The sequence below is a fragment of the Vicugna pacos genome, chromosome 6 (genome assembly GCF_048564905.1).
Source record: "Vicugna pacos chromosome 6, VicPac4, whole genome shotgun sequence".
In the NCBI taxonomy this organism is placed as follows: Eukaryota; Metazoa; Chordata; class Mammalia; order Artiodactyla; family Camelidae; genus Vicugna; species Vicugna pacos.
The window spans coordinates 56,444,674-56,516,762 of record NC_132992.1 but is presented as its reverse complement, the minus strand read 5'-3'; the positions used below and the strand labels follow the sequence as shown (position 1 = coordinate 56,516,762).

Below are 72,089 nucleotides of genomic sequence, written 5' to 3'. Positions count from 1 at the left end.
GGAGGTATAGTTCAGTGGTAGAGCGCATGCTTAGCATGCACAAGGTCTTGGGTTCAATTCCCAGTGCATCCACTAAAAATAAACAAGTTAATAAAAGTCACAAAAATAATTACATCCTTTAATCCAGTAAAACTATTTTAAAGTATATAGTCCAGCACTATGTTAAGTTACATCACAGTTCCTATATAAATTCTCTATAAATACATATCACACTCCATATTTAGTCATGAACTCTAAACTTCATTAGAAACATACATAAATCTTGAATAAGGCAAAGTACAAAACATTACAGTCATTAAGCACATGGATTCAGCACATGCATCACAATGTGCATTCCTTCAGGAATTGGGCAGATTCCCTCATCTTTACCTCTCATTTTGCTCCTCTGTGAAATATTTACTTACCTACTGGATGCTAGTTATTGTCCAAAGACATTTATTATCAGTTCTCTTTCCTTTTAGATACAAAATTTCCATGTGACATATTAACAAGCATTTCCCCATTCCATTGGTTTTCTTTTATCTTTGTCTTCTTTTGTGTAAACGGTTTTTTATCAAATATATATGTATTATATATATATATATACATAGTATTGAATTTTTCTATTTTGCCACCAATAATTTCCTTTACTGTTTCTATAATTTCTAAGTTATTGGATCTCTTATGACTCATCTGGGATTCTCTCCTAAGAAGTGATCAGAAATTTGAACACACTGAAAGATATCACACAGGTGGAGAAGACAATGGTGGGGAGTGACAGGTAGGGGTAGGGGGTAAATTTTGCATTGTTTGACCGGTATTTTTACTTCTTTCTGTTTAAAAAAATTAGTTTTTAAAAATTATGCCACTCCCCTCTCCCATTATAAAGACTAGGAATATAGAAATAATTTAGTGATACAAAAAAAGAAGCTTAAACAAAATTTGACATTTTAAAAGGTGTTAATTAAAGGATTATTTATAATAGGAAATTTAAAAATAGCTTAAATAGCTAATAAGAAGGGGATGATTGATTTATAATATATAATAGATAAAACATAATAAATTATACAGCAATTAGTTAAAACATTTTCTTTTTAAGAAAGATGTGTTTTTGAACTAACTGAAAAGTTGAACATTTCATTAGATCCTCGGACATATAGTTTGATTTCTATTTGCAGGAATTTTAAGCCATTATTTACTGCACAAAGACCATTATTACAACACTCTTAGAAATTAAAGAACAAGAAAGGTGCACACATCTTGCCACGTCACACAGTTCCTTCCAGGGTTTGTCAATGTGTGGGCATAACTTTTAAGTCATTGCAATCTGTCAACTCTGTACACATTTTCAGAGATGATTTTGGAGGTATATGCTTAAATTTTACACAGCTTTTAAAAAAAGTGTTTTCAGTCACATTTTATGATTTCAAAGCACCATTAAAAATGAAATATTTGTTGCTTTATATAAAACGTCTACATATAAAAATTTCAATCAACATATCTATTGCCCTTCTGCTATGTTTGCTCAGACAGTTTCTGAGGGAATAATCATCGACAGCTTTTAATGATTGGTGGGAAAAAGCAGCAATAAGAAAGAAAAAGTTTGAATGAGTTCTGTCTTTAAATTTCAAAATGGACACTTGTGGGGGAAATGCTGATCCAAAGCAACGGCTCACAGTGCCATGAATTAAGTGAAACCTTACCCACCCTTTAAACAAGTGAGACTGATTGGAAAACATCTCTTATGTTTGTTTTTTAGAAAGACTCCACCAGTCCATGGTTGTGACAAACTAATTCTAAATTTTGTCATTCTTACTAATTTTTTTAAGGGGTAGGTAATTAGGTTTCTTTATTTTAACGGAGGTACTGGCAATTGAACTCAGGACCTTACACAAGCTAGGTCCGCACTCTACCACTGAGCTATACCCTCTCCCTCTACTAATTTTTACATTATTTTTATTTTATTATTTTTGGGGGGTTACTGTTTTGGGGGGAGTATTTAGTTTGTTTATTTATCTTTTTAATGGAAGTACTAGGGATTTAACCCAGGACGTTATGCATGCTAAGCATACACTCTACCACTGAGCTATACCCACCCCTCTTACTAATTTTTGATAACAAACGTATTGCCCTTTATTTCTCAATATTTTAATTAAATGTGCATATAGTTTCTGTTGGTAGAGTCAAGGATACTGCCGTTGTTGTCATTGTTATTATTTTAAGGTACCATTTATTGAAAATCTATTATTTGCCAGCTATTTTATATAATGTATCTTTATCTGAAAGTTCCACAAGGAAGATATTGTTATCAGGAAGGGTCAGGAAGGATGGAGACTCTTGTCTGGGGCCATATGTGCCCTGTAACCAATGGATTTAAAAAGTGGCAGGGTTGGGATTTAAACCCAAATCTGAGATAGGAGGGAAGAGGGCAGGGCACAATCATTAAAAGAATGACACAGCAATGAGCACTAAGATGGCAGAAGACTCAACTCCCAGCACACCTTGAGCTTCATTGTACACTCACTGTAATATAGTAGCATAGTGAATGGCACTCCCACAGGTGCCATGACAGTTTTAAGGCTGACCATAAAAGGTCAAAAAGTGGGTGATAGCCCAGTTCTTGGGAATCCCAGCCCCTTCCGCAAGGTAGTTGGAATAATCTTCCCCCTTGTTAGCATATAAAGTTACTGGGCCCATTAAAAACTCACAACCCTGCTCCTCATGGAGGCTCTCTCTTGCCTTTCTGAGACAGCCCACACTCAGTCTATGGAATGTGTATCTACTTTTGCTTTAAACATCCTCACCACACCTTGTGGCCTCTCTGGCCTTCTGAGATGGCCTACAGTCTGTCTATGGAGTATGTATCTCTCTGAATAAATCTACCTTCACTCTACTATGGCTTGCTCTTGAATTCTTTCCTGCTCAAAGCCAAGGACCCTCACTTGATGAGACTCACCTGTGACCTGGGACAGGGCTACCTTCTTGTGCCTTATTTTTCCTGTATCAAATCTATGGGGCCAAGGACCACATGCTTTCCACACTACCGTATACTCATCTTGGTAGCCTGCTAATCCAAGACTTGGTTTACACGAACACTTGGAGCCACTAGGCATCAAAGTTCTATTAGGCACATAAAGTAAGAGCATCTTTAAAGCTGGGAAAACAGAAAAAGAGAATCCTTTAGGTGTAATTCCTTCATCCTTTGATTCCAGTGGGGAATTTAGAGCCCCTTTAACCCTTCTTTCAGCTTTAACGGTTACAGGCAAATGGATTCATTAATTAATTAAATCCCATTTGCCACCCAACCCACGCTCCCTGCCATATCAGAAACAGGGCTGGCCCAGAGGACACAGGAAATGTCTACAGAATTTGGTTCTCATCTTAACTTTTTCCCTTTGTGGTCAGCTAAAAGTAACTACTATTTTTAAAAGTGTTCACTATGTTCCAGCTGCTGTGCTGAGCTCTTTAGATAGGGTGTCATTAATTCCCACAACAGCCTTACCAAGTAGGGATTGATAGGCCCCCATCAATGAAGCTTCAGAACAGACATTGAGCAGCTCCAGGACTCAAGCCCAGGCTGGTCAGACTCTCAAACTGCTCTTCATCTTTTACATTACAAAGTTTTCTTGAATCAATAAATGATTCATTTCTCTTGCTCCTTTTTGGTAATCCAGTCTCAAGATTTCAAGACTCCATTTCAAGACGTCTGCAGATACAGCCCATCAGATGAAGACCACTGGGGCCACACTTGTAGTTAAAGTTTAGTTTATTTACTTCCTTGCTGCTGCAAGGGAGCAAGCAGCCTCCCCCCACCCCAGGACCCTGGGATGTCCAGCTTGAGAGACTTGGGAGGGGCTTACCTCAGGGTTTGGGCCTCTGCTGAGAGATCTGAGCAGGGAGTCAGTGAAGCAGAGAGCAGCTCTGGATTGATGCTGTCATGAAGCAGGGGCACTTGAGTGACTGGGGTTTCTCTGTAGTCTGTTCTGGAGGCAACGGAACAAAGCAGAGCAGGTGATGTCACTGGTGAAAAAGCAGCAATCAGTCCAAAGGAGAGGTGCTGTAGAGCCTGGGGAGAAACATTGTTTACATGGTCTTGGCCTCCTCCTGTTGGAAACATTTTTTTAAAGTTCCGATAGGAATATTCTAGTCTGATTACCTGTTTCCTTGGAAACCACTATTTGAAAACCTCTTATCTGAAGCTCTGGGTTGGAAATCAAGGCTGCTTCCCTGTGTGGAAGTAACCCACAGGGAGTGAGACGTTCCATGTTCCTTGATATTTCAAACAGCAAAGTTCCTCATAAACTGTGACAGCATTTTCCAACAGAAATGTAGCGTGAGTCACACACACCACTTAAATCTTCCTAAGAGCCCCGTTGAAAAGAAACAGGTGAAATTAATTTTAGCAATATATGTTAACTATCTCCACAATTCAGCCAAAATATTATTTCAACATAGAATCGACAGAAAAAACGTTGTTAGATATTTCACTTTCTTTTTTTTGTACTAAGTCTCCAAAATCCAGTATGGCAGATCTCAATTTGGATGTTAGATTTTCATTGAAACACTTGAGATATATTTAAACGTCGTAAAATTTACAGTTGAAAACATACATTCACACACCCAAGTTGTTCCAAACATACTTAAAGAGTTTTCTAATAACTGAATCAAGGTAATTCAAATTTAAACAACTGAAGATTAAGTAAAATTAAAAATTCAGTTCCTCAGTTGTGCTAGTCACATTTCAGGTGCCCAAGAGCCACACAAAGCTGGTGACAACCACGCTGGACAGCTCAGGTCCATGATTCTAGAGAGGGAGTTTTCTCATCACCGTGCCCTTGATGGTAACTAACAAGAGCAGATTTGACAGGCTCACATTATCCTTCTTTCTTCTCTTGTGCCACCTGTTTGGTAACCATAAACTCTCTGCCACACTAAATAAACTCTCAATTTTCTCAGATTTCAGTTTTGAAATTCTTCAGCTGCAGGCAGGCCCAGCTACCCTAAACCAAAGCTCAGGCCACTGATCAGCCGTGCCCTCCCTTTTGCAGGGATTCTACCTTCATTGTAAAATAGACACATATCTTCTACATCTTCCAAATACATCCCCAACAGTATAAAGGAATTACAAAGAAGTTTTCAAAGCTCTTCTCTGAAATGAGATGCCATTACAAGTAAGACACACCACAGGTTCCTTGGGACAGAAATAATTAGAAGTGCCCTGAGTCCACATTAAAGAGTTTTGGCAGACTATGTGCAGCCTTCCTGTCTACATCCATCTGTTAGGTTAGGGCCATATCTTACCCAGTTACTAAGGACCAGGCATGTTTGTACCTTATGATGTTTTAATAGGGTCACGTTTCAGTCTGCCTTTGACTAATTATGAATCATTGGGTAAATAATTTTTATCAGTGTGTTTTCTGAAGTATACACTGATATTTGCTTGTGTTGCATGAACATCTTTAATTTGCAAAAGGAAAAAAGCCAAAGCGAAATCGTACGGTGTGGTAATTTTGAGAAGCAGCCTGGTGTCTAGAAAGAGCATAAACATTGACATCAGAGAGGTATGGGTTCAAATCTACAGCCAAGTTATATATATACTTATATATATACATATAACTGAATCACCATGCTGTACACCAGAAACTAACACAACGTTGCAAATCAACTATTCTTCAAAAAAAAAAATCTATAGCCAAGTAGTCAAGGAATGAAGAAGTGCTATCCCTTTAGAGGTGGCCCAGCAGTGCTGCTTTACAGTGAGGACTTGGAATCAAAACCCAGCAATTATAACCGTCCTGGTGACTCTGCAGTGCTCGTTTCTTTAGCTCAGGACTGGATTATCATGTTCATATTAGATTCATTCTGGAGAAGTTTTGTGCAAAGTTTATACAGAATGTGTTCACATGGGAGGGTGTGTATATGAAATCAGCTTCAAATGCAAGCTTAAGAATTGTTACACTCATTGAAAGGAATATTCTAACTTTATAAATTCACTTCTTAAGTCATTTGATTTCTCCATTCAAACTACAAACAAAGAAGTCATCAAATAATCAATATGAATGTTCTTTGCATGCTCATTGAAATATATTGGTGTATAGCACTCTATTTATGATTTTTAGGCAATTTTATTGATTGTAAAACTTAAATGTTTTATTTTAAAACAATTTTATGATCACAAAACAATTTTGGTTCATTGTAGACAAAATAGGAAAATTAATGTAACCAAAGAAGAAAATGAAAATTGTCTATTATTAAACTCTCTAAATCTAAGAATTATTAAAATTTTGATATTTCCTTCAAATATTTTTTCTTTGTCCACTTTCTATGTCTGATCTGGAACAGGGTACTTTAAGGCAAGTTACTTACATACAGCCTTTGTATCTCAGTGTCCTAACCCTAACTAGCTTTTCTGGTTCTTGTGAGGATTAAATGGATAAAGCACTTTCAGAACAGTGCCTGACATACAGCAAGAGTTTATTACCTATTAACAATTATAATTAGATATATTTTTATTTTCCAAAATGGATTAAAACTATATCATAGTTTCAAATTTTCCTTTTTTAAACTTTATTACTTTGATGGTACTTTCCCATCTCATTCTTTTTTTTTCTTATGTGAATATTTTTAAAAGCCTCGTTGATAAAAACTATTGCTCCATAGAACAGAATTCTCTTCTTAGAAGAATTTTATGGAGGGTACAATTCACAAGTATCCAACTGAGACTACTCATTTAAAAATAATGTTTATTATAAAGTATAAAAGACTATTATAATTTAAAAGACTGAAAATAGTACAATGTTCAGAGCTTTATTAGTGTTCATTAAAATTTCACTAACTTTAGTTTAGTCATTAATAGCAGGCATTCAATAAGCAGTTGCTGGTTAGGTGATTAACTGAGTGCTTAGATAAAAATGTTGATTATATGCTGGATGGGTTCAACATATCTCTTCTGGGTTTAATGTGAGGTGTCTGTTTATCAGTTCACCATTAGAGGAACTATTTGAGGACAAGAACTATATCTTACTCACTTAGGTTATTGGCAATACTTAAATACAGTACTTGGTACTTAGGGCTCAATGAATGTTAAACTCCACAAAAAGAATTAAAAATTAGAAAACTAGTTATCTAAATTAGGTCCTATAACTGATTAAAAGAATAGGCAAATGAATAAATACAAATTTATACAATTCGATAAATTAATTTAATTAGTTTGAGTCCACTCTACTACCCCACCACTTTTTACCATTTGATTAATAAATATCCTTTTAGAGTATTAAAAACTGCATAAAAATGGCTATGCAATTGGAGTAAATGAGAAAATGCCCCACTTTCCAAACTATGTGAATACATTGAGATAGTCTGCAAATAAACACATGTCTAAAGTTTACAGTCATTGTGATCTTTCTTAAGATTGACATTGTGGTAATAATTTAACACATTTGTAGTTGTAAGTAACAGCATCTTACTTTTAAACATTTTGGAAACAGTCTTCTCTATCTCCACTTTAACATGGCTATTACAATTTTGGTATATTCCTGTTCACTTTTTTCAACAGTGAACAAGCATCATACATTACACTGAATACTAACACTAGGTCCTATGCATTTTTCTATGTGTTTAATTGGCTTTCACTGTTACATTTTTAGTGATTATGTAATATGTCATCATGTATATTAGACTCTTCACTAACCCATTCCCGTATTCTTACTTAAATAGCTTCCAGTTTTTCATTGTCAGGAAACTGGTGAGCACCTTTAGGCATATGATTTTATGGCAGATCATCAGATATGGCATTTTGGGGTCAAAAAGGCTCTGAAGTTTTTATGGCTCTTGGCACATACTGCCAAAGTGTTTTCCAAAATAAATTATACTAATTTACAGTGTCATCAGCTATGTAAAAATAATGCTCCATCCACACACCTGAATTCATTGTTATTAATATGATTTTGGCATAATTTCCCTGCCACATAGAAAATTAACAATTTATTTATAGCATTCCTTCTTCTATATATGTGTATTCATTTATCCTAGAACGCATACTAATAGAATGTTGATATATTTTTAACTGGTACTATGACCTCTTTTCCACAGCCTCTTTCTTGACAGTTTTTTATTTCAGGGTTTCTACAATTATAATAACCGCTGATTCTTTAATTTTCAGTACTGAGATACTACTCTGAATTTAGGTCATCATTATTTTAGGCTGAATGTATCATAAGTGTTGCACAGTTAAAGTCTACAGAAAGGACAATAATTTTGCAGACCTGTACTTATTAACTTATAAATGTTTCTTTAACTGGGAAGAATGTGCCCTTCTGATAGTAAAAATTGCAACTAAAAGAACTGTGCTATCTTTGCCAATTTAATTATATAGTTTAACCTAGAACTGCTTAAATATAACATAGATAAATAAAATTCCATAGAAATCTAATAGCTCTTTTTGTTCTAGAGGTTCTACCTCCTTCTACCCCTATCTTGTTTGTTGAAACTACTGGCATGATTTCTGAATCTGTTGAAAGGAACAATTGACTCCCAGACAATCACTTTGGAAAACATATATTTTCCAAAGACCTTCTATCAGAAGAGCCTAATAGTAATTTTTTAAAAATAGTGTAAGTTGACTATGGTATTTATAAACATCATTTCCTTCTTTTTCCCCAGTTAAAAATACTTACCAACAGCAGGTTTTATCTATATAGAGCTTAACAACTTTCAGAAGTTTTTCACGTATATTATTTTCATTTCATTCTTAACACGACTCTATCAGTATGTATGTAGACAGACATTATCATTCCCATGGTTTGTATACGGGAAAACTAAGGTTCAGGGCCACCATATGCCCAAAAATAAACGTGACATAAATGGTATGGCCAAGGCTGAAATCCAGCTTTAAGTCTCGGCTAGGAATTTCCCATTATACTGTAATGAGCTGAGCTGATACTAGACACCTGAACCTCTCTCCCTTGACTACGTATGTGCATTTTTCTCGATTAAGAATTGAGGATTTAAAAAAAAAAGAATTGAGGATTTGTGTTGTACCAAAATATGATTATCCTCTTGAACTTTGAAAGAATAAAGCCACACAACTATTTAGACGGCCTTCTCTGAATGAGATCATCCCACCTACCTCAGGAAGCAGTGGCTCTTCAACCAGGACACGAGAACTGTGCAGGCCAGCTCTACAAGAGCAGACAGGGCTTGTCTAGACCTGGAGGAGCAGACCCTGGGTGGTGGGCTTAATAGATGTGCCCTAAATATGAAGGGAGACAAGAAGGTGAAGTGGGAAAATTTATGCAAATTCTTTATTTCTGGGTTCCCTTGAGACTGCACCAGGTCTGTAGCAAATCAGATTATCTCCTGTGCTTCCCACGCTGGAAAACATCAAATCACAGGAAAATCATGGGGCTTCCTCCTGGGGTATCTATCTTTGCTGAAGACGTTAGGAATCAAATACTAAATAAATTCCATATAGACTTCACATTTTATGAAGATAAATGCATCAATATGATTTTTAAAGGAAAATGTGAGAGTTTAACAAATTTTAGAATGAGATGGACCACTGTGGGATGCTTCCCCAGACCACTGGAGATACTACAAACTCTCTTCTACCCTTGGATCTACGCAATGGAAAATGTTTAAGAAATATAGCATGACATATTTTCCTTCCACAATACCCTAGCACTTAAAGTAAAGTCCTATTTGAAAATAAACCAGATTTGTTTCAGTTACAAAGAATCAGTGGACTGATCACATGGGCTAAAGATCCCTAAGGGATGGTGTATTTCAGAGAGATTAAGTTGGTGCTGCAAAGACCAGCTGCCACCACTTACAGTGGGCAACTTAGAGGTTCTTGATTTCATTTGTAATAAGAAAGATGGCATTCTTTATGTATGCTTTCTTTCTTCAATTGACTTTACCATGAACTGCATTGGAGGAGGCACCTGTTACATAGAAGTTATCCGTAAAACTATTTCGGCCTGCTGTTTTGTTACAGGAACATTTTAAATCACAGTTTTAATGTCTTTAATTAGTTGTAGGACTACTTAAGTTTTATTGAATTTATGCATTAATCTAAGTTTTCAAAATTGGCACAATGGTCTTGATGGTATTCTCTTCTTGTCTTTTGAGTACTTTATCCATAATTATGCCTCTGCTGTAGACTGTGAAAAATGGTTCCTAATGAATCATTCCACCCTGTGCCCACTTCCCTTTGAACATGACTTGATACCCCTCCCATAAGATTGAACCCCTTGAATCTGGGCTAGCCCTGTGACTTGCTTTGGCCAATAGAATGAGGTAGTACTGACATTCTTGGATTTCCAAATCCAGGTCATAAGAGGTCTTCCACATGTGCTGAGAAGGAACTTAGCTGCCATGTACAGAAAGCCAAGCTAGGCTGCTGGAGAAAGAGGCCAAATGGAAAATCTGCTGGAGAATAACCATGTAGAAGGAGTGGCCCCAGGTGATGGTCAGCAACAAGGCCCCACAAAGTTGGGTGAGACCATCTTGAATCCTCTGCTCAAGTGGGAGAATGAGATGAAAGAATGAGAAGAGAGAGCCCTATCCATCCCAGCTGAGACCATAGAAATGAAGCAGGGATGAACTATCTCACTGATATCTGCCCAAATTCCTGATCCATTGAATCAAGAACAAATATTATGGTTGTCACTGTATGCTACAAATTTTAGGATAATTTGTTACACAGCAATAGATAACTAGTATAGTGCTCTTCTCTTTGTGTATCCTCATTCATGATATGGTGTTTTCTTTTTTGAATCAATCTTGCTAGAGTTTTATCTATTTTAATTTTTTCAAAGAATGAAGCTTAACTTTGTTGACTTTCTCATTGAATCTTGCTTTCTATTTCACTGCTTTCTTTTCTTTCCTTTATTATTTGTTTCTCCCTATTTTTTTATATCACTCTGTTGTTATTTTTCTTATTTCTTAAGAGGGATAGTGCACTAATTTTGAAACTTTCCGCTTTTCTAACATAAGCAATTTAAGGCTCAAGATTTCCCTCAAACATTTATTTTTCATTATCTCACAAATTTTGGTTTTCATCATCATTTAGTTTTAGGCATATAAAATTTTCCTTCTTAAGTTCTTCTTAAGCCAAGAGTTATTTAACAGATTTTTAATTTATCTTTTTGTTCTTAATTGGATATCTATTCTGTGGAATTTATTGAAGCTTTCTTTCATGGCCTAATATATGATTATTCGTAACTGTTCCATACAAACTTGAGAAAAATATGTATTTTCTGATTGTTGGATGTTCATTTGGCCAAGTTTTAAATTGTTTTGTTCACATCTTCTATATGTCCTTGCTAAAATTTTGTCTGTTTGGCCTATCAATAATGAGAGAAATTTACTGAATTGCTCATAATGGTGGATTTATCAATATTTTTCTGTAGCTCTGTAAATATTTGCTTATTTTTGTGAAGCTATTTTATTAGATGTACACATGTCAAACTGTTCTAGCTTGGTGTATTGAATCATTTATCATTCCACTGTGACCCTCTCTATCCCTAACAATGTACCAGCTTTCTGCTGGTTAGTATTTGCCTGACAGTGTATACCATCCTTTTACTCTTCACTCTTTATATCCATGTGCTTTAGGCATATGTCTTTTAAACAGAATATATCTGGACTTCTAAAATCCAACCTATCTTCTGACTGAGTTTATTCCATTTATACTTACTATAAATCTTTATATTTGTAACTTTGTGTATCATCTTAATTTGTAGTTTCAAATTTGCCTCACTTTTTCTGTTTTGTACTTTTAAAAAATTATGTATTAGACAAGAATTTTATCACATCCTCATATCTCTTATTTTTCCTTCACTTCCACCTTCCATATCTTGATATTATCTAGAGAGTTTCATTCTAGGTTATTGTGAATACATATTCTTTTCCTTTGGTAGTAGCAGTTTTTAAACAATAACAAATATTACAAAGATATTTGTTCACCTTAAAATATCTATTTCAACTTTTCCCTCTGTATCTCCTGAAGATCTTAGTTGCTGCTTTATAGAAGTAGGTGCAGTTTGTCCCAAGAGAAGAGCAGGGAAGTAGCAAAAGCCAAAGAATTTCTTTCCTATTTTATCCTCCATTGCCTCCTGCCCCAGGCATATGCATTAGCCCATAAACACCAGTTCAGAATAGCCATTTTGCCCTAGAATTTTCTATTCCCTTGGTATTTGGGTGTTTGTCAGGTAACTTGGCTATTTTCTGTTTTGTTTTGTTTTGTTTCCCTCTGTAGCTCCTCTGAGGTTGATTTTGGAGGAAGGAGTTAGTAACCTTGTCTTGTCAGCATCCTGCTGGAAGTAGAATTGGAACTAATAATTTCATTTCATCTTCTCAACATTCCTGAGAGGTAGGTAAGGAAATGGAGATTCAGAGAAGTACAGAAAACTTGCCCAATGTGAAGTGGTGATTTAAACCCCATCCACTTGATTCCAAAGGCTATACTCCTTTCCATTCGCAAATCAATATAGAAACAAGCTACGTTTCCAGTCAGAAAAATGAAAATACCTAGGTTTGAGTACTGACTCTGCTATTTAAGTAGCTGTGGGATCTTGTACAAGTCACTAATCTTTAAAGTCCTTTCCATCACTAAAATTGCTGATTCCTCAGTTATACTGTCTGCCTATGTTTCAGTAATTCCCAATGAAGATTTAATTCATTGCCGTCTGGTTTCTGCCACCATCTTTCAACTGAAATCATTCTCACCAATGCTGCTAATCTCACTCTTATTGCTAAAAGAATTGAAATGCAGTGCTGTATCTTTCCATATGTTACAATTTGTTCTGTACTTCTTAATGCATTAAAGTGCTTCAGTTTTAGTTAACTCAGAGAAATCACCAGAGGCTTTGAAGAGGGAATTTCCCCACAAACAGCCATACATACAAATTTTATTTATATGTGGTGCTGGACAATGTTTTGAAAAAATGAGAAAATATTAGAGATACCACACACAAGTTAATTCAAGGTGGTCACAGACCTAAACAAAAGCTAAAGCTACCAAGTTTCTAGAGGAAAACATAGGAGAGTAACATCATAACTTTGTGGTAGGCAAATATTTCTCAGAGGGGAAACAAAGCACTAAAGATAAAAGAAAAATTGATAAATTGGACTTCATCAAACTTAAACCCTCTATTCACCAGTGATGCTATGAGGAAAATGCAAAGGCAACCCACAGAGCCAGGTTTTCTACTGTTGCGGTGGGAGGTTACAGATAAGCAAGGGGAAGAGGCTTGAATGATCCATGTGGTAATGGATTAGCACTAGAGATAACAGCATGAACTCATGATTAGGTTAATATAGATATAGATGTCTACATATAGAAGTATTTATAGATATGTGTATACATAGGTTAGTATAGACAGGTATATTTCTTCACTCTGTCAGCTGAGAAACTCCCCAGTAGCAAGGTACACACCTACGGCCCAGAAATTGGTTTCTAGTACCATTTGCCAAAAAAAAGGAACCAGTGCTCCTTAGAGAAATGGCTGGTCTAGTAGCGGGGCAAGGAAAATACAAGATGAACCTGGAGCATCTTGTAGAGCTAGAAAGTAAAAAAAATAAAACAAACAAACAAACAAAAAACCCACAATGAGAGGTCCACATCCAAGTGATGGAGGAACAAACTGAAAGAACTACCAATGGCTGAAGTTAGAACAATGTAAGCAACAAAATAAAGTAGTATTAGCATATAACCCAAAGTATAAAATAAATATTCAGAAGTCCTGATAGAAATGATTGCATAAATTAACAATGGGTAAGAAGAGACAAATCTCCCATGCAGAATAATTCCAAATAGTTTTTGTTCATAGTCTGTACTCAGGAAGATGGAATATAGTTTCCCAGTCTTTTAGTCTGCCCATACTTCCTTCCCTCCAAAGAGTACAGTATGGAAAGGGGGGGAAAGAGTAATTTTACATTGGAAAAATCTGACAAACACTACCTCAGCCAAGTCATCAAGGTTAGCATTAGCAGAATAAATCATGTTGACATTATGTACTCTTGATGGACTATGATGAGAATAGTACTTCACCTTTACAGTCTTTTTCCCAAAAATTCATAACCCCAGTCTAATTATGGGAAAAACATCAAACAAATTCCTATGAGAGGCATTCTACAGAATACCTGTACTCCTCAAAATGACAGTACTCCTCAAAACTGTCAAGGTTATCAAAAGTAAGGAAAGGTCTGAGAAACGGTCACAGTCTAACAGGCCGAATGCACCATGATGACCAAATGTAATGTGGTATCTTGGAATAGAAAAAGATCAGTGGGTAAAAACTAAGGAAATCTGAATAAAGTATGAACTTTAGTTACTAATAATGTAGCAGTATCATTTCATTAATTGTAACAAACATAAAACATGTAACGAGGAAATCAATGTGGGGCATATGGGAACTTACTCCACTATCTTTGTGATTTTTCTGTTAATCTAAAACTATTCTAAAATTAAACATCTTTATTTTAAAAAGTCAAACCACAGACTGGGAGAATATATTCAAAAAACGTATGTCTAAAAAAGGATTTGTACCCAGAATAAATAGAGCTTCCACAAATGAATACTAAAAAGACAACCAAATTTAAAAAGATAAACCTCAATTTTAAAAATATAGGCAAAAGACTAGAAAAGGCATTCCACAAAACAAGATATAAAAATAAGCAAGTGAAAAGATGCTTATTATCATGTCACTGAAGAACTACAAAATTCAAGTGATACCATTTTACACCTACTAGAGTGGTTAAAATTAAAGAGTGACAACTCCAAATGTTGACAAGCATCTGGAACAACATGGACCTCTTATCTATCACTAGTGAGAGTATACAATAGTACAACCACTTTGGAAAACTGCTTGGCAATTTTTTATAAAGTTAAGCATACTCAGAATGGCCCAGAAATCCCACATCTATATTTCCCCAAGCGAAATAAAATATGTTCACAAAGACTTGTACAAGAATGTTTATAGCAATTTATTCATAATAACTAAAAACTGGACCAATCCAAATGTCCATCAACAGCTGAATGGGTAAGCAAAGTATTCAACGAAATACTTCAGCAATGAAAACAACTGCTGATTTCCGCAACAGTACGGGTGGATTTCAGAATACACCCTGAGAGAAAGAAGGCAGACAGGAATGAGTACCTACCTCCTTTATTTTTATCGTGATAGAACTCAGAGGAGTTGTCTAAGTGGTGGGAGACTGGAGAGGTGCTTGAGGGAACTCTTGGGTAATGGAAATGCTTTATATCCTGCTGGTTGGTGGTTACACAGCCGCTGACATTTAGCAAAACTCATCAAATTATATACCAAAAAAAACTACGCTTTTCACTCTAAATTTTACCTCTATTAAAAAAAAAATAGACACGGGGGAAAACACTGGTAACGTTGAAAAGTAACACTAAAAGATGTAAGGAGAAATCTGCTGTGGCAAGTCCTTTCTTTAAAACCTTAAGTGAAGAAATACTCCAGTAAGCTCTGCAGGATTTATGCGACTAAATAAGGACATTAAAAAGCTCTGCAAACTCTGAATCCCCTCTCTCCGTCCGAGTGCCTCCGTCCTCTTTCGGATACCCTCGGGGCTCCAGGGCGGATTCAGGCGTAGCCCGGGGTCAGAAGTCGGCCACTTCCGCCCCTCGCCCGGCCACGGCACTCCCACCATTCCGTCCGTCATCAATATGCGTCGCGGTCCAGCGCATGGATTCCGCTCACACCCGGCCTTTGAACCGTCCGTTCACCTTTCAATCAATTCAAATAGTGCAAGGAGCGAACCAATCGGAAGCCTCATCAAGGGGAGGGGGCGGGCACTTTCGCCGGAAGTGTTGGTTAAAATACATCCAATCAGAGGCTCTGTGTGGGAAGTTTGAATTTTGCCGAGTCTTAGATAGTAGGCGTTCCTTCTTCAGAGGCGGCGGTGGTCGTCCAAGCCCAGAGGGTTCCTTTACTTTTAGTTTGGTTGAGGTTTCACGCTAGAAACTGCCTCAGGTAAGTGGATGCTGGAGAGTTAGAGGGACGGTGCTGGTCCGCTTCCTTCTAGAAGGTCTAGAAGGATCTGAGGACCGGCGGCTGCGAGCTGGACGCCGCTTAGGGGAGGTGCCTCTTAGGACTAGGTTACCTGTCCTTCCCGAAGCTGATGACGCAGCCCCCCGGAAGAGTAAATATTGTTGCCATGATCTACGTAGCAGTCAGCATTTGACCACCGGGGCGTAACTGGCCTTTGGCCCCAGCATGATTCCTGTAGCTCCTTCCAGATTCTACGACAGCTAAAAACGCCCGAGGTGACAACCTCTAGGCAAGACTGAGGCATTCTAGCCTTTCAAGCTGGAAGGAGCTCCTGTCAGCCAAAGAAGAGAATTTAGATGTATGTGAAGAGCCAGGCTCCCTGGCTTGGGATTCCAGCTCCATTGTCTTAGCTGTGCTAATGTGGGCATTTAATTTACCTCATCTGTGTAACGGCAGTTATACTACTTTTTTAGAGTTTAGAGGATGATTAAATATACCTTCAGTGTTAGTTCTCTCTCTCTTTGCTGTGTATAGTGCTATGCTTTATTTTAAAATAACTAATACATAATTTTAATTTTTCTTTAATATTTAGCAAACTAATATTTGCAGGAAGTGGCAAATCAACTAGTAGAGAAGAGTTCTTGATAAAAAGCATTCCTTTATCACTTTCCCTGGGCTCTTAAAGGAGAATATTATTAGCATCGGATGAATTCTCATTTTTTATACTCTGTTGATTGCTTAAAGTCATGTAACATTTTCATTTGTTGCATTTCTTGTGCAGATTTTTCTTTTATCTGCAGTGTTCAAGTGAACTTTTCTTGGTTATTCCTGTTGTTGAAGAGTATAGTGTGCTTATATTTTGAACTTCCTAATGGTAGACCCTCTGTCCTTTTATTCTTTCCTTTCCTTTCCAGCTGGCAAGACTTTTCCCTAGAGAACCAGTCTTCTTTCTCCAGTTTGGCTTGTTGTTCTCTATACCAGCTGTACAGGTGATGTCCTTAGCCTTTCCATTTTTCTTTATTCTTTTACTCCACGTTGGAGCCCATGACATCGTCTTTCTTATTATTCTCCCTTGTTTTGCTTGAATACTTTCTCAAGGGTCTTTCTAAGAAAAAAGTATATGCCTAGTAAACTATATGACTTCTTACATAGCTGAAAGAAATTTTATTCTGCCCTCACCAGGGAAAACTGATGTGGTTATCCTTCTGTATCACCGTGGTACTTCTTCCGAAAACGCTTCTTTTTCTCAATCTAACTGCCTGTTTATCTTTCGTACCTAACAGGCCTCTCGTGTGTTTTGTTTGTTTTGTTTTTTGGCTTGAGAAAAGATGCCAGGCTGCCTGCATTCATTCCCAGGAGAAGATTAAGGAAACTATTCTGTATACTGTCCTTCACTTAACTTTCCCTGTTTTCACCTTTACTTCATACTGTATTTTGCAATGTTCTTTATGTATGGTAAGCCTAGAACCTCTTATTTATTTTCTGAACCTTAGCTTCCTGGGCTTCACTTCATCTGTCAAGCAAGTCCTGTTCAGAACCCCAAAATAGATTGTAGTGTCTTATCTTTTGATAACCTCCTTCCTAGTCTTCAGTCACATATTTATTCCACTTTGTATTTTAATATTTTTATTTCATAAGGCTCTGAGGTGGGATAGGAGGTGAACTGGGATGTTAATTTTTTTTTAATTTTTTTGGGGGTAATTAGGTTTATTTTTGGAAGAGGTACAGGGGATTGAACCCAGGACTTTATGCATGCTAAGCATGCACTCTACCGCTTGAGCTATACCCCTCCCTGGGAATGTTAATTTTTTAAATAATAAAATGAAACTCCATGTAAATTGGTCTTTCTTTTTCCTGATAGGATGTCTTCATCACATTTTGCCAATCGACACAGAAAGGACTTAAGTACTGACATGATTAGAACTAAAATTGCTCATAGAAAATCACTGTCTCAGAAAGAAAACAGACATAAGGAATATGAACGAAATAGACACTTTGGTTTGAAAGATGTCAACATTCCAGCCTTGGAAGGTAGAATTCTTTTTGAATTAGATGAGACATCTCAAGAGCTTGTTCCAGAAAATGCCAGTGTCAAGCCAAGTAAGTAAAGTGCTATTGTAATTTTAAGTGCTTTGAAGAGTGAGTAAAAAAGTTGGTTTAATACCTGAGGTTAAAAAAACCCTGACCAGAAGAATGGAGTTTTAATATGCCATTTCAATAACTTGGTGTTTTCTACAACTAAATACTGTCTGTTTCAAGTAAAGGCTATGAACGTCCTGAGCTAGGTTAAAGCCATTTACCTATGGAGGATTATAACACTTTTTATGTATATTGCCTTATAGGAAAATCCTAAAGTTCTTACTTCTGGAGCTTGGGTAAGATAAATATTGAGAAGATAAACCAATAAGGGACATAAAAATAGAACTGATTGATATATTCATGATTTAAGGATACTTTGTCAATGGGAAAGAGCAAAGAATTCATGTTTGTAGTTTGCCCAGAGGGATCTGAGGTCATTAAAAAAGAAAGAACCAACTAATAAAGAAAGAAATGATCTCAACAAAAGATAAAAATAATAAAACTAGAGTGTCTTAGAAGGCAAGGGATGCTACAGAAAAGTAGGAAGAGAACTGGGAAATGGCATGCTTTAAGTTTTTTATCATTTTTTCAGAACCAGTGTAATATGTGACATATCCAAGACACTCAACATATTCAGCTTAATTGATTCTTTTAGGTGTTAGGCTAAACTATTTCTTCCAGATTTTTCATTTTTGTGATTCTAAGGTAAAGTGAGAGAAAAGAATTGGATTAAAGTGTTCTAGGGTGCTTTTTTGGATTTTGTTTTTGAGATGAAGTGATCAGTGCATGTTTGAAGGTCAAAAGAAATGGGTTGGGAGTTGAGGGGGACAGATTAAAGAATAACATCTTTTAGGAGTTACAGGAAATGAAAACTGGGTCATAGAATGATATAAGCTGGCCTTAGAATGAAGAAATGGACTTTTTTTTTTCTGTCTGAGAAGAGGTGATACTGTCTTCTGAGTTGCCTTCTTGCCTCTACTATGACCTCTCAAATGCTCCATTCCTTGACCAAAATCTTTGAAACAAAAGTTCAACTCTGTCAATATACTATTAAAATAGCTTCTGTTTCTCATTTACAAAGACCTAGAGGTGGGAGTGGGCTTGATATGTTCCAGAGAAAGCAAGTAGGTAAGCATGGCTAGAGAAGGCAAACAGGTTACCTCCCATAGAGCCCCGAGGACCATCATTATAAGGACATTGGCTTTTACCCTGAGTGAAATGTGAAACCATTAATGGATTGGTGGGTGTTGATGTAATCTGATTTATGTTTTAAAAGCATCACTTTGGCTACTATGTTGAGAATAGATTGTGGGATGGCCTCAGAGAGACCAGTTAGGAGACTATTGCAAAGAGTTAGTTGATGATTGATCAGAGTGACAGCACTAAAGATAGGTGGTTGCATTCTGGATATATTTAGAAGATTGAACCAATAGGATTTCTTAATGGATTGGATGTAAGGTTGATAAAGAAAGAGGGTTAAGGATGATTCCAAGGTTTTTAGCCTGAACACATAAAAATATGGAGTAGCCATTTGCTAAATTGTAAGGGATTGAGGGAGGAACAGATTTTGGGGAGTGGTAAGATTAAGAGTTCAGTTTTGGATGTGTTCAGTTTAAGATGCCTATTAGACATGTAAAAGGACATTATGTAAAGGTAGTAGGATATACAAGATGAGTTCAGGGGAGAAATCTGAGCTGAAGATACACATTCAGGAGTTGCAGCTTATACATGGTGTTTGAAGCTATAAGACGATGTGGTTATGCAGAGTTTTGACGTGGTAAAGGATAGAAGAGGAGTGGCATTCCAACGTTTAGGATGAGGACACAAGGGAAAAGAACTCAGCTAAGAACTGAGGAGAAATGCAACCTAAAGTTAAGAGGACAACCAGAAGAGCTGGTATCTTAGAAACAAAAGTGAAGCAAGCATATCAAGGAGGAGAGACTAGTTAACTCTGTCAGTGCTGCTTGTTAGGTCAAGTAATACTAGAAGTGAGAATTTGAATTTCACCACTATGAAGGTCACTGGTGATCATGATGAGTAGTTTTGGTGGAAGGATGATCAGGGAGCGAAAGCCCAGTTGAAATGTGTTCAAGAGAGAATGGCAGCACCATTGAGGATACATTCTTGCCCCAAAAGTTGAAGTTGAGTCTAATCAAACCCTTAGATATAATTTCTAGTTTACAGAAAACAGGGCTAGAGGAATGAGTGAAAAACACAAGAAAGCAAACAGACATACACAGTACAGGATATTCTGTAAGACAACTGTCTAGTTTTTGTCAACAAGACAATGACATGAAAAGAAGGGAAGGGAGGAGGATCTGTTTCAGATGGAGAGATTTAAAAGACATCCAAATACAATGTGTGGATCTTGCTTGTTTCCTGATTTGAACAAACCAGTGGTTTAAAAAAAGGCCCCTTGGAAACAAGCAGGGAAGTTTAGTTCTGGTCCCTGTAATAGATGGTGACATGGAATTACTGCTAATTTTGTTAGATATGGTGATGGTATTGTGGTTATGAAAAAAATGTCTATTTTTTAGAGGTGATATTGAAGTATTTATGAATGAAATTTTGTGAGTGGAATTTGTTTTCAAATTCTTGAGAAAAAAAGCAAAGTGCAGCAAAATGTTCATAATTGTTGACTCTTGGTGATAGGTATATGGAGGTTTGTTATTCTACTTGTATGTATATTTGAGATTTTTTTCATAATTTTGAAAAAAGTGAAAGAGAGGGACGGAAGGAGAATTGGAAATAGAGATATAGATAGCGCTCTTGAATTTTACTTTTAACAGGAGTAAAGAAATGAAGCAAGTGGCTTAATGAGGATGTGAGTTGGGAGGAATTACTGCATGTTTATAACTTCATGATGGCAACAACCCAGTATAAAGAGAAAAATGAATGAGAGGGCCAGTTGCTGGAAGAATGTCCTTGAGTAGGTGAGAAGGAATAGAATCTAGAGCTAGGTGGACGAGATTGGCCTTGAGTAGGAGCACACTGCTCATCTAGGAGGGAAGGTGAAATGTGTAGGCTCAGTTATCAGGATGGGAGCTTTCAATGCGGATGAGAGAGGAAGTGTTGCAGATTTGAGGACAGAATAATGTATGAAATAGTAATTCCAAAAAATGAGATAGTAATGAAATAGGGAAATGTAGGGTCCAGCATAAATGTGTACTCATAAATACAGTTATTCCTTGGTGTCTGAAGGCAACTGGTTCTAGTAAACATGCCCCTACCACCCTTCCCACCCTACCCCAACCCCTGCCCCCTGCCCCAATATCCAAATCTGCAGATACTCAAGTCCCTTAAACAAAATGGCATTGTGGTTTCATATAACCTACTGCACATCCTCTTGTATACTTTAAATCATCTCTAGATTACTTATAATACCTAATGCAATGTAAATGCTATATAAATAGTTGTAAATACAATGTGAATGTTATGTAAATAGTTGCCAGTAAGGCAAATTCAAGTTTTGCTTTTTGGAACTTTCTGGAATTTTTTTTCTGGATATTTTCTATATGTGATTGGTTGAACCTGTGGATGTAGAACCCAGGGATATGGAAGGCCGACTGTAGAAAGAGAAGAGGTAGCATGCTTTTGTCTGTTTTTTTTTTCAGCCATACTCATTTGGGCATTGCAGGTGGGAAGTAGGCAGAAAATGGCATTTAATTGAAGTTGGAACTTTGCCAAGGTTCAACAACGGGAGAGAGGGGCCAAAAAGTTGAGGTAGTGATTACGATGATAAATTATGGAATCTAAATTGGCTAAGAAAAAACTTGAGGACATGAGGGAGGTGAGAGACAGTAAAAAGCTGACTGTAGATCGGTAGAGTGTAGGTAGGTCATGGTGGGGCCAAAAAATTTTTGGAAAGATAAGGTAATCAGAGAGTGGATTGCTTGAAATTGGGCATAAGAAGGACATAGTTATTCATTGGTAATAATGAGGTCTCAAGTGCTAGCAAATGAATACAGGTGTGACAAGATATTGGCCCTCTCAGCCCTTGAAGTTTCTGGCAGGGCTTGGGTTGATCAGATCTTTCTCTCTCTGGCTGGTTGGTTGCATTTGATCACAAGCAGCCTCTCTGCTCCAGTGTGCTGTGTAAATGTTATTTATGTGTACTATGATATGACAAATGTTGAAATACTGTATGTATGTGACCATGGAAATGGGTAGCTGAATATAGCAGAAGCAAGGTCATTGGAGGAAAGGACACCTAATTGAGAAGCCAGGATATTGGAGGAATCATCAGGGTTTGTACAAGAATAGTGATGGAGGTAATGACAGTAAGCCAGAAGCTAAAACCTTCAAGGAAGGATAAACAAACCTGAGACAAATTGAGGTACTGGACAGTCTGATCTGATGACATGAAATGTAAAGCTGGGATCTTTTAGTGAAGAGGAAGAAATAATTGGGAAGCACCAATGAGGTCACCTTTCCTCTTTAGGTCCAGTGATATTCTAGCATGGGAGAAAAAACTGTCAACCACTTGAGAGGACAACTGGGGAAGAAATGCCTTCAGGGGAGAGCCAGGTTTCGGTTAGATCAAGAGATAAAGGGAACATTCAGAGAAGTCAAAGATACAGGGGATTTGTTGATGACTGACCACTTTCATCATTAGAATTTTTACATACTCTGTTCTCTGCCTAGATTTTTTTTTAAACAACTTTGTTGAGGTCAAGTTTACGTACTATAAAATCATCACCCATTTTAAGTATGTGCCTTTTTGTAGTAAATTTACTCAGTTATGCAGTTATCTCTCTGGATTATTTTTAACCCTTAGCCAGTGGGTAAACACATATTTTTTCCTCTGAACCCTTCTTGGGTGAGAAACCTTTCTTGAGCTCCCCAGACAGTGGTTTGTACTGATTCTTTATTGTGTGCATTCTCCTATTATTTTTCATGCTAAACCGAACTGAACCTGTGTTCACTTGAGCCCCTCAAGGGCAGAAATTTTCTTATTTATTCTTACTGTCTGAAATGTTTCATAGATAGTAGTTATGTGTATTTTTCATATAAAAATGTTTAAATAAACATTAAATAAACATTATAAATGTTTTATAGTTTAAATAAATACACTAATATTTAGATGGAAAACCTAAGTTGAGCTAAGGAAACTGACAAGTTGTCCTAATATCAATGGAAACTATGGTATTAGTTACCCCAAAACTTAGTGGCTTAAAACAAAAAATATTTATTAATTTACACAGTATTTGTGGGTCAGGAATTTGGGTGCAGCTTACCTGGATGGTTCTGGAGATTGTACACAGGATGTCATCTAGGGATGTATCTGAAGGCTTAACTGAGACTGGAGGATCTGCTTGTAAGATGACTTATTCACATGACCAACAAGTTGATGTTGGCTTTTGGTAGGTTGCCTTAGTTCTTTGCCATATGGTCATCTCTGTGGGGCTGCTTGAGTCTTCTTAAGGTTCCATGTGGCTACTGGCTTGCCCCAGAGCAAGTGATCCAAGAGAGAGCAGGACAAAAGCTGCCTTTTCTTTACTGACCTAGTCTTGGGAGTCACACTCCATCGTTTCTACAGTACTTTCTTGGTTATACAGGTCAGCCTATTCAGTATGGGGGAGGGTATGACACAAGGCATGACTATCCAGAGGTAAGACTCACTGGACATCAGTTTGGAAGCTGGCTGTCATAGAAGTTAATTAATTTAAAAGTCAAGTATTACATGCCTGGTACATAGCAAGCAATATGTATTTGAACAAGTGAAGGCAAAAGAAATAGAAATTTTAAAAGAACAGGGGTGGAAATAACTTGAAGTGCTAAGTAATTAACAGGAAGTTACTAAAAACACTTCTTAAACAGTTGAAGTTAGAAGTTAAGATGTTTGCCTACTTTTTATCTAAGATGTTTTATATACCGTTTTTTCCTTTTCTTTTTTTTCCCCCTACTTAGGGTCAACAAAAACTATTCTAGGTGATCAACGAAAACAAATGCTCCAGAAATACAAAGAAGAAAAGCAACTTCAGAAATTGAAAGAGCAGAGAGAGAAAGCTAAACGAGGAATATTTAAAGTGGGTCTTTATAGACCTGATATGCCTTGTTTTCTTTTGTCAAAGCAGAATATTATGAAAGCTGAGCCAAAAAAGGTAAACTTACTATCACAACTTGTTATAGAGGAATAGTTCCTTTTAACTGGAATTTTCTTTAAGAGATTAGATGGCTGTTTCCCCTGAGTCTCTTTATTCATTTAACTAGTTGGTAGAAGGTGGGAATGACCTAGTAGTAACTCAGAAGATGAAAACCAGGTCTCCTGATGTAGCCCGGTTGAGACTGGATTAACTAGGAAAGCTAGCAGAGCCAGGCTGAACAATGAATGCTATACTAAAGTATTTGGCACTTATTCTGTAGAATATGGAGAGTCGAGAGAAGCTTATAAAGGAGGTTGGACCATTATAAAAGTAATATTCAGGAAGATTACTCTCACCTTGAGGATTGTAGCCTGGAAAGAGAAGCATTTATAGATAAGAAGACCAGTTATGAGTCTATTAATAGTCTCTATATATAGAATAGGTGAGATGAGATAAGCGGACTGGGCCATTGATTTAAAAGGAAGAAATAGGTGTAAGACATCATTTTGGGGGGGAGATGTAATTGACATATAACGTTATATTAGTTTCAGGTGTACAACATTGATTTATTTGTATATATTGCTGAATAATCACCACAGTTAGTCTTGTTAACATCCATCACCACACATAATTACAAATATTTTTTCTTGTGATAAGAATATTTAAGATCTATTCTCTTAGCAGTTTTCAAATATATGATACAGTATTATTAACTGTAGTCATCATGCTGTATATTACATTCCCAGGACTTGTTTTAAAACTGAAAGTTTGTACCTTTTGACCACCCTCACCGAGACCCCAGACCCCCACCACCACCCCCGCCCAGCAACCATTTATCTGTTTTCTATCAGTGAGGTTGGGTTTTTGTTTAAGCTTCCACATAAGTGTGGAAGTATATAAGTGAGATCATATGATATTTGTCGTTCTTGTCTGATTTATTTCATGGAGCATTATGTCCTCAGCATCTACCCATGTTGTCACAAATGGCAACATTTCCTTCTTTTTATGGCTGAATAATAGTCCATTTGTGTATGTGTATGTATGTTTTATATATGTATATATCACATTTTCTTTATCCACTCACCCATTGATGGGCACTTAAGTTGTTTCCATGTCTTGGCTATTGTAAATAATGCTGCAATATACATGGGGGTGCATATATATCTTTCTGAGTTAGTGTTTTCATTTTCTTTGGATAAATAACCAGAATTGGAATTGCTGGATCATATGGTAGTTCTAGTTTTAATTTTCTAAGGAACTTCCATACTGTTTTCCATAGTGGCTGTACCAACTTACCTTCCCACCAACAGGGCACAGGAGTTCCCTTTTCTCTACATCCTCACCAACACTTAACTATTTCTTGACTTTTTGATAATAGCCATTCTAACAGATCTCATATGAGACATCTTAAGATATAAGTTTGATAGGACTCGTGACCAAGTAGATGGTGTAGGGTGAAGGAAATTGAAGAGTCAGAAATAAGATGATGATTCTGAAGATATTAGTTCAAGCAGAAATACAAACTTTGATGCTACTAAAAGAATGAGGAAGGCAAGAAAAAGAACAAGCTTAAGTGGGTGAATATTAACCTTCTTTAAAAAACGCTATTTGGGCCATCTAGATAACAGTCCAAATTAATAGGATATGGCTCAAGGTGTAAAGATACAGATAAAGATATTGTATACGTTAGAGGAGGGAGAGATCGTTTGGAGGAACAGTAAAGACCTCTTAGAAGGAGTTAGATTTAAGCTAGCTTTTCAAGAATATGTAGGTTACCAATCATTGGTCTAAACTATACCAACTATTTTAAAATATGTTAAATGTATACGTAGGAGGCACAAGAGACACATCATTGTGTTAAGTAAGATTCACCAATAATTGTTCTTCATTCTATTTAGATAATAGTCATTGCTGAACTTTGCTCCCCTTATACACTCTAGAGAAAAGCCTAATTTCTTTAGCACTAGGTTTTCACAGAGATTTAGAGAAGAAAATGACTTCTCATCTAGAGAAGTCTGATCATGCTTCTTAAGAAATCTTACAGAGTTGATATACCTTGTTTTTTAATCAGTATTTCTCATGCTAAATTTTTTCCACATTTTGAGGTCAGGTCTCCATTTTCTTACTGACAATGGACAAATGCATAATCATGAGATTTGAAGGGAAATTGTCAAAGCTAAGGAAGAAAGCTGTACAGTATTTTTTCATAAACAGAAAACAAAAGATCCTTTACTCCAGTCGGTTTATCTACCCCCTTCTAAATATGTCTAGCCAATCATTTTAATGAGGATTCTAATACCTGGAAAATATGCTTTAAAATTTCTTCTCTCTCTTTACTGAGAAATATGAGTAAATTTTGAAGCTATAAACTTAAGCATAATTTAAATCAAGCCAGAAAAAAAATAATAATTTAAGTTAGCAAGTATCTTTTGCCATAAATGATTAAGGATAAATTTAACTTTAAAATGGGAACTTTATTTCATAATGAGGCATAGAATTAATTTTTTTTTAACTTTATCTTCTTTTGACTGTTTTAAGGCTGTTCCATCTTCTGTACGGATTACAAGATCAAAAGTCAAAGACCAAATGGAGCTGACTAAGGTATAATTGATAGTAGATCATTTTCACTAAACTGACAAATTGTACTTTTTTTTTCCCCCAGAGTAAGTAAATTCATTTTTAATCTAATAACAGCTCAAGTATTTTACTAGATTTAATAGTACTCAAATCATCGTTACTGGCATGGTGACAGATCAAGTTTGGCTAGATGACTAGGAAATAGTCACTTAAAATATTCTTTGCCCAGACATCCCTTTTGAGATATATACCAAATTTTGTGTCACATTCTTTTTTGTTTGTTTGTTTACTGGGCTTCAAATATTAACTCCGTTCACCATGAAGTGCAGATAGGGATATAGAGCACATAGGGTAGGTGTTATGAACTTCCTGGGTCTTCAAAGCTCCATTATGGATACAGTTATTAGAAGGATTACTAAGATAAAGTGAAGTGGGCAAGGAGGGAAATAGTATGCCTCTTTGTCAGGAGAGGAAGCTAAGTTTCACATATTCAATGAATTTTGAGTCACTACCCTGTTATCTAGGCTCTAGGATAGAATAGTAAACAACAAAATTCCCTGTTTTCAAGGAGCTTACTTGTGAGATAAGCACTAAAAAAAGAATGACATAGTGTGTCAGATGGTCAAAAGTATTAAGCATTATGGGAAAGAGTGAAAAAAAAAAGAAGGGAGATGGGGAGTTTTGAAGTAGGTGTAGGGTGGAATTTTGATCGGACCGTGCTGTGGTGGTAGCATTTTGAATGAAGTCTCTAAGGATATAAAAAAATGAACTGTGGGAAAAAGCTTTCTATCCAGTAGAAGAATTTTCTAGACAGAATTCAAAGGCCTTGAATTGAAAACATGCTTGGTATGTTTAAAGAGTCTCAGTAGATTATAGTCAGTTATTTTTAATAGTTTAGGTTATTAGCATTTTCTAAATCCTAAGATTCCAAAAAAGCTTGTAAGGAAATTTATATAATGGAATACTGGTTTCTTCATCTTTTCTTTGGGGTAGTGGATTTTTTACTGGGTCATTTACAACAGAGTTCAGTTGAGGGATCAGATTACACATAAAAAATATGGTGGTTTGATTTATTATGCACATAATCACATAGCACCTAATCTTTTAAATAGATTGATAATGAGAGTGATGTTCGAGCAATCCGAGCTGGTCAAAGACAAACCGAAAAGAAAGTGTTGGACAAAGAGAAAAAAGGTAAAAGTATAAGCGGTTACCATAAACTCTGATGTTGCCACAACAATAATTTAAAATTACCCAAAGCATTTGATTTTATTTTTTTTCCCACAGCTGTACAGCCTGTAATGCCATTGGTGAGAATGACTAGATCAGCTACTCAGGCAGCAAAGCAGATGGCCAGAACAGTCTCATCTACTACAGCGAGAAAGCCAGTGACAAGAGCTACTAATGGTAAGAAGGATTTCTTGATCAGTGACTGAACTAGAATGTTTTGGTCCTTGAGGTTCTTTGTGTTCACTTTGAAAATCATCATGTACTTCTCTGAGTAGAGGAGGAGAAAATGGGAGATTCCATAGGTTCTGTGCTCCCAATATCCCATTAGCACATAGTGGGTGCTCAAACACTGAAGTACCCATGTAAGCAGTGCTTCAAAGTGAAAAATGAATGGCCTAGATAAATTACAGTCCATCCGTCTATTGGCTTAATGACATTGTTAATGATATTAAGTGGGCAAAGATAAACAGGTCAAACTCTGAAGAGTATGATCAAAATTCTAAAATATATATGTGAATATGAATATGGGAGAAAACTGGAAAAACATACCCTGAAGTGTCAACAGTGATTACTACTGAGTAATATAAGCTTCAGTGAAATTTTTGATTGTTGTTGATATCTTAACACCTTTTATTTTGTTTTGAAAACAAATGGCCTATAGTTGGCAGGAAATTTCATCTATTTTTACTATTTTATAATGTGACCTTTAATCATAAAATCTTTTAAAACATACATTCCTATTGCCTATTTTCCTTTCCCAAGTTACCTAGTACTTTTAATGCAGCGTTTTCTACCTAGTCACAAAAGATGTCTTATTTTATTTCAGGTAATGAAGCAGAAAGAAAGGCACCAAATCAAGGAAGATCTGCCAAAAAGATAGAAACAAAACCTGACAAGGTAGAGTATAAACATCTGTTTATTTCTTGATACTCTGAAAATCTCATTGCTACTTTCATGAACTTGAAGTTGTGCATATAGAACTGCTTTAAGACGTTAACCTACATGCATGTTAACAACCTCTTGAACCATAAAGAAGCATCAGGAGGATTTACTGTTGTTTTTCAGGTATCTTCTCTTCAGAGTTTTATGGGTAGAGAAAGCATAATTTGGTTAACAGAAAAGAGAGAAAAATGATAAAAACACAGCTGACAGAAACCTTCATATGACAATAAGCTAAGAGATAGGATGGAGTAGAGTGGCATGCATTGACTTTGGATTCAGTTAGGCCTGAGTTTGAATATTGTCTCTGCTTCCAATTAGCTGTATAACGTGGAGCAAGTTACAAGTTTGTTTTCCCATCTCCAACATGTAATACCCACATAGAGTAGTTTTAAAAATTAAATAACCTAACATTTCTGATAGCATCTGGCATAGTGCCTAGTAGAGTCTTCAAAAAAGAGCCACCATTTTGAGGACTCAATGCCTTGGTTTATAATCCATGCTACAATTCCTTAACACTTAGGCCATGTAAGAAACATGGCTAGATTCTTAACTAAAAATAAAACATAGATCTTCCAAGGAAGGCAATTTAGAGTGAAGTTTCACAGATAAGCAGCTGGAGCACATAGCTCCTCCCTTGAGATTAATTTTCTCCTTAAGGATTATCACTTGCTTTTACTTGCACAGTCACGCTGGCCTCAGGGACAATGTTACTCTTAAATTCTTGTCCAGGTTGAAACACTCTGGGTTAAGTTCATATCTCATTAAAAATCAGAAACATCAAAACCTCTAAAAAGAAAATTTATATGGATGGGTGAAATGGGTGAAAGTAGTCAAAAGGTACAAATTTCCATTTACAAGTCTTGGATATGTAATGTACAGCATGGTGACTATGGGTAATAGTAATGTATTGAATGTATATTTGAAAGTTGCTAAGAGGGTAGGTCGTAAAAGTACTCATCATAAGAAAAAAAATTGTAACTATATGTGGTGACAGATGTTCATTAGACTTACTGTCTAGATCATTTTGCAATATATACAAATATCAAATCATTGTATTGTACACCTGAAACTAATATAATGTTATATGTCACTTATATCTCAATTTAAAAACCAAATAACAATTAAATTGACTTGGAAAAGAAAATAAGCTTCACATTTTATATGGCTAATCTTACTATGTCACATTGAAAACTGTTTTTGCTCTTATAATAAGGTTGTTTATAATCAAAGTTATTTTAAAAAAAGGATTTGGTCCTTGACAATTATAGTCATCCAATAAACATTGGATTTCTGATTCTGAAATCATTGTAATTATCAACATAATTTAAATAAAAAGATAAGTATTTGTTAGATGGGTAATTTTTCCACCTTAGTTTTCATGTATTTTAATTTGCTGCAATACCTAAAACCTGTTATTTAGTCCTTTTAATGAGGATTTTCTCTCTCTCTCTCTCTCTGGATCATAACAGTGGTTTAGTTAACTGGTCTTCTGATTCCAAATTTACATTTAATTGTTTTGTTTTTCTCTCTTAAAATATATATGTGGGACACATATCTCAACTTTCATATTTTCAGGCCTGTAAAATTGGTAGAATATATCCCCAGAAGAGAAATTCTTACTCTATTTTGTTTCCTCACATCTAGGTCATTTCTTTTAAAGCTGATAGTGAAGAAAATACTTTGGATTCACAAACCAGTGCAACAAATGGAATGGATCCAGATGGTGTCTTATCAAAAATGGAAAACTTACCTAAGACAAATACTGCAAAAATGAAAGGAAAAAATTCCTTTGCACCTAAAGATTTTATGTTTCAGCCACTAGATGGTCTGAAGACCTATCAAGTAACACCTATGACCCCCAGAAGTGCCAGTGCTTTTTTGACACCCAGTTATACCTGGACCCCTTTAAACACTGAAGTGTAAGAATTTAATGTTAATAATGAAATCCTTGCTAAGATGTTTAACAAATGTCTTTCTTAGATTTGTTCTGTGCTTTTTTTAAAAGTTAGTATTTAGTTAGTAAGTATGTTAATTATAAATCATGAAAAATTGATCTTTTAAAAAAATTCTTCAGGAGTCTACAGTAATGTATTAGACAGTTTTGATACTTCCTATATATTGTTATGACCATTATTTTCACAGTACACTTTTTTCTTCTAATAATTGACTTTACTATAACACTTAGAATTTTAGAAGGAAGAAATTGCTATAATTCTGTAGCTCAGAAGTGGTTTGGAGTTTTGTTGTTTGTGTTTTATTACTTTAGACAAAAATACTCAACTTGCAAAATAGGGGGTAAAAATCAGTTGGAATCTTTAAAAGAAACATCAAGGTTGTTTTGTAGAGACTGGCTGGCAGCAAATTCACCAGAACTGCCCAGCAGCATCCAAGACTACTAAGTGCTTATGTTCCATGAAGAGATCTTCAAAATATTTGGAGCTCATTGTAATTAGTAAAGATGGACATTCCCACTATAAGTGCTTAAAATTTTTCCCCTCCAGAATAGACAAGTTTTTTAAAAATAGGACCATATTTCTATTTTATCCCAGGTTTTTAAAAAGCAACATCATTTTGAAATCCTTCAATTAGATGTACGAGGCTTATGTTTCATGAAGTATATTTTTCTCTCGTTTTCAGTGATAAGACTCAAGCAACAAAAGAAATCCTTGCACAGAAATGTAAAACTCACTCTGCCAAGACAGCACATCAAGATTCAAGTAAATTACAGTGTCCTTTGGGTTCTCTAACAGTTTGGAGTAAAGGTATTGTATTTTAATTAATTTTTACTTGCTTTTCTGGATTATGATTTATTAGACATTTGTTTAGAGCTGTTTTTACCATATAGTTCAAGGATGTGATCTCAGGCTCAGGAGAGATGGGAAAGTGTGGGGAAAGATATCTGGACAGAGAGAGAGAGTTGGAGTGAGAAATACAGACTGAGAAGATAGGGGGAAATGTAAATTTGAAGAGAGAAATCTTTAGAGGATATGTGGTGAATGAAATCATTGAAGCAGAAATAAAATTTTTAAATTCAACATTGAAGTGTGTGCTTACCATGCACAAGGTACTGGGTTCAATACCCAGTACCTCCATTAAAACAAACAAACAAATAAATAAATAAACCTAATTACCTCTCCACCAAAATTAAAAAAAAAATTCAACATTGAAGAAAATGGAAGGATTTTAAAAAATTTGTCTTTTTATGGGTGTATCATTTTATGAGTTGCTGCTTTGAAATTTATATTAATTTTTCTTTAATCTACAGAACATGTCTTAAACAAAAATGAAACTACTAACAAAAATTCAAATGATCTTTCAATAAAAGAAGTCCCATCACTTGAAATAAATGAAGTTCTGATATCTCAGCCACAACATGATGTACCATATTTCAGGTTTGTCCATTTGTTCCTAGTGTAAGAAGTTTATAGTAATGTCTAGACATTTAAAACCAAAATTAAATTATTTTTATCCTAAATTTAATAGATGAATTAGGGGAAAACTGAATTTTGGTAATTTTCATTTGTCTTCTAAATTTCAATAATTTTTTTCAGTAATGAGTACATTCATGTGGTTTGTAATTCAAAAGGTAGAAAAGATACAAGTGAAAAATCTTTTTCCCAACTCTGTCTCCCATGCCCATGGTCTGAACCTTCCATAGAGACAAGTGTTACTCATTTCCTGTGAATATTTCCAGAGGTAGATAATGCATATGTAGACTAACATAAACATCTTTTTTATATATAAACAATAGCATACTGTTCTGTTTTCATTTAACATTAAATGTAGCAGACATTCCATTTTAGTGCATCAAGAGCTTTCTCATGTTTTGTGTGTGTGTGTGTGTGTGTGTGTTTTAATGGTAACATAGTATCCAATTATATGAATGTACCATAATTTACTTAATAGTCCCTGTTGCTGGCTATTTACACTGGCTCCAGTCTATTACTATCACAATCAAGGCTGCAAAGAACAACCTTAAATGCTTTTCAGTTCTCTCATGTACAAATACATATATATAAGGACCTCAGTTTACATTCCCTCCAGCAAGGTACAGGAGTTCCAATTTCATTACACCTTTTTTCCCCCACAAAGAAACCAAATTAAAGTTTATTTTCTAACAGGAGGATAGTGGGAGATGATAGGAAGCTCTTTGGCCCACCAAATCATGAGATAGAATTTCGTCTCTCCAACTGTGAAGAGAAAATTAATATCTTGTTTGGGGAACCTCAACATGTCACCTGAATGCCTTGGAAACATACCAGAGGCCTACGTTTGGAGAAAGGTCTCAACATTCCACATCACACAGAAAATGATTATATTCTATTATTTGAGTGAATGTAGCAAGAAAATTCCCATACTTTTTCCAATACAATATTAACAAATTTTGAGCTTTGCCAATCAAATAGGTAAGAAGTATTCTAGTTTTAATATCATTCACTCTATTATAAATGAGTCTCTTTTTATATGTTTGGGAGCCACTTCACTTATTTTTAGAGCATAAGGTTTTAGAATTCTAAGATCTTTTAGAGATTAGCTAGTTCATTGTGTTGTTCAACTATCATTAAGATGTTCATTAACATGATAAGCAATTTAACCAACTAAGTCATGTCAGCTCTAAGCCAGGTCTCCTTTCTCATTAATTAAGTTGTTCTCTGTTGCCACTGGATATAAACAGCTAAATTTTCCTTCTAAGAAACAAAAGCTATCCTCAGTTTCTCATGCTTGGATGCTTTTATAAAGAAACAGATTAAATTTACCTTAGGCCAGGGTTTTTTAACCTTGCCACTGTTGACACCTTAGCCTGGATAATTCTTGTTGTGGGATGCATTCCCTGCATTGCAGGATGTTTTATAGCATCCCTGGCCAGTAGCTCTCTAGTTCATGACGAACAAAAATACTTCTAGACATTGTCAAATGTCTCCTAAAAGGAAAAATTGACCCCAGTTGAGAACCACTGCATTTGGACAAGCAAAGCCGAATAGAATCTCTAAGGTCCTATCACTGTAATTTGAGATTTACAGTTTTTAAGCTTCGGCTTACTCTTGGCAGTTGAGTTGATCTTAGTTCATGGACAGTAACAGAGAACTAATAACAGAACTAAGGAATGCCTGATTGTTTCTGCTCAGCCACTGAAAAATAAAAACAGAAAAAACTAGAACTGCTAGCTTGAAAAATGGGCTCTTGGCATTAACCATCTACATAAGTTTTAGGTGTGGAAGGATTGACATACATAGAGTATCAAGTTATATTTATGGATTTTAACATCACAATTCATAAAGTAATTAAACATCAGCTCTGGGAAATTAATATTGTGTCATAATGCTAATAACTTGAATATTATTAGTGTAAGAAACATTTGTAAAACTGAAATGTATGTCATAATTTTAGAAATATTCTCCAGTCAGAAACTGAGAAGCTAACTTCATACTGCCTTGAATGGGATAGGAAGCTTGAATTGGACATTCCAGATGATGGTGAGGGAACATTTATATTTGTTTATGTCTTAGCTTCATTTGTTTTAATATAGCTACATTTATTTGAAATATAAAAATCTAATGTTGTCCAACTTTATGGTTTCATTGTTATTCAAAATACCAAGAATTTTTGTATCACATATGTTCACTAGTATCTCTGTGCTAAAATTGTACCTAATTTAAAAGATCAAAGTAGTTAAAATATTGAATGTCATTCCTGAGAGTTAGACATTTGCCTATTTTATTGTTAGATTTTTTTTTTTTACTGACTTTATGAATGACATCTGTATCTAGTATTGTTTGATTATACAAAGTTTTGTGAATGAAAATTACCTAAATCAGTATGGAACAAATTCTCTGAAAAGTTCCTTAATCTTACCCATTCAGGAAAGCTGTTTAGAAGAGATTATTTGCATGCTGTCAGCTTGAAGTCCTTAGATACCGATGTGCAGTGAGTTGTTTGAGGTTGAATTCTTATAAAATGCCAGGAGAGGTAGAATGCTGTTTATTGTATAGCAATAAGTATGTGTATGCTAATTTTTAGCAGGAATTGAAGAGGATAGTAAATGCTCAGTATTTGTATGACAAAGTTTTGTAATAGATATTTTTTGCTTTGCTTTAAGGTAAGAATTTGATTCTGTAAGCCCTAGAATATTTGGAATGAGGTGGTCTTGTCAGCTGGTTGGCTTGCAGTGAAGGTCCTATTTAAAATGTCCTTTAACTTTTAAAAACCTTGTATTTCCTTTAGCTAAAGATCTTATTCGCACAGCAGTTGGTCAAACAAGACTCCTTATGAAAGAAAGGTTCAAACAGTTTGAAGGACTGGTGGATAATTGTGAATATAAGCAAGGTGAAAAGGAGACTACCTGTACAGATCTGGATGGATTTTGGGATATGGTTAGTTTTCAGGTATGTGATCAAGTATTTTGAACTTTGAGTCTGTTTTTTTGGAAAATGAGCTAACAGTAGTATGAAAGGGTTAATAATAGCTGCTTATGTACCTGTAATATTAAATGAGATATTAGCACCTTTATAAACTGTAAAGCATTGTCTAAATTTGATGGCTGATTTCTTCTCCTTCCCTATATTGTCAGTATAATTTCTATTTGGGTTGGAAATTGAAATTATATTCAACTGTTGAATAATCTATAATGATTCTACATGCGAGAAAAATAGTAATTCTAATCTTTAGTGGTTCAGTTCATCTAGTAGTTACTGAGTTCTCACTGTGTGCCAGGCATTATTCAGGCATATTCTCTCTACCAGAGGAGTTTGTAGTTTGAGCAGTGGGCTAGTCACAACATATAATTCCAATCTCATGTAAAAAGTGCTGTGAGAGAGGGAATCATGAAGATCAATAAGGCGTGGGAGGAGATGACACTTTCTAGCTTTTTGAGCATATTTTAGAAATAAGCATATAAAGTACTATTTTAGGAACCTGTGGCCACAACTATTAGACATTTCAAGAAAGCCTCAAACCTGAAAGTAAGAAGTCAAAGCAAACATAAGAAAGCTATTTGGATGGAGGAAGTAGACCAATCTAGGAAGTATAGTATCCAAATAATAGGAATTCCAGAAAAAGAGTACAGAAAAAATAGAAAGGAAATGATCAATAAAATGGTGTAAAAATTTTCCCCAGAACTGGAGGACATGAATTCCAGATTGAGAGAGCCTCCTGAGTGCCTTGCTCTGTGAACAGAGTAGACCCACACCAATGCCCGTCATTAAGTATAACAACTCTTGGGATGAAGAAAAAACTCTAGATGCTTCCAGAGAGAAATCAAGTTTCGTACAAAGGGTCAAGAATCAGAATAGCCTTGGATTTCTCAACTGCGACATTTAAAGCTGGGAGAACAAAGCAGGGAAATAACCTCCCACCTGGAGTTCTGTAGCAACCAATCTAATGTAATGGTGGAAAGGCATTTTCCAGAGACACACAGTCTCAAATTTTACTTCCCAAGCCCTCTTTCTGAGGAAACTGAGAAAGTACCTCGCAAAAATGAGGGAGTGAGCCAGAAATGAGGGAGGAGATAGGAATGATTCCCAGAAAGGGGCCAAGAGAATTGAGGCCGTGGGGAGCCAAGAAGGTGTGCAGCACACTTAGGAAGTAGTAGTTCCCATCAGAGCAGGGGGGTCAAGGGATCTGCTAGATCTGTCTCTGGAAAGCTGAATGGAGTAAAATACCTGATTTGTTTATTAAATTGTGTTAAGAGGAGATTTATACTTACTGTGAAGAGTTGTTTTTTTGTTTTTTTTGTAATTTTTTTTTTGTAGGGGGGAGATAATTAGGTTTTTTTATTTTTAAAGGAGGTGCTGGGGATTGAACTGAGGACCTCATGCATATTGAGCATGTGCTCTACCACTTGAGCTATACCCTCTCCCAACTGTGAAGAGTTTAGAGTGAATTGATGATACACACATGAACAACTAAGCAAGCCAAAAGCAAAATAATTATCAAGTCTAGAGAAACTGTAACAAAACATAATCATCTCAATAGCTATATGGCTCAGATGTGAATAGTGTTTATGTAGTTGTAATAATGTAAGCATTGCTTTATGATCAGTTTTTATATATTTACCGGTTTTCATATTGAAGAGTTGATTCACTAGTATCTTTCAATGGTAATCAATTAATTTTGTGTTTCTTAATATCATTAATTTATAGCTTTAAAGATATTTGTTTTCATTGTTTTTAGTTACTATCTTTATTGATGTTCATTTCTCACCTTTGGCCAGTAGGAGCCTTTTCACATTGGCTGCTGGGGCCTTTTTTATCTTTTTAAAGAGTTGCACTAAGTAAATAAATAAATGAATGAATGAATGAATGAATAAAGAGTTATACTGAAGTATAACCTACATATCACAAAATTTGCCCATTTTAAGTGTATAATTTGATGATTTTCAGTAAATTTACAAACTTGTACAACCATCACCATAATCTAAATTTAGAACATTTTTACCACCACAAAAAGATCCTTCCTGCCCATTTGCAAGTCATTCCCACTCCTAGTCCCAAGTGACCACTAATCTTCTTGCTGTCTTTGTAGATTTGCCATTTCTGGATATTTCATGTAAAGTGAAAATAATACATTAAATAGTCTTTTGTATGCGGCTTCTTTCATTTAGCATGATGTTTTTGAAGTTCATGTTGTAGTTTGTATCTGTACTTTAATTACCAATTGATGGACATTTAGATTGTTTCTACTCTTTGGTAATTATGAATTATCTTTTATGAATATTCATGTAGAATATTAATGTGAACATGTATTTTCATTTCTCCAGGGTAGATACCTATATATTGCTGGAACATACGGAAAATTTATGTTTAACTTTTTAAGAAACTGCCAAACTTTTCCGAAGTGATTACACCATTTTAGGTTCCCACCAGCGTGTGTGTTCCTATTTCCCACATCCATACTTGCTATTGTCTGTCTTTTTTAGTATAGCCATCCTACTGGGTATGAAGTGTCTCATTCTAGTTTTGATTTGTATTTCTCTAATGAGTAATGTTAACCATCTTCTCATGTGCAAATTAGCCATTTATAATGTCTCTTTTGGCAAAATGCCTAGTCAGATCTTTTGCCCATTTTTAAATCGGGTTTGCTTTTTTGTTGTTGAGTTGTAAGTATTTTTTGTATATCCTGGATACAAGTCCTTTATCAGAAATGTTATTTGCAAATATTTTCTCCCAGTTTGTAGCTTGTCTTGATTTTCTTAATGTCTTTTGAGGTGCAAATTTTTTTTTTTAGATGAAGTTCAGTTTATTGATTTTTTCCTTTATGTTGTGATTATGTCTAAGAACGCTTTTTGCCTAACCACAGATCCCAAAGATTTTCTCTTTATGTTTTCTTCTAAAAGTGTTATAGTTTTAGCTCTTACAGTTAGAGCTATGATCCATTTAGAGTTCATTTTTGTGTATTGTGTAAGTGTCTAAATTCATCTTTTTTCTTGTGGATATCCAATCTTCCCAGTTCTGTTTGTTGAAAAGGCTGTCCTTTCCTCATTGAATTGCAGTGGCAACTTATTGGGAATCAGTTGAGCACAAATGTAATCCTCGGTCTTTCTGACTTTTAAATTTTTTTGAGAGAGATTGAGAGTACATATGAGTATAAATGCATAATAAGGGGACTTAAATAAAGTTTACCAAACTGTTAACACTGGTTACCTCTTGGAGGAGATTGGAAATACTAGAAGGATGGGGATATTATTTGAATCTTTCAAAATGAGATTGTATCAAGAGAATGAGAAGGCAAGCCACAAACTGAGAGAAAATATTTGCAAAAATATATATCTGATAAAGAACTGTCTCCAAAATATACAAAGAACCTTTAAAACAATCTGATTTTAAAATGGAAAAAAGACCTGAACAGACACTTTGCCAAAGATGATATAGATGGCATATATAGATCTATTCATATAGATACAGATGGCAAGGAAGCATATGAAAAGATAAAGCTCGATATTGTACATTATTAAGGATTTGCAAATTAAAATTGCAATGAGATGGGGGGAGAGTATAGCTCAGTGGTAGAGTACGTGCTTAGCATACACGAGGTCCTGGGTTCAATCCCCAGTACCTCCACTGAGAAGCAAACCTAATTATCACTGCTCCCCACCCCCACCCCCCAAAAAAACATATTATGAGATACCACTGCATGCCTATTAGAATGGCAAAAATCCAAACCACTGACAACACCAAATGCTGGTAAGGATGTAGAGCACCAGAAACTGATTTATTGCTGACAGGAATGTGAAATGGTACAGCCACTTTGGAAGATAGTTGTCAGTTTCCTACAAAACTAAACACGTTCTTATCTTACAATCCAGCAATCACAGTTCTTGGTATTTACCCAAATGATTGAAAATATTTGTCCACACAAAAACATGTACACAAATGTTTATAGCATCTTTATTCATAATTGCCAAAACTTGGAAGCAATGAAGATGTCCTTCAGTAGGGGAATGGTTAAGTAAACTGTAAAAGAGAGAGAGGGAGGGAGAGATTGTGTTCACATTGTAATTTAGGAAACAAAAACATTTTAGTGATCAAAAGTAATTTAGTGGGGGAGGGTTTAGCTCAAGTGGTAGAGCACATGCTTAGCATGCACGAGGTCCTGGGTTCAATCCTCAGTACCTCCTCTGTAAATAAATAAACCTATTTACCTCCTCCCCCCAAAATAAAATAATTAAAATAATACAATAATAAATAAAATATTTTTAAAATGTCAAAAAAAATTTTTAAGTAATTTAGGAGAGTTATTTGTATATGGCATCCTCTATGTAGATTTTGAAGGTTCACAAGACCAAAGATAACAGTGAACAATTTTACCATAATAAGAGTTTTTTACTTGAATACTAAATTGAGAATGATTGAGCCTAATTTTATGTTGCCATTCTCAATTCTTTTTGAAGCTTCAGTTTATTAGTTTGTAATTTTACTGTGGTTAGCATTAATCTGATAAACTTGTGCTTTATTTATTAACAGATAGAAGACGTAAACCAAAAATTCAACAATCTGACCAAACTTGAGGAATCTGGATGGCAAAACGATAACAATACAAGCAAAAAAGTTTTTCGGGTAAGTCTGTGGGTTTCTAATACAGACTCTTCTACTTTAGTACTTTAGAGTTTTTATTTTCAAGCTTTAAAAACTTTTAGCTTCAGATTTTTCATCATTTTATAAAATAAGTTTCACACACTGTTTGCAGTGTCCTGATTGTCTTTGAAGATAGATTAAGAAATGATCAGCTCAAATTCAGGGTAGTTATTTCTGGAGGGAGTAAAGATAGGAGATGTGATTGGATTGGGACACCACATGAGCTTCTGAGTTGCTAAATAGTGGATATATGTGTGTTTGTTTTATTCTTTAACCCCATTTATACATTTTTTGGTAATAATAATAAACAGTAGAAGTAGGTAATTTATATTTTGCTTAGTACATGCCACATGTTGTTCTGATTACTTTACATGTATTAAATCATTTAATCCTCAGCAATCCTCTTGAGGTAGGTGTTATTATCCCCTTTTTATAGTTGAGGAACATAAGGCCCAGGAAGATTAAGTTGCTTGCCCACGGTAGAGCTGCGTTTCAGGCCAGACTTTCTCATTGCAGTATCCCTGTTCTTATCCAGCAGGCTGTGCTGTCTCTTTTGTGTGATATATTTCAAAATGAAACAATTTCTTAAATAGAAAAGTAGAACAATGGCTCTTTAGAACATGTCTTCTTCCCTATACTTTATCTTGAAAAATTTCCTGTTACTTTTCTCTGTAAAATTTGCTTTATCATAATAGATTCCATTCTTATCTATTTGTAGAATTTTTTTTTCTAGTAATGTTTTAAACTCAGAGGTTTTGGTTCAGATAACTACTTCTCAAACCACCTTAGAGCATTGCCAGTTTTCCTTTTAGATTTTAGAAAAATGCCTGTGGTTATAAAATCAGGTTTCTAGATTGGTACTTTATTATGCTATGTAATCAAATAAAAACTGTTTTGAATCCTTAGGAGTTTAAGATGTTAGAGTTATGCTAAACTTTTTTTTAAAAAAGATATTTTAGAGTGTTAAAGGAACATTTTTTCTTTAATTTTTTTTTTATGAACTTTTACTATAGGAAACTTTTTCTGTTGGTGGTAATCTAACATTGATTTAATGTGCTGCGTATGTGAATTTAAAACATCTAAGGCTATCCCCACCCTGTCTCCAGTTTCTTTTTTTTTTTTTTCTCTGTGATTTATCATAACATTTTGTGTATATTTCCCTGTGCTATACAGTGTAATCTTGTTTATCTATTCTACAATTTTGAAATCCCAGTCTATCCCTTCCCACCCTCTACCCCCCTGGTAACCACAAGTCTGTATTCTCTGTCCATGAGTCTTTAGATTCCACATATGAGCGATCTCATATGGTATTTTTCTTTCTCTTTCTGGCTTACTTCACTTAGAATGACATTCTCTAGGAGCATCCATGTTGCTGCAAATGGCGTTATGTTGTCGGTTTTTATGGCTGAGTAGTATTCCATTGTATAAATATACCACCTCTTCTTTATCCAGTCACCTATTGATGGACATTTAGGCTGTTTCCATGTTTTGGCTATTGTAAATAGTGCTGCTATGAACATTGGGGTGCAGGTGTCATCCTGAAGTAGATTTCCTTCTGGATACAAGCCCAGGAGTGGGATTCCTGGGTCATATGGTAAGTCTATTCCTAGTCTTTTGAGGAATCTCCACACTGTTTTCCATAGTGGCTGCACCAAACTGCATTCCCACCAGCAGTGTAGGAGGGTTCCCCTTTCTCCACAGCCTCTCCAGCATTTGTCATTTTTGGATTTTTGAATGACAGCCATTCTGACTGGTGTGAGGTGATACCTCATTGTAGTTTTGATTTGCATTTCTCTGATAATTAGTGATATTGAGCATTTTTTCATGTGCTTTTTGATCATTTGTATGTCTTCCTTGGAGAATTGCTTGTTTAGGTCTTCTGCCCATTTTGAATTGGGTTGTTTATTTTTTTCTTATTGAGTCGTATGAGCTGCTTATATATTTTGGAGATCAAGCCTTTGTCGGTTTCACTTGCAAAAATTTTCTCCCATTCCGTAGGTTTTCTTCTTGTTTTATTTCTGGTTTCCTTTGCTCTGCAGAAGCTTGTAAGTTTCATTAGGTTCCATATGTTTATTCTTGCTTTTATTTCTTCTAGGAGAAAATTTTTGAAATGTATGTCAGATAATGTTTTCCCTATGTTTTCCTCTAGGAGGTTTATTGTATCTTGTCTTATGTTTAAGTCTTTAATCCATTTTGAGTTGATTTTTGTATATGGTGTAAGGGTGTGTTCTAGCTTCATTGTTTTAATTGCTGCTGTCCAGTTTTCCCAACACCATTTGCTGAAGAGACTGTCTTTATTCCATTGTATATTCTTGCCTTCTTTGTCGAAGATGAGTTGACCAAAGGTTTGTGGGTTCATTTCTGGGCTCTCTATTCTGTTCCATTGGTCCATATGTCTGTTTTGGTACCAATACCATGCTGTCTTGATGACTGTAGCTCTATAGTATTGTCTGAAGTCTGGGAGAGTTATTCCTCCAGCCTCTTTCTTTCTCTTCAGTAATGCTTTAGCAATTCTAGGTCTTTGATGGTTCCATATAAATTTTATTATGATTTGTTCTAGTTCTGTGAAATATGTCCTGGGTAATTGGATAGGGATTGCATTAAATCTGTAGATTGCCTTGGGCAGTGTGACCATTTTAACAATATTGATTCTTCCAATCCAAGAGCATGGAATATCTTTCCATTTTTTAAAGTCTTCTTTAATTTCCTTCATCAATGGTTTATAGTTTTCTGTGTATAATTCTTTCACCTCCTTGGTTAGATTTATTCCCAGATATTTTATTACTTTGGGTGCTATTTTAAAGGGGATTGTTTCTTTACTTTCTTTTTCTGTTGATTTATCGTTAGTATAAAGAAATAAAGGAACATTTTAATAAAATTATTTTACTAATTGTTATGACAAGGACTCTAAGGACATTAACAAAACCGACTGAATGAATTTTTATTTAAATCTACTAAACAGTAGAGGATGCTTGAACATTTTGAAGCTACTGTGTGTATTTCTTATTGAGTACTCAGTCGTGAAAGTATTTCTATCATTGGTGCAGATAATGGCTGTATATCAGTATATCAGGGCCTTGTAATTCTGCCCCTTATCACCAGGTGTCTCTCTCCTACTTTATTTTATAGGCTGCTATTAAGATAATCGAACAAATAAAACTTATGTTTTACATACACGTTGGTACCATTCCCTTCTACCTCCTGTTCATTGATTTCTCATTCTGTCACTTAGCCTTGTTTTCTCTTTCCCTATTTTTTTCCTTCAGGTTTTAAATGTATTTAAGAGTCTTTGTTACATTAAAAAAAAAAATCTAAACCTACGATGTCCACATCTCTCTCCAGTTATCTAAACCACCCCTTCCCCATTCCCATTTCTTTCTTCCTACAGACAAGCTTCCTGAAAAAAGTTGTCTATACTGTCTTTACTTTTTTGATTCCCACTTACCTTTCCAACTCACTGCAATTCAGTGTCATTCTTCTCTATGCCTCTAAAACAATTATAACCAAGGTTACTGATCCACTAGTTATTGTAGTTATTAGACACGTTATTATACAATCTAATCCCTCTGTAGCATTAAATACAGTCTATTGTCCCCTTCTTAAAATTTTATTCTACTGATTTTCCTCCTACCTCTGCACTCATTCTTCAGTCATGTTTGCAAGTTTCTGTTTCCCTACCTCAACTTTCTTCTCTCCTTCTATATTCTTCCTGTGCAATGTTACCAACTTTGCAAAGATTCCTAAATCTGTGTTTCAAACCACTTACTGCTAAGTCCTAGTTCCATGTATCTTGACACAGTATACCTTAAAATCAGTATATCCCAAACCGAAATCATCTCCACACACATCGATGTTTCCCTGTCTCAGAGAATGGTATTAGCATCCCACCAGGTGTCCAAGATAGAAACCTGGCAACCTTCTTTGGTCCTTTCCTTTCTGTATTTCACCATCTTCACCCACACACATCCAGAAGATCACTAAGTCTTCTCAAGTCTCTCTCTTCAATATCTCCTCAATATGTTCACTTTTTTCATTTTTTTTCCTCCTTAATCTAACCAGTTTCATCTTTTCCACTATCACTGCACTGGTCTCCTTAACTGGCTTGTAACTCTCTAATCCATTGGCCAGAGTGACCTTTCCAAAACACAAATTTGATAATGTTAACCTCCTGATTAAAAATCATCAGTAATCTCTATTCCTTTGTCCTCTATATAAATAGCTCCTCAAAATGGTTACATGCCGGGGATTATAATTAGCTGCTGCTTATCTCTTGCCAACTCCTCGGTGCTTTCTTTCACTTCTGGTTTTGCAGATATGCTAATTCTCTCTACCTAGCCCTTTCTTCAGCCCATCCTGTAGCCCAGCTAGCTGTGATTTCAGCTCAGGTGCTTCTTCCTCTGAGCCTTTCTTGGTGCCTCTGAAGATTGATTAATTGATAAATTCAGTCCTGTGAAATATTGAATTATTTCTAACATGACGTTCTTCTCAGTGTCCTTGTCTAGCTCTTCCACTGTGAAGCTGAGAACTCCTTGATGGCAGGACCTTTGTTCTTTATTTTTTGACCCCCAGCATTTTTAGCAGATACTAGGAGATTGATAAGTATATGATGAATGTGTTAAATATTTTATGTATGTTTTGTTTTTCTAATAAGATAGTAATGAGTAGCTTTAATAAATATTATAATTTCTCTTTGCAGAAAAAAGTTGTCTCGAGTATAACAAGTAAACCTAAACAGGACGATGGTGGCAGAATTGCAGCTAGAAATCGCCTCGCTGCTGTAAAAAGTGCACTGAGAGAGAGAATGAAGCAGGAAGAACGTGCTGAGGCAGCGGCCTCTGCCATGCCAAGGGAGGTGGATAAAGTAGTGTTTGATGCTGGGTTTTTCAGAATTGAGAGTCCTGTTAAGTCATTCTCAGGTTAGTTTTTCTGCTGAGGTTACTGAAAAGAAATATTTAGATTGGATGGGAGCTTATATAAGAAGTGAAAAATAGTTTTCACAGAAGATTTATATGCTTTCTATGATTTCTGAGAAATGGCTTATGGAAGGTGGTTTTGGTTAAATTTTCATTTATATTAAAACTTTTCCTCAGGTCTTTTGAAATGCAGTACATGTCCCAGTTCCCTAATTGAAAATATTCCAGTGTAAACAGCTTTTAATACTTGAGGAAACAATTCTTAAGATTTTCTAACTCTGGTTATATTTTTCAGTAGCTTTTTTTCATAGCTATCTTTATTAGATTGAGTTTATTTACCTTGACTGAAATTATTTATAAGCCATATAATGAGAGGTCGTAGTTAAAGTAATCTGTTCCTTAAATCTTGGCAGGCACTTCTATCAGTGCTTTAATGTGCTTATTTTCAAGGAGAAATGGGCCACATCTACTTCAAGCACCAATTGGGTAAAGGAATGTTTCCCTGTTATTTAACTTTGTCCACTAGGAAGTCTTCTGAAAATAAACTTGAGTTGTTACTCAATATTTACATTAAAATGTAAATTTATCACCCCAAGTACGTTCTAACCTCCCTGTCAATTTAGGTATCATACCTACTGTGGTTTTGGTTTGCCTCCTTTAAACAGCTGCACTCCCTGGATACCCAGGAATTGCCTCACTGTTAATGACATGGCTCCTTGCTGCCTACTTCCCAAAGATCCTAGTAGTTTCCATGACTATGTGCGCATCGCTGTCTGTCCTTTCATATACCCAACTTGACACTTACGACTGTGGAGATCAAGGCTTTTAGCCAAAATTGATCTTTTTGAAATTGAGTTTTAGTTATTGAATACATAGTTTATATGAGGCTTTTTACAAAACAGAAGTCCTCAGGAAGCCCCTCTCATCCCATTTGTCACTTCTAAAGGCAACTACTTTCAGTGCTTAAAGGAGGCTTGGAGTGTTAAGTTGTTTATGGCTCCCTCTAAGCAAGGTGTAGTCTTTTTTTTTTCTTGAATTACTCCTTTGGTCTAGTCTCCTTGGTTCTCTTTGATCTTTTTTTAGAAATACATATTTTTCTCCTGATACATAGACTTTTTTTCATTCTTTGCTGTGCTTGTCATTTTCTTCTACTTCCTGGATTTCTTCAACTTTCATGACTATCTTGTTTTTAATTCCCAGAGCTCTTTCTCATTCTTTGAATGTTCCATTTTATAACATTCTGTACTTGTTTCATAAGTGTACTTTCTTATCTTTCTGAGGACATTAGCTTTTATGTGTTCTTCCCCCTGGATAGTCAGTATTTGTTCCAAGATACTTTCATTTGTTTGGTTTTGATTTTGATCAATCATATTAGAGGCTTTCCTTGGGTGTCTGATGATAGTTCACTGCCTGCTCATGGTTAAGAAAGAGCAGGGCTCCCCACAGCAGCACATGGGTAATAAGGTCTTTACTGTGGAGTAATTGAGCTGTACCATTAAGCTGGGAACTTACACGTCACTGTATTTAAGTCTTTTTTCATGGGCTATTCAGATTCCCTGGAGAAGATCCTTCAGTCTGCTGCCTGGAGGGTGTAATTCTGGCTGCCAGTCTTTCAGGAGCCACGTTGGGGGCAGGGGATAGAGGAGGGAGGCAAACAAGTGTTTCAACAGTTTTTGTGAATACTCTCTTAATTCCTCCTTTTTCCACATAGAAGCCATCTCTCAACCTTACCTGATACCCCTTAAACCAGAGACCCTCTATTTCACCTTTATGGGCAATCAGCCTCTAGTTTTCTGATTTTGGTGGTGGGAGGGAGTTGTTGACAGTTGCCCAGCTGAGCAGAATGAGGAAAGGAATTTGTGCTCTCATTGGTCTTTAAATTGACTTTGAACTAATCTTCCCATTTTTAGCTTCATTTTTATCTCTGCTTCTAGAGATACGTGAGGCCACCAATTCTTTTGAGGAATGCTGTGGTATAAACTGGGTTGATTCTCATCTTTCCTGATTGATGGTTTGGGATTTGTTTTTCTGGGTCTACTAAGTAATACCCCACTCACTCATTCACATTATGCTTTAAAATTTTTCTGGTTATTGTTATCTCTTCTTTAGTTTCCTTTGTCCTTGAAAATTGTATTTCAAATTTTTAAAAGTCGCTGCACTTAAAAAAAGATGTTTTGTCCTTATAACGTTCTACCTTTAAAGATTATCTCCATTACTGTTTATAGTAGTGGGATGTCAAGAAGTTTCATGTGTGTGTTCAGGACTGTCTTTAACTGGAAGTCTTGACTTTAACAGACATTATTTTATAGAGAAAGAGGCTAGTTGGTAGGGGAATAGGAAGAATTTGCACTGTCTTCCTATTTATAATGAAAAATGAATGAAAGAGCTTTTTGATATTGAGATGATTTTTCTCATCTTCTAGGGCTTTCTTCTGAATGTCTTTCTCAAAGACTTAGAACACCTAATTTTGTCAGCAAAGCTATGTCTGAGAGCAGGCCTGAGATGGGCCTTCTAAGACAAACTGCACCAGAGAATCCTGATCCTCAGAGTACCAAAAGTGAACATGTTGAAAAGACTTTGATTTCAAATATTTCTGAAAACAGGTATTTAATTTTTTTAAAAAAGGTATTTCTTTAATGTGTTATTACTAAGAATTTAATAGATGCAGACATTAAATACCATTTCAGATTGTTAACCTGATTCAATATGCAAGATACATGTTAATTAAATTTCACCGTGACCCTATAACATATAGGCAGTACTTATGTTTTATATATGAGGAAATGAAGGCTTAAAATTTCAGATTGGTAAATGGTCATATTTAGGTGGGCAAAGTAAATTCTGCAGAATTAAGTAGAAAGGAAGCAAAATAGTGTCCTCTGGTGCTAAACAGCCTGCAACTATGGTGATTGACAGATTCGAGCTCAAAACCAGCTGTATGACATGCTAGCTTTGGCACAAGTTTAATTAGCTCATTTAGCTTCAGTTTTACCACCTACAAAACAGTGCTGATACTTCCCTGCAGGGTCATTGAGAGTTAGGCACTTTTGTACCAACCCTTATAGAAAGCACCTGAGGACTGCAGATTTGACAGATGGCAGAGCAGAGAGAAGGGGGAGCTAGTATGTCTTAAACAATTATTATGGGCTAGATGTGGTTCTAGATTCCTATCATATTATCTCATTTAATTTTCAAAACAACCATGTGAGGTTCTAGATCGCCATTTTCAAAAATGAGAAAACTTGCGGTTAGTAACTTACCCGAATTCAATGTACAATTAGTAAATTAGATGTTGCCTGCATTCTTTCTGCTACATAATACTGCCCTCTGCAGAGATACATCAAAATTACTTGTACAGTCCTTGTTCATGGAACATAAATATGACAGGAAAAAGGTACTTTAAGTGGAAAATAAAATTGTAATCTGGAGCCAAGAGAGGACTATTAGATTTATTATTAATCTGGAGATGGGACAGCATTAAATACTCAGCCACTGCAGCAAACAAGGCTGTCAAAAAATAAAGAATACCTTATGAATTGAAATAAGGGAAACAAATGAAAATTTTTGTTCTTAGATATTTGAGGGAACAAGTTTTAAAATTTCTAGTTTTTAGTATAAACCAAAGTATATTTAGCCTTTGTGAGGACTAAAATATTTTAAATGTTTAAGAAATCTGTGGATTATAAATTACCAATTTATTGTCATTTCTTAAATGTAAGTTACTTTACTTTGTATGTCCTGCAGTAAACTATCTTGTACTTAAAAAATCCAAAATTGTATTTGAATGATATTACAAGTACCCTTGAAAAATTGTATTTTTACTTAATTCCCAAAAGTAGTTCTGAAAGAGCATCTTACAAAAAAATAACTTTATATAATGAAGGCAAAGTGAAGCTGAAAACTAGAAAAACAGTATATTTTTCTTAACAAATGACTCCAAGAGGTTGAGAGAGATGTTTCTAATAAAATGCAAGTTAAGAACTTCAGAATTAGAGTACATTATGCTACAGCTAACAAGTAAATTTAACTAACTCCAGCTATACAATAGTTGAGGTGCTGCTTCAATCCCTCAAAAATCAGCTTTATCCTAACTTTCCCTCTTAGATGGTTCTGGATTTGGCTAAGGTTCAAAAGATTGCTGGTAGACTGACCAACATGGTAACCGGCTTGTTGTGAGCTTTCTGGGGGAAAAAAATGCATTTGGTTTGTAAGGCCATCCTACAGTAGATATTATTCAAAACTAATCTGTTTGGATCTGGCCTGATTTTGGATGAGGCTCCATCTTTGGCCCATAAAGGATAGTCTCAAAACATAAATCAGAAGATAGCAATATGTTTAATTACCTGAGTACAATGCTGCTTTTTCCTTTTTCAGGAACAGCATAGTAGAAGATGCTATGAGTCCTGGATTACAAGATTTAATTGAAGTAAACCATGTAAGTTAAATCCTGTTCCAGTGCATTAGATAGTCCAGTTTATATCATTATATAAAGTAACTCCATAAATAACCCCCAGAATTCCATTGGAAATTAGGCATATAAAATGATAGTTCTTGTCTCAAAGGCCTTTGACTCATTTCAGACCATGGTACAATTTGTATTTCAACTCATGTCAAGATTATTTTTGTAAAAAAGGTTTTATTGTAACACAGCTATAGTCATTTGTTTATGTATTATATCTGGCTGTTTTCGAGATACAGTGGTAGAGTATTCAGTATTTGTGGCAGAAACTCTTCAGCTCACAAAGCCTAAAATACTTATCGTTGATTTTTGAACAACGGTGGGAGGATGTTGGAGTGTCAACCCTCTACACAGTCGAAATTCCACATATAACTTAGAGTTGGCGCTCCTTATATCCTCCGTTATCTGAGGTTCTGCATCCATAGATTCAACCAACTGCAGATGGTGTAGTACTGTAGTATTTACTATTGAAAAAAATTCATGGATAAGTGGACCCTCACAGTTCACATCTGTGTTCTTCAAGGGTCAACTGTACTACTTGGCCCTTCACATAGAATGTTTGGCCGTCTGTCAACTGGAATATAGTATTTGCTGAGAAACTTTCCTTTGGTTATATTATTGCTGTAATATCTCATCTAATTGTTTAAGAAGCAAGATAATATGATTTACAATGTTTAGCTTGTACTCAGAATGTCATCCTTCTGTTGTGTCTTATTTTTAATAGCAGTAAGACCTTCTCTGTTTGTTTCAATTTTGAGTAATCATATGTTGTAACCATTTTTACTTCCAGGATATAAATAAGAAAAACTTTGAGATAGATTGTGTACCCAGTGAAAGAATGAGTTTGGCTCTTCTTGCTGGGAAAGTGGCAGATGATGTTAATACTAACAAAAAGGAAGAAATTTCAGATGTTGTAGAAGGAATGGAACTCAATTCAGTTATAGCACAGGATGTTTGGATGATTAGCCCTGAAAAAAATATACCATCACAAAATAACATCTCACAGGAAGAAGAAACAAAAATTTCTCAGTCAGGTAAGGTCTATTTTAATATATTTAAACGAGGCTTTGTCAAATAAATGAACTTGGACTAAAGTATAGATTATTATAAACACTTCTGGATATAGTTTCCAAGAATGAAGTTTGACAAGTTACATACATACATGCAGTAAATATCTTATGAGAATTCATTTGTGCTATAGTACCCTACTCTCCACCCCCAAACCTTTTGAAATAGACCTGTTAAAAATCAACAGCAGATACGAATCCACATTGGATGTCAGTAGCATTTTACATTAGACCTAACTATTTGGGATCCTTCATTGTTTGTGAAGATTCAGAATTAGAAAAATTTCCTGAAATTTTTTTGGTTCTCTTTCTTTCTATCACACATCCTTGAACCTTTCTTCAAAACATGCCATTTTTCTTCCCTAATGCCTTTTCCTACCTACTTTGTTGCAATTGTTCTTAAAAAGGAAATGGCTCTTGTATTTTTGACATAATATGATGTGTGATGGTTTCATCTGCTATTTTCATCTGCTACTCCATGGTGCTCTTCTCTCTGGGGCCTAAGGCCAGATAAACCATATAACCTTGGCCACACATTTAATGCACTCCAGCTGTGTTCTCCTTCTGTCATCTTCTGGATACCTTTAAATTACAAGCATGAGATTTTAGAAGGTTCTTTTTGTAATGAAATTATGGATGAGAATTTTACAAAGAAATTTAACTACATTTTTTAAAATGCTGTAGCACAAGATGACCCATATTTTTCTTACTATTTGACATATGAAACTTTTTGTATCTTTCAAGGCTTTGTTCGTTTCTAACAACCCTTAACTGCAAGAATATTCCTTAAAAAGTTAATAATTATTCTTTTTTGTTTTTCAGTACTGTATGATAATAAAAGTCTTGCTACTGAATGCCATCTTCTTGATTCAGTAAGTTTTCCAACTTTATTTGAAAAGTTCTTTACAGTCTAGGTCTGTTTTATAAAATGAATATTGCTAACTTTTCAATTTGTGTGCAAAGTTTAAAATTTACATCCTGTCATTGTTTTATATTTACCCTAAAATCCATTTTTATTCATTTTTTCTCGAAGTGGGAAAATTTTTGTTTATACACTTTAAAATATAGTTTGCTTTAGTGTTAAACTCTTAAGATTTAATTCTCTACATGACTTATGTATGAAATTTGCTGTGACAAATTGGTTGACTACTTGAATACCCAGTATGTATCTTGGTTTATGCTGGTTATTTCTAAGAGATGCAAGGAAAATGTAAGAAACAGTTTCTACCCTTTTGAAGCATACAGTTGGAGAGATAGTATCTATCCTACCTTCAGTCATCATTGGTTATTTTCACTCTCATTCTTTTAGATTACTATATTTATGTACTGCTGTTTTATTTAGAAGCTCCCCAGCCTTTACTTTTGGTGCCCTCTTGCCTCTTAATCTAGTTTAAACATTTGCCCTTCTGTGAAGCCTTCCTGTGAAAGCTCTCGCCTCTCACATGTTAATTTCTATATTGGCACAGGTGCACAATGCTTACAGTGTACACATTTAATCTCCTATAAGAGTATAATATGAATAAATGATATTTTATGCCTAAAACATTATAATTTCAGGAGTTTATTTTCCTTATTAACTATAAATTCCTCTTTAGGCAGAGCTGGCTGATTCATATTCATGGATGCTGGCACTGTGGCATGAATGGAATAGTGCTGTCTTGCCTACTAAATGTTTACAGCATTGGTTATCAGCCCTACTCCCAGATATTTTTATTTCAATGATCTGAATTAGGAACTTTATCAGGCAATTCTAACATGTAGCCAAGGTCAGCAACTCTGGTTTACAGCCTTACCTTGAGATTTTCCAAGGCCGATTGCTAAAATGGATCAGAAAATGGCTTTGGTTTGCTAATCCTCGATCTCAGAATACAAAAAATTCATTAAGGCAAATGTAGGATCAAACAGCAACAATTTTTGTTAACCTCATGAAGCCTGGCAAATGCTTGATTTTCCTTTTCTTTTTTGGGATAGAAAAAGCTTTTATTAATGAATAAAACCTTCCTTGCTTTCACTTAATGCATGATTTTCCTAAGCCACTAATTCCTTAAGGACATCTGTATATGTTGACTTCTGTTATCTTTCAAAGTTGCCTTCTTTGTGTTTAGGCTTCTGGACTGCCCTGCATCTCAGGAATAGAATGAAGTGAGTTACAGGAATAGAATGAAGGGAGACACTGTTCCTTCTTGGTCTTAGCCTTCTTTAATCATAGGCTAAGACCTAGAGGGACAGGGATTTCAGCATGAGGGCCAATTTATGTAAACCTGATTTAATCTTGTTCCTGGATCTGAACTCTGAATGATTTATTTTTATAAATATATATTATAAGTAAGTCTGGAAATTAATGAATCATAATATTCTGCTTTTGATGTATTAGTAATATGATTAAAATTATTTCACAGTTATACATTATCTTGATAAATCCTAGTACCTTATAATTTAGCTTCCCTGTGAATGATTTTCTACTTCTATAAATATTAGAATTTACATTTTTAAATTTTTTTAATAGGTCCACTTGTCTATTTTAGACTCACATTATTCTTTGCTCTGTAGCATCATTTGAACCTTTAAAGTAGGGCTTGAGGACAAGCAAAGAAAAGCACCCCAGCAGAATCACACTAGTAAAAGGCCTATTAAGTGCAGTTATATGGATTAGAATTTGTGGAATCTACATAAGTGGCTTAAGATATGGCCTCAGTTTTATTTGTCCTGTGTACATTGCTGAAGTCTATTTACATATTACTAATCATCTTTTAAGGCATATATTCATCATATACCTTTTCAATTAAAAAGAAAATTGTATATTTAAGATTAAACCCACTGAAAAGTAGCATAATCATTGTTATTAATAATTTTATTTTGTACCAAAAATGTCATTTATGTTAATAAATTTACTAATTTGCAGTGTTGAAGACTTAATTGGTGAAATTCTTGATGATTACTGTAGTGACTTCTCTCAATTTATTCTCTAGCCAAGCCTAAACTGCAGTAATACATTCACTCAGGTGGAGAAGAGACATCAAGAACGTACCAGACATACTTCCTTTGGTGGTAACTTGATTACCTTTTCACCTCTAAGGCCCCTCAGTGGAGAACAACCAGAAGAATTTTGAATTTAAAAATAAATCCAGAAATTTTTCTTCATGTTATCAATGCTGTGATATATTCTTATAATATTGAAAAGTTGGAGAATGTATATTTGTGTTCACTTCTATTCAGTCCATTTATATAGTGTCATATAGTCGGCCTTCCATATGTGTATGCAGAACACATGGATACTAAGGGCCTACTGTAATGGACTTGAGCATCCTTGAATTTTGGTATCCATGGTGGGGGTGGGAGGGCTCTGGAACCAATCCTCCCTGCCCCCCATACTAGGGGATGACTATAATGTTTTAGTATGCAGTGTTCATCAAAGTGTGTTTTAGATCTGATACTGTTTCTCAAGGGAAGTGGGGATATTTTGTATAGTAACCATACAGAATAAAAAATGTACTGTGCCTTGCCTCTCTTGTTTAAAATGTATAAGCCTAAAGTATACCTACTCAGAGCTTATGAACATTCTTCAGTTTAATCAAAGTATAATATTAAACTTTGACAGACATACTTGTATTCTTTTATACTTTATTCTTAGTTTGAACTCTTAAATTTGTTGATGTTGAACAGCTTTGCATATTGTGTTTTTCTGGGTATACTGAGTTTCTTTAGATAAGCTTTCTGCATTCTGAAGTCAGAATCTTTTTCCTTGTCTTTTTCTTTTCGTTTTCCCCTTGACCTGACTGACGGCCTTTGAAGGAAATGTCATCTTCCCTTAAAGAGAATTGTATCAATTACTTAATGGTTTGAAATATTTTCTGTTTTGTAAAACTCTTAACTATAGGATTGTAGAAGACAGGGTCATCAGAACAACAGAGCACCAGGACAACTCATGGTAGCTGAGGCTTGTAACCAGACTTGGGTCTGGTTATTTCTGTCTGTAAGTGAGGTGAGTGTTGGAGGTATTCACCAAACAAGCAGCAACTTTATGGATAATCTTTTATTAAGAGTAGCAGTTTCCAAACAAGAAAAGAAAGCACATCTGCTTTTGTTGTCAGATGAAGGTATGTTACGCTTGTGGGAAGGAAGGTATTTATTATCCATGTGAGCAGTTAGGAGGCTATGTGAGGTGCTGGTTTAGAAGAATATTCTCAGAATGCCTAGTCTTAAACTTTAAAAGCAGCTGTAACAGCCCATTCAATAATGAATAATTCAAGCAATACATGCAGAATAAAGAAACATTTTTTGTAAAAGTTAGGGTTTTCTAAGAGCCCAGGGCCATGAACATGTAAAAGAGGTTGATACAGAGTAACCCAAGACTTAGAATCTATATAAAGCAATATGCAACATAACAATAAAATAATACTTGCCCGTAAGGATAAAGTAAATGAGACTAGAAAAATGTCAGTAAACATGATTTTTTTGGTAGGTTTTAGTAAGATGTACTATTGAATCATTTAGAAAGCTTTTGGCTGTTAAGTATTGTAAAATTAATTCAAATTGGCTTAACAATAAAAATTTATTATCTCACAAGTTGTCAGGGTGATTTCAGGTACTTTACAATTAGCCAGCTCAATGATGGCATCAAGATCGAACATCTGTTCATAGTTCATTCCATCATCCTTGGCGTTGGTTTCTCTAAGTCTGGGTCCTTTTGGGGTCATGAGATGGCTACTGATGGTAAACAGAGCTATGTCCTTCCATTTAATCTGGTTAGGCCAACTAATGCTGCGTCTCCATCTGCAGCTCAGCAGGGGATTTGCTTAAACTAAAAAGAGTTCCCTATTTTATCTGGGATTAATACCTGGATAAAACCAGGACTATTAGGAAATGGAATGAGTTGGGTAGGCAGGCATTAGTGAACTCTACAACAAGATAGAGGGTCCTTGGGCTGTTGGACTCTAGAGTTACGAGGTATTCAGAAAATCTTTGAAGACAAAATGAAAGAAAACTGCTTCGGTAGAACAAGAACCTTTCCAAAAATGAAAAAATGGAATTTCCATGTATTGAGGGCCTACTATATGGCAACCCCTTGGCTGTAGTATTTATTCAATGGTCACAGTAACCTTACAAAAGATGTATTATACTGCCCATTTTATAGACAAGGGAACCAAGACTCAGAGGATTTAAGTAATCTTGCGTTAACCTAGTTCCCTCTTTTCTCCATAGCTTATTATGTTCTTTTATTTAATCATTGGAGTAGAACAGTCAAGATCTGAATGTTAGAATCAGGAATTAACATACTTTTTGAAATGAGCCATGATGTGCTGTTCACATCCCCCTTTAGAACTGAAGGACTTATTTCTTTAGTTGTTGCAAGTGCTACTAGCAGACAGCCCTCGGGAATCATCCTGTGTGAGAACTGTCTCCGGTGAACAAAGCCACTTCACCCAAACAGATCATACTGTTTCCCTGCTGGCCTGTATTCATGGACCGAAGTGAGGATATGAAGGCCTGTCGCTCTCTGGACAGCTCTAGGGGATCATCCCAGGATCATCCAACCCCTGTAGGGTAGGCTGAGGCAGGGTTGCTCAGCTTCTCCCTCCTAGCCACGTGCCTTCTCATCTCCGCAGCTGTTGAAAGAAAGGGGACTCCCTTATAAACCTCTTGCATTCTAATCTCTTTGCTTCCTGGGGAACCCAACCTGTGACAACAAAGTATTTGAGAAGATGGTATTGTAGAAACAGTAACAGATCAAATAATATTACGATCTTTTATAAAATAAAGTGATGTGAGCACATTCTAGTTTTGAAATTTTATTAATCTTTGGCTTTGCTGGCGATGAGGAAGGGCAGAAATGCATACATGAGAATGTTGACAATGAGAACTATTAAATTTTTCCAGCTGATTATATTTCTAATTAAAAACCTACTTTTTCCCCCCTCTATAAATCTGGGATTTCATAAAAACCAAGAGAACCCATGGAAAGATTGTCTCATATTGGTATCTATTAGTGATCTGAAAGCAGTGAAATATTATTTAGAGAGAAAATAGTTAAAAGGAGTCTAAATATACCAGAATGCTAACAGTAATTGTCTACGGGTCATCTATAGGTAAACATTTTCTTTCTGCTTGTCTCATTTCCTGAGTATGTGATGTTTCCTTAAGTAAGAAAATGGGAAAATGATTTCCTTGTAGCATCTCCTGGTTTTTATGAAATTTGAGAAGAAAGGTTAATTTGGGGGGTATTTACTCCTATTTCCTTTTAAAAAAATATTATAGCAAGTACTGAAAACTTTGGGAGACTCTAAGGTAGTATTAATATTGCTACATACTTCTTTATCCATTGAGTCTGTTGTGCATTATCAAGAATAAACTGCCCCAATTAAGTGACATATAAAGACAAGTAACTCTTAGAATATTTATTAAATGGATGATTTACAAGAAGAACATCTGATGAATAAAGGTAAGATTTTTCACTCATAATGAACGTGAAACTTTTAAATGTGTAAGGTTTACATTAAATTTCATTTTTTAAAAAAGTATCTGCTCCTTTAAGATTATATCATAGTGTGTGAAGCGCTGGTGAGATTGATGTCACCAGAAATTCCCAGTTTAGTGATTTCCCTGAGATTTTTCATCCGATGATTGTACTGCAACAAATGAGCATCATTGACTGCAACCTTGAAGTGGTCAGGTTCAACCAGGACTTGTATCTGAAATGCCATGTACACAAAACTGTTAGAAATGCCTATTCAGTTCCAGACCATTCTGGCTTGATCTCAGGATGTCATCATTACACTTTTATGATCATTTGTGAACTGATTAAAGTCAGAAAAAATAACTTTACAGCAAAAATAAAGTCCAAATTATTCAAAGATTTAAACAAAACAAAATTATAAAATTGTTAGAAGAATATATAATTGAAGCCACAAAGGAAAGGATGAATAGTTTGTCTACCTAAAACTTAAGTTTTTGTATGGCCTCAAACACCTGAAGGTAAAAATAAAAATAAATGCTAAAGTAGGAATTCTCTACTTAGAGTGGCAAATGTGAAGACTGATAATAACCAGTTTTGGCAAGAGCAGGGGCAACATACTCTCCCAATATTTAGTGGATGTGTTAATTCCCTGCATCCTTTTGGAAGCAGCACTTTGGCAATACCTTTATCTAAATTTTAAGCATGTATATTCTTTGAATACAATTATTCTCCTAGGAAGCAAAGATAAGGACAATTATCACAGTATTTTAGTAAAATAAATAAAACCTTCCAAACCTTTTATTTGTTTGGAATATTTCCATACTCCAAATTTTCATCAAGAGGATACTGGTTGAATTATCACATATCTAAACAATGAAGTAGTATTAGGTGCCAATGTTCTGATAAGGAAAGATGGCCAGCAAATGTAGAGCATGGTCCTTGTTAGCCCTGCCCCTGAGGAGCTTACAGTCTAGCTTTTTTATTGCACACTCTGTAGTCAACCCTAACCTGACCCTGTGGACCTAATAAATACTTACTGAAGCAGTGCTTAAAAATAGTAAGTGTGCTGCTCGTCATAGAAAATACTGGAAAGATATTCAGGTTGCAACCTTTGTGAGGCTAGAGGAGAGGGTAAAAGACGGAGGACTTTTCAAGTTAATTGAAACATCTACAAATTTTTCTTTTCTTAAAACAAGTATGTGTTTATTTATTTATTTTTTTGGTTTATAGTCAATGTGTTAGCTTTAGAATTTAAAAAAAAAATTAGTTTTGATTGCTATGCTAACTATGTTGTTTTAAGGAATTAAGTCTCAGCCCAACTGTACCATAAAGACTTTCTGCCTGTTTTATTAAAGATATTAGTTTTCTCATTTTCAGAAAAGCTTAAACTCAGGGGTGGTAACAGGGATGATGGTGAGGTGCCTGAATGGAGTTGGGGAGTGTGCTACTATTTCTGACACTGGTCCTCTGCGATGGTGAATAGATGTACTATTAGGTGTCCCAGGACAGCTGATGAAAATTCATTTCAAGTGCATGGTATTTTCAGGGTGATTCCCCATGAGAAATACACATTATCAATATATAATAGTAGCAATAACTTACTTTGAATGGTTTACCACTTTCAAATGGGAAAACCATCTGTCTTTCTTCCTTTCCCCATACATTATCCAGCTTTGTATTGCAAACAATGACTCTCCTGTTGTCCTCATTGAAGCGTGGGTTAAAGTGGAAGGCAACATCATTCCCTCTCTTGAAATCTAAAGCAAGCCTGTTTTAAACCAAAGAGCAGAGTTAGTAAAATTATTCAAGTTGTACATTTGTATCAGATAAAGAACATATAATTTTCTAAAGAGCAATCATTTTATAAAATACAGGAAAATTTTCTAAACAGAAAGCAAATAAACCAGAGAATGGGTTCAAACTGGAAAGTATACTGGACCAAGTACAATAGCCCACTCTTACACGCAGGGGATACGTTCCAAGACCCCCAGTGAATGCCTGAAACCAAGCGTAGTACTGAACTACATATATACACACTCACTGTTTTTTCCTATACATACATACTTAAGATAAAGTTTAATTTATAAATTAGGCACTGTAAGAGATTAACAATAACAAAAGAAAACAATTATAACAATGTTCTGTTATAAAAGTCATGTGAATGTGGTCTCTCTGTCAAAATATCTTACAGTACAGATTTAATGCCTTTTCCACCTTAACCAAGCACTTAACATGCACTGGGGCTGTAACTTTTGCAGTTTGAGGTATGACAGCAAACAAACAAACAAAAACTAGCACGAGTTCCTTTTTTATTCCTCACAATTTCATGGATAGAATATTTGTACTTACTGTAGATCTCAGCAACCTCAGCACACAATTTTTTCTTTTCTTATTAAGTGAAGAACTTTTTCCCCTTTTCACTTAAAAGAAGCCCTTTACAGCTTTTCTTTGGCATGTCTGAATTGCCCACATCACTACTCTTGCTCTTTGGGGCCACTGTTAAGTAAAGTAAGAGTTACTGGGACACAAGCACTGCGATACCACAGCAGTGCGTCTGATAACCAAGAGGGCTACTAAGGGACTAATGGGCACAATACGCTGGACAAAGGGATGATTTCACGTCCTGGGCAGGACAGGGCTGGACTGCGTGAATTTCATCACGTTACTCAGAATGGTGGCAATTTAAAATTTATGAATTGTTTCTGGAAGTTTTCCTTTAATATTTTCAGACTGCAGTTGACCTCAGGTAGCTGAAACTGCAGAAAGCAAAACCTCAGGTAAGGGGGAACTACTGTATGCAATGTACTACCACAGTATCTAAAGGTAAATGACAATAAGTATTGAGTATTTTGGCCTTCTTGTCTTTGGTCATATCCTTCCATTCAGCTGTAATTCCCTCTTTACCACCTCTACTCATGAAAACGGTCAAGGTTTCCTTGTAGAGGTTTGGGGCCACTTTGAGGGCACTTTATACCTGACAGTAATAATGGCTACTTCTTTCCTGCCCTGCCGGGTTACTTTTAATCCCTGTTAAAGGTAAGCCTACAACATAAAAAAATGCTATCAAATACATGGCTTCCTCATAGTTAATGAAAAGCCTAGTCCTAAAACAGCAAGAATGAAATAATGCAATGTTCAGTATCCTGTTGCTAAGTTGTAAAGTCATAATAATAAATGTGTTAAATATTCCATGATGTCAAGTGGAACTAACTTTTTAACCCTGTTTCTTCTCCTTGGATGTTAATACAAACACAAGTCCTCTGGTTGTTGAAGTACTAACCCTACCCATCAGTTTCTCAAAGTGTGCTCCACCGAGCACTAATACCAGAAGCAGCTGGTGCTCTTGTTTTAAAGCAAGGTGTGCACTCTAGACATACTAACAGTGATTCTTTGGGTATTTTCATTCACCCAGTAACAGACACACACAACCACCAATGATTAAATTCACAGGGAAAGGACCAATATAGTCAAATGGCAGTAGGAATTGTATTTGACTAAATACCCAATGGGTTGTATTTTCTCAGCAGTGAAAAGGAAGATAATTGTCATCCCTAACACCTCAAGGATTCTTCTCCTTCGTATAATTCTTCATGTAGATTTTGCAGGACAAAGTAATAATATTTTCAGTTCACTACCACCTTAATCATTTCAACCAAAATTGGTTTTGATCTGCCACAGTCTCAGTCAACATCTCTTTGACCCTAATTTTTGATGGGCTTTGTTTTTTAGACAATATATGGCTCACAGGTGGAGGGATGGCCAAATATTACATTACAAAGGCTCTGCTTTCCTTTAATTCTAAGGCTTTCCCTGCCAGGAAGGGCCACAGGATAGGTTTTTCTGCTCTTTTTTCTTGTCCCCACAAGTAGAACTCCATTTTATTCTGGTTCTGGGAGAAAAACAAGATTTAGTGAGGGAAACCTTGTCTTCTTGGTGGGAGTGTGTATTGATTTATGGGAAAATCCCAAACTACGTATGGTACAGCTAAGATTCTAAATGTGTAATTTAAAAAATTTGCTAAAATTCAAAACAAATCACCCTTTATTCCAAAATCAATCACCAAATATGTTAGACGTGCTACTTTTGCTCTTTACCTGTTTGCACTGGGCTTTACTGTGCCCAGAATTGTTATCAGCATGCGAGGCATGACTCCCCCAGGCAAAGGCAGGTCATAAGGCACATTCTGGGAATAAAAAATACATATCAATAAAGAGTCATGTTTTCTTAGGGCAAGAAAGAAAAGATGGTAAAGTTCAACCACTATTTACTATGTGAATAACATACAACCCTGCTGTCAGCCATCTTTCCAGGCTCAGGCCTTGCCCAGGGACTGAAGAGAGAAAGCTCTCTACACAACCACAACCAATAATTGAGGATAAGACCATCAGTTCATTGGTGCCAAAGATGGACCACGTTCTCTTTTAGAGCACTGTCTGTCTCATGAGGAGGGCCATCCCAATCTACAACTCATCCAGTTAGCCTATTTTCTGAAATGGCTTAAGCCAGACCTTGCAATGAACAGTAACATTTTTGTGCCACTCTTAAGGTCCTTGTCACGTAACATGCTTCATCATGGTTATTCTGCTCCCTGAGGGCAGGCATCGTGTCTCTTCCTGGGCTTCTGAGGTCTCATATGTTCCACTCACATGGGCCCAGTGAAGTGCTTTGAATGTGGCAGGTACTCACTGTTTGTGGAATGGACACTTCCCAGTTAATATATTCCCCAGTTCATTCCACAAATATTTATTGACCATCTATGTTCAAGGTGCTGTAAATAGTCCCATTTGCTCTGTCTTTGGCCTCTTCTATTTTTCCTTCATAATTTTTTCCCTCTGGGTTCAACCATCACCCAAGTCTTTTCTCTCTAGCCCTGATCTGTACTAGTCCTGGGCTTCCTCTAGTCTGGCTTTGCTCCTGGTGCTGCAAATCTTGACAGGTGTGAACTACGGTTGTCTCCCCTACCTGCCCCACAATGAGTTTCCGCTTTGGGCTGACCCTTGACTGGTGCTCTAGTCGTCCAGCCTTGAAGAGTCATCTCTGACTCCTAAGACCTAGCCACCAGATCCTGGGGTTCTTCCTCTGCAATCTCTCTCCCATCCACCTCTTCCCTTCCACAGTCCCCATGTCCCACTCTGTCTCAGCTGACTACCTGTCCGTGGTCCCAGCCCACTCAATGCCTCCCATGCTCTAAATGCCCTCTCTGTGCTCTCCCTAAGCTGACCCAAAAACAGATCAGATGCTACCTGTGCCGTCATAGTCCTGAAAGGGACTGACCCCATGCTGCTTTTGGACTCTCCCCTCAGATCTGTATCTTTTCCTCCAATTAGACTACTTGGAAGGGAGGGATCCGTGTCTGAGATGTCTGGAGCCCCACAGAGTTAGGTTTTATGTTTAGAGTTCATTTTTTAAAATGAGTTTTAATATAAATGAAAATTCAATCCTTGGATCACAAAATTATCTTTAGAATGTTTTTCAAAACCAGATTATCTTGGTTCCCCAAAGGCTCCTTCTATAACCACGGGCAGCTTGTATAACTCTCTATTGCCCATTTCCTCATTTGTAAAGTGGGGAGAGTAACAGTGTCTTACAGGGTGGTTATGGGGTTAAATGAGATCATCTCTACAGAAGCACACAACTGGCACATGTCATATACTCAATGTTTATTAATGATAACAACTCAAACTTCCCCCATTACTATGATCTTAACTTGATGTATATTAAAGCTGCTTTACAGATGCCTTCAAAAGATGCATGAGCTTCTCTTTATACTAAAACACACATACTAAACTCAACACGAACAATTATTTTTTCTATTGGACCAAAAGACACTGTAGCTGGCCCTTGCAAAGTGGCCCTAAAGCAGAGAGTTTAAAGCTTCAGGTCTCCCTGAAGCCCTCTGCAGGTCAGTGCCCAGAGCCAGCTCCCAGCCAGAACACTGCAAAGTGATGGCATCACTGCTCCAGACAGATGCTACATTCTTCATTAGCTTCATCCCAATATCACAATCAAGTATATGAAATGATTGGCTGGCTGCATCTTACCAGTGGTCCAGAAGGGATGCCAAAGGGGCTGGCCGCAGGGTAGGCTCCAGGAGCACTTGGCTGTCCAGAAGGTGGGTAGGCCCCAGACCCACCAGGTTGCCCTGGGTAGGCTCCTGGTACAGTTGGTCCAGGATAACCAGGTGCTGTTGGGCCAGGGTAGGGCCCAGGAGGTGCCTGGCCAGGGTAGGCCCCAGGATAGGTGCCTGGAGGTGCCTGGCCAGGGTAGGCCCCAGGATAGGAAGCTCCTGGGTAGCCTCCTGCCCCAGGCTGATTTCCCCATGGACCAGGCCATCCTTGAGGGTTTGGGTTTCCAGACCCAGATAAGGCATCGTTAAGCTGGAGAGAAAGACAGAAACAATTATAGGATGAAAAACATTCAGAAAAACAGAATTTTCAGGTAAAAAGGAATACGTGCTCTAAGAAGTAGAGGGATATGGTGAAGATATGAAATTCATATCAATAAAAAATTTTCCATCTATTAGTTTTGAGTTCCTAAGAGTAAGATTAGACTTTGAGATTATGCTTGCCTTATCACTTTATTCTAGCCTCCCGTCATCTCAGATCATTAAGGGTTGCACTTTCATAATTTGCTTAAGTCCTCCATGTAAATGCACATACTTTCTAACTGACATGAGAAAAACAATCACAAAAATCAGGATGCTCTTGGGCTGCAAACGTTCCCGCAAGCTGGCCCTGCTCGCCTTGGCCTTCTCTTCGCTGGGTGTCTACTGCACATCAGGTGCAACTTTCAGTGCCATCCAGGCTAGTATCAGGGAGGCTGCCGTGTCCAATGGGAGGCGCCTGGGATGCGGAGTCAGAAGATTTGGTTTGAAACCGAGTACCATCCATCAAGAGCTCCAAACTCTCGGAGCCATCTTGTTACCTGTACTGGACTTAGTGTTATTGTTTGTAAAACGGGGTAAATGATCCATTTCATGAATTGTTGTGATAAACAGATGAGGCAGCAGCATTTGGGAAGGCTCTTTATAGACTGCAAGGCGCTGTGTCCTTTCTCTCCAGAAAGAGACTCTGCCTTCTCCCTCCCCATTTTCTCTGCTACAGTATTTCTTTTGCAGAGTGTTAGGTGGTGCATAGAAGACATCTGCCTTGATTGAACATTATCTCCCGGGACGGTCTGATCCTTTGATACAACAGGAACACAAACCCCAGACCTGGTATTGGGGCAACAGAGTGAGGCTATGAAGGGAGCCCATGGGGTCTGGGGAAGGGGAGAGAGAAACAGAGGGCCTGATGATGAACAGCAAACTGGTTTTAGAGAAGACAAAACTGGAGTTCATGGCTGGGTGTGGTGTGAGTCATTCTGTTAAGGAATTTGGGAACACATATGCATACTAACAGGAGTTTATTTTGGCTGCTTCTTTTTCCGACATTTGGGAAGGGAGTTGGGGTAGAGGGTACTACAGGATTTAAAAAAAAAAAAAAACCAGCACTCCATAACTGACTAAACTTCAATTAAAAAATTTTTTTAATTAAAAAAAAATCAGAACACTCAGACTGCACCACACTTCCTGTTGTTGCTCAGTTATTTCTCAGCGCCTGCCGGTGGAATCCACCCACTTCTGTCCTAGGCCTCTTGGTAAAGGGTTACTCTTAGTGAGTCCCAGGCCTCTGCGTGTCTTGCTTTCTTCCCAAGTCTGTTGCTGGAAAAACAAGACTCCAGCTAACAAGCCCTCAATGGACAGGTGAGGCAGAGGAAGCCACATGGTGGGAGGGTTAGAAGGGAAAGTCTGGTGGTTAAAAAAACCTCAACCTAGGGTAGGGGAGTATATATGTGTGGGTAGGGAGGGCTATGTGGGAACTCTGTACTTTCTATTCAGTTCTGTTGTGAACCTGAAACTGCTCTAAAAGAATAAAGTTTATTAATAAAAAAAACTCAACCTACATGAATGTATATACACTAGGGTAGGAAAACAGATATAAAACACTTACCGAAAAACTGTCTGCCATTTTCCTGAAAGGAGAAAAAAAATACATAGGTTATCTTAAAAGATTTCACTGGTTTCTGTATGAATTTAACATCCCAAACAGCTCATTCTGCAGCTCTAGTCAATCTACAGGCATTCTTCTAACATAAGCCAGTCTCTATAAAATGCACCTAAGTCAATAGTGGGGAACCACAGAGTGTCTCATCAAAGGCCAGGGATGCACTCCACCTAGATCACCATGCCCTACATCCTATTTAACTCATAACTTTAAACTAATCATGCTAGTCTGTGTCCTGATTCCTGGGAGTAACAGGCCATACAGCGCAGGTGGGAATGGAGAGAAAAACGTTCTGCCCCTTTCCTCGGTAACAAATGTCAACGGTCCTGGTTTGTCTTTGGTCCTCCTTCATCTTCCTTCCTGTAATCTTCTTTCATCATATTACAAAAAGTGCTAGTGTGTTACCATCGCCCACCTCCCCTCGGGTTCCCACTAACAGCCCCATGCCCTCTTAGGGTTTTAGAAGGAAAGCAGAGTTGAAAGACAATGCCCCAGCCCCACCCCCGACAAAGCTGCTGCCTATTATTTGTTCCTTCATTTGCCTGCTCTGGGCCAGGCATCTTTTGGGCTCAGGTCTGGGTTTGAAGATGGAATCGGCCAAGATGTGTGGTCAAAGGGTCCACACTAGGAGAAATGACAAGTGATGGACACTTATGAGCCGGACTGCCTGTCCTGGGAAGCCATAACCGGAAAGATCACTTCTAAAGGGGAAGGGACAGTGCTGTTTGAGCTAAGCCGTAAAGGAAAGGTGACTTTGGGATGTGGGGCAATAAAAAAGAAAGACAGGCACAAGATCACAAGATGATGCTTGCTGCTTCTTTTTTTTTTTTTTTTTTTAAGTTACTTGTTACTCCAAATGAAATCTCTGGCAGTATAAGTTAAAAAAAAGAAAAAGCCAGACAATGGGGAGAAAACATTTTTGGGTAGGATGCTGCCAAAGAAGGTTGGCCTAGCCCAAAGCTGTCTCAAAGGGTGGCCCTGAGACATCACTCCTGCTTCTCCTGCTCCTCCCCCTGTGCCAGGTTCCTCACCCAACACGAAGTCTTACACCTGCTCCTGGTGCAGATGCTCTGGCAGTGAGGGGAGGGGGGCAGCTCCAACCCCTCAGGCCTGGTGAGTTTTCTCAGTTCAGCATAACCTGTGCTATGGCCAAAACGACCCAGACCTTAAATAGTCAGAAGCTCTTTTTCCTTGAGTCGCCTACTTGTGATATTTACTCAATTATTTTAGGAAATAACATTGCCCCAAGGGATCCAATAAATGGTAGCTGCTTGACAGATCCTAAAAATGTAAAATATTTCATTCTTTTGTAAAACAAACAAAAACAGGCAGAGCTCCTCCTAGAACTTAACGTGTGCTTCATTTACACAACAGATATTTTATCCTACTCTGCTGTTATTTATATCACAGTTAAATATTACCTTGCAAAAAATTTTTTGCACATCTTTTTTAAATCTGGGCATTCTCAAACATATTTGGGAACACTTAAGTTCCCACTGTTACCACTGTGTCCATCTTCCAATGTAGAAAAATGATGGCCATTTGTTTGGGAAGTCACAGTGACTTTCCCAGGGTGAACAGTCACAATATTTCCTAGAGCAGTCGAACTCTTAAAGCCAGCATTGAGTGCTCCTCTGTGCTTCCTTCCCCAAAAGCCCGCCACTGCCTAGAAAATTGTGCTGCTACTGCGGAAGAAACTAATGAGTTGTTACAGAAAAGGGAAAGAAAGGACATTTCTTAAGCCAAGAAAATAAAGCTGCTCATTTTAGATGCCAGTAAGAAAGAAACAATCTTAAACTTCACAGTGGGCAGAAAGCTCAGTTCCTTTGATTACACAAATTGTTCTTCCACTCCTGGGCAACATACCCAAGACTCAGCAATAACTTTGAGTTTTGACTTCTTTTAAACATCCTCATTGTGGACGGGCTTATTCCCAACCTCAGTACCACTGACATTTCAGGTGGGATACTTTACAGTGAGGGGCTGTCCTGTGAACTGCAGGATCTTCAGCAGCAACCCTGGCTTCAAAACACAAGATGCCAGTGGGGAGGGTATAGCTCAGTGGTAGACCGTGTGTTTAGCATGCATGAGGTCCTGGGTTCAATTCCCAGTACCTCCATTAACTGAAAAAAAAAAAGCCTGTAAGATGCCAGTAGCAACCCCCTACTCCATTATGACAGCCCAAAATGTTTTAAGACATTGCCAAATATCCTTGGGGGAAAGTGGAAGAAGGCAAAATTGTGCCTGGTCTGAGAACCACTGGCCTAGGCTGATTAGCTTGTGTATCCCCACATACATGTACAAATGCAGGTCAATAAAAAAATAGAAAAGTAGTTTCAACTGGTAAAACTAGCTAAATCTGTACCATTGGCCTTGTAACATGTCTTATCAACATAACTCCAAATAAAGTTAGATGTCTTTAAAGGCTAGTTACAACCAGAAACTCACACAAAGACAGCATTTCCAAAATTTAACATTTATTTTTTTCAAAGTCTCTGTTCAACCATATTCAGTTTATTTTCCAAAGCGACCAAAACAATTTGAGAAACAAAGCAGATTTCACTTTATTTCCACTGTGTTTCACATAACACCAAGGATGACAGTTTGGATTGTGTTGTGACACATTAGACAAGCCCATTAGAATAACACCACCCTGCATTTGTGTGGTGCTTTTCAGTTTACAAAGCACTTTTACACCTTACCTATTTTGATTCTGATAATAATCTTATGAGACTGACAGGGGAAAGTTAATATCCTCACTTCAGAGGTGAGGAAACAGGCTCAGAGAGCTAATGCAGTGACCCAAAGCCGTTCTGTCATTGGCAGGCCAAGGACCAGGGTCCAAGCATCCTGACTCCTAATTCAGGACTATTTTACACCAGTATAAAACCTCACACTTTTTTTTTTAATTTTCCCAGGGGGGAGGTAATTATGTTTATTTATTTAACTTGTTTTTCAATGGAGGTACTGGGGATTGAACCTAGACCTCATGCATGCTAAGCATGCACTCTACCACTTGAGCTATACCCTCCCCCAAAACTCACACTTTGAAATTTTAAAGTTTAGTCCTTTGAAAGTGTAATCAGCTCATTTAGAAATTAATTCTCTGGCTTATTCACTCAGAAGTGCATAACATGCTGAATTTGTAAACAAATTAAAAAAGAGATCATCTTTTTACCAGAAAACTAGCTGGATGACTCATTCAGCGTGCAGTGATACTGAACGCAAGGATGCCATTTTGCACAGTCACTTCGCTAATTATAAACACAATTAAACTGATAAAGCGTAGTTTTCCAAAAACTGGGTATGCATTGCATTGTTTTGATTATGCCAACTGCAAACCATCAAATCTCTGATGAAAAGGGTTAGAACTTAAAAAGAAGAATGAAAAGGCAACAAAAAACATCTATTTGGGTAAATATCTTCCTTATTTGCCTGAAAAATTTCTTTTTTTTTTAAGATGAGTAGTTTATAAGGAGAGAAAGAATCAAATGTAAAAAAAAATCTTCCCACTCTACAGATACTATAGGTATGTGAACTCCATCCTGACATTCCCAGAATCAGAGAATTTTGAAGATCCAGAGGAGAAATACTACATCAAAGACACACAAAAACATAGAGGAAATACTATCTGAATTTTCACATTTGGAAAAACCTACAGGAAGTAGTTCAGTGTTGCTTTGGAATAAGGAATTTAAACACGAGTCAGAATGCAGACCAATTTAATTGGCTGCTAATTGCAGCTTTTCCCTTTAATAAAGAGTGGCTATCCACTGCAGTGTGCTATTCTAGGCCCACCTAGCAATTAATCTAGTTGCCCAGGTTCTCAGGAGCACTTCTGAAATTTCTGCCCACAAACGGCCCCAACATTTACACAAGCTGTAAGGGAAGTAGATCATGAACATACTTCCTCAGATCCCCAAGCACTGCCCACACTCCTTTCCAAAGAACACAGGAGAGGCGGTCTACTTCCTGTCTTTATTGAAACACGGAACAGGGCTTGAGGAAAGTCCACTTACCAAAGCTAAATTCAGTGATTCTGAGTTAGAATAAAGGAAACTGGCCCTTTACTAGGATTTCTTTCTCATCATAGTTCCTCGGCATCAAGGAAGGTAAAGTTACTTTGTGCCTCTCAGTTACTGATTTTTCTTTTTTCCCTTATGGAAAATCTGGACATCAGACAAGAGAGAACACATGATACTTAGTCAGCAGCAATTTGGAATTACTGCCCTGGCAGGCTTACCACTCAGAATTTAATGAGAAGAACCAGTTCAGGCACCAGACACAAAATGTTAACTAGCTGTCCTCAGCAGAAGCCTCTGTCCCAAACCATCACAGGAAAGAGAGGCTATGTTTTAGATCAGTCTCAGGTACATGATGTTTGCAAGCCAGCTGGTATTGAAGATAACAGTCTCTAAGTTATACTTAACGAACATAGATCTCTGTTGCAATTAAGATTTAGAGTCCGGGCGCAGAGGATATAGCTCAGTGGTAGACTGCATGGAGGTCCTGGGTTTAATCTCCAGTACAAAAAAAAAAAGAAAATTTGAAGTCTGGCTAATGAGGGTTCTAGGCAAACAGCATCTAAATTACAGTGAGACCAATACTGGCCTTCTGACCTCACTAGCAATAAGTGAATAGTCTTTATAAAGTACTTCTGCATGTTTGCAGCATAGCAAAATATCATTGATTAAGGACCCCTCAACAGAGTGACTCTTGCCTATCCCATTTAAAAAAATCTAGCTTTTGGGGTCAACCTGTCAGGCAGTACTCCCCGTCTTCTGCTACCTAGGTAACCTGGTGAGGCAGCCTCCTAATATCTCTAAGCTCAAAACATTCAAGAACTATCATCAATCTGGTCCCCAGAATATGAACTAAGTGTGGACTCTAAGAGTAACCCCTTAAACACCATTAATTTAGGAAGCAGCTCCAATGTCCCATAGATCAAGGATAAGGTACAGCCATCAAAGGAATGAAACACTATTCCAGGGATTCAAAGTCAATGTCTGAAAAGGAGACTACTGTGCAAAAATAAATTTTTATTATTGAACGTTAACTTACATGGAAACACAATTTCCTAGTATGAAAGACAAACTTTATAAACTTGAGGCAAATGAATCAGAATTTTGGAAGTTGGTGAAAATTTTCTCTCATGCTCTTTGCCAAGTAGTCAATTTTTATTGCTGTCATTTTCTTCAGAACCAAAAGAGCCTGTCTTCCATTCCTTTTCCAGAATCCCAGAAGCACACTGGGTCACTGAGGTCCAACCGTCCTCATTGTCCAGCAACCCAACTCCCAGGAGTCACTTTACAAATATTCCACAGTATCTGGAATAGGAGTCGCTAACTTTAAGGGGCTGGCGTGAAGCGTAAGTCACAGCCTCAAGCCCCGTGTCTCTGAACGCCTACTTCTCGGAGTGGACGCATTTTAGTGCTTTTATTTGAGCAACTGACATCCAGAATAAATTCTCAAACATGTTTTAAAAGACCCCCCCCCCCAACCCCATCTAGGGCTCTGCACACTCGGACCAACATTCGGCCACACCCCACCCATCCTCTGCACAGGTCTGAGATCGTTAATGCCCAAATCTGGGCAGGGATGAGTCACTGATTTGCAAAAGCTGAGGGTCTGCGGTCTTTGCCAAGCAGGGCACATGTCCACTCAGCTTGGGGCAGCACCATTTTCTGCGGGATCAGCATCCAGAGAGCGGCTGCAGCCCCTGACGCAGCCGGCCTGGTAGCAGAACTCATTTGCACCCCACACAAGATCAGGTGGCCAACAGCCAAGTCAAGGGTCGCAGGAGCCGCCGGACAGAGTCCCGGGGCAGTGCCCGCTGTGGAAGGGGCAGGGACACCTGGTTCCTCCCGCCCGAGTGGAGTGGGGGCTGGGTGTGAGGAGCGCCCGCCCACCACGCACCGCGGCGGGCCCTGGGCAGCCGGGGGCGGGAGGGCGCAAGGCCGGGGCTGAGTCGCCACAGAAGGTGTCCCGTGCTCCGCCCGGCGTCCGCAGACACACCCGCCCGCAGCGAGGAAGTGCAGGTGAGTCCTGTGAAGCACTGCTAACTTTCCCCGAGTCTCAGACTCTTCTCTCGCGGGCTCGAAGCCTACGGACCCGGGGCTGGAACCGGGCCCACCGCTCCGCTCCGCCTCACGCCGTCGGCGCCCGGGGCCCGCTGCCCCCGGGAAGCCAGGCCCCCGCCCCCGCCCAGCCCTCCAGAGGGACCGCGCACCGAGCAGCGGCCGGAGCCGCCAGCAGGCGGGTGCCCGTGCGGGTCCCGGCGCCCCACAACACTCACCCGACGCCCTCACTCGCTCGTTTGCCGCGGGCTGGCTCCGGCAGAGGCGGTGAGGTCCTCGCCGGGCGCTGGCTCCGCGCCTCAAATACGTGCGGCCAGGCCCGCCTCTCCCGGGGCGGGGCCGCCACTCCTGCCAGCCCGGCCCCTCCCTGTGGGCCAGGTTGGGCGAGTCCCAGGCCCCGCTGGACAGCCTGGCGCCGTGGCTCCAGGGCGCAGAGGAGACGCCTGACCACGGGCAGTGGCGGGTGGGACCCCGACCCGCGGCCCCCATCGCCGCAGCGTCCAGTCGGTCCCCTCCGCGCCGTTCCCCGTCCCCACGTTCAACTGCCTCTCTCCAGATTCACCTGCTAACTCCTCAGACCAAGATAGGGAGAGTCTGCGAAGCTTCATTGTGTGCTGCTTTAGGGAGTTTTGCCTACTTGCTTGCTTTAACCGTGTGCGGGCATTCTCATCCCTTTTGCATTTACCTTACCTGAGTCCGTTCTCAGCGTCAAAGCTTTGCCAAGAATTGCACAGCGACTTCGGTCACTGGGAGGGCCCTGTCAAGTTTTCTGAGATGCTGGGTGATATGCTTCATATTCTTGGCCTTGTATTCATTCCCGTTCTGAACTGTGATATGGGTACACAGACTGAGACTACTCTGGCAGACTGGGAGCCCTAAATTGTTTTGCTGTTGCTTCCCACTGGGTTCTTAGTAAAGATTTGTTGAATGAATGATAGAAATAATGAATCACTTCCTAGAAAGACTATGTTTTTTCCAAAGATTGGAACGAGTCCTGATGAAGGAGGGAAGAGTTAAATATAAACGTACGTTTGGAAAAGGCAGGAGTAAAATAAAATAAATCTATGGCTCTAAGAAAGGTGGTTACAACAGT

General features: G+C 37.1%; 2 protein-coding genes across 3 annotated transcripts; one reads left to right on the top strand and one right to left on the bottom strand.

Annotated features, from left to right (window-relative positions):
* Positions 1-15,840: 15,840 nt before the first annotated feature.
* DLGAP5 (DLG associated protein 5) lies at positions 15,841-54,023 on the top strand. Of its 2 annotated transcripts, none has more exons than XM_006199755.4 (19): positions 15,841-15,980; positions 17,860-18,098; positions 23,988-24,181; positions 26,702-26,764; positions 27,853-27,934; positions 28,028-28,147; positions 28,797-28,867; positions 30,557-30,831; positions 31,550-31,674; positions 32,178-32,304; positions 34,301-34,386; positions 35,135-35,295; positions 39,871-39,963; positions 44,678-44,897; positions 47,317-47,497; positions 49,269-49,329; positions 50,144-50,387; positions 51,243-51,292; positions 53,390-54,023. In XM_006199755.4, exons 2-19 carry the CDS (start codon positions 17,861-17,863, stop codon positions 53,528-53,530), a joined length of 2,532 nt encoding a protein of 843 aa, XP_006199817.2. In that variant the 5' UTR covers positions 15,841-15,980; position 17,860; the 3' UTR covers positions 53,531-54,023. The 2 variants fall into 2 exon arrangements, with proteins under 2 accessions (XP_006199817.2, XP_072819182.1); XM_072963081.1 differs by lacking the exon at positions 15,841-15,980 and adding an exon at positions 16,212-16,356.
* Positions 54,024-56,800: 2,777 nt separating this feature from the next.
* LGALS3 (galectin 3) lies at positions 56,801-71,342 on the bottom strand. The gene is made up of 6 exons (XM_072963088.1): positions 71,215-71,342; positions 64,866-64,887; positions 62,916-63,251; positions 60,969-61,057; positions 58,477-58,642; positions 56,801-57,109 (listed from the first exon to the last, which is right to left on the bottom strand). The coding sequence occupies exons 2-6, from the start codon at positions 64,881-64,883 to the stop codon at positions 56,954-56,956; spliced, it is 765 nt and encodes a 254-aa protein (XP_072819189.1). The 5' UTR covers positions 64,884-64,887; positions 71,215-71,342; the 3' UTR covers positions 56,801-56,953.
* Between the last annotated feature and the right edge of the window lie 747 nt (positions 71,343-72,089).

Excerpts from the sequence above, each read along its gene's own strand:
- DLGAP5 (XM_072963081.1), top strand. Across the intron at positions 39,964-44,677 it reads CAAGCAAAAAAGTTTTTCGG|AAAAAAGTTGTCTCGAGTAT; the intron begins GTAAGTCTGTGG and ends TTCTCTTTGCAG. Across the intron at positions 51,293-53,389 it reads AATGCCATCTTCTTGATTCA|CCAAGCCTAAACTGCAGTAA; the intron begins GTAAGTTTTCCA and ends TTTATTCTCTAG.
- LGALS3 (XM_072963088.1), bottom strand. Across the intron at positions 58,643-60,968 it reads GTAAAGCCCAGTGCAAACAG|GCTTGCTTTAGATTTCAAGA; the intron begins GTAAAGAGCAAA and ends GGTTTAAAACAG. Across the intron at positions 57,110-58,476 it reads AAAGTGGTAAACCATTCAAA|ATACAAGTCCTGGTTGAACC; the intron begins GTAAGTTATTGC and ends ATGGCATTTCAG.